General features: G+C 45.8%; 1 protein-coding gene across 4 annotated transcripts; it reads left to right on the top strand.

The window, feature by feature from the left end:
• Positions 1–17,569: 17,569 nt before the first annotated feature.
• Positions 17,570–58,673, top strand: LOC138671319 (zinc finger protein 771-like). 4 transcript variants are annotated; one of them, XM_069759405.1, is made up of 11 exons: positions 17,570–17,707; positions 18,108–18,225; positions 18,324–18,464; positions 47,907–48,024; positions 48,099–48,196; positions 48,352–48,430; positions 49,574–49,662; positions 50,320–50,416; positions 50,537–50,616; positions 51,026–51,122; positions 56,421–58,673. In XM_069759405.1, exons 2-11 carry the CDS (start codon positions 18,130–18,132, stop codon positions 57,119–57,121), a joined length of 1,596 nt encoding a protein of 531 aa, XP_069615506.1. In that variant the 5' UTR covers positions 17,570–17,707; positions 18,108–18,129; the 3' UTR covers positions 57,122–58,673. The 4 variants fall into 4 exon arrangements, with proteins under 4 accessions (XP_069615506.1, XP_069615504.1, XP_069615505.1 ...); XM_069759403.1 differs by having other exon boundaries at positions 48,352–48,442; XM_069759404.1 differs by lacking the exon at positions 17,570–17,707 and adding an exon at positions 17,872–17,986.
• Positions 58,674–72,089: the final 13,416 nt, after the last annotated feature.

Genomic DNA, 72,089 nt, shown 5'->3' with positions numbered 1-72,089 from the left:
AGAACCCTGCTCCTAACGGTGATGACGATGGGCGAATATGGCCTTTCTCCAAGGATTCCTTTATATAACTCCGCATAGCGGCGTGTTCTGGGACAGATAAATTGAACAGATCGCCCTTAGGAAACTTACTACCAGAAATCAAATTAATAGCACAGTCGCAATCCCTATGAGGAGGTAGGGCACCAGATTTGGGCTCTTCAAATACATCCCGGTAATCTGATAAAAACTCAGGGACTTCAGAAGGAGTAGAAGGCGAAATTGACAGCAATGGAACATCACCATGTACCCCTTGACAACCCCAGCTGGATACAGACATAGATTTCCAATCCAACACTGGATTATGGACCTGTAGCCATGGCAACCCCAAAACGACCACATCATGCAGATTATGCAACACCAAAAAGCGAATATCCTCCTGATGTGCAGGAGCCATGCACATGGTCAATTGGGTCCAGTACTGAGGCTTATTCCTGGCCAAAGGCGTAGCATCAATTCCTCTCAATGGAATAGGATACTGCAAGGGCTCCAAGAAAAAACGACAGCGCCTGGCAAACTCCAAGTCCATCAAATTCAGGGCAGCGCCTGAATCCACAAATGCCATAACAGAATAGGACGACAGAGAGCAAATCAGAGTAACGGACAAAAGAAATTTAGACTGTACTGTACCAATGGTGGCAGACCTAGCGAACCGCTTAGTGCGCTTAGGACAATCGGAGATAGCATGAGTGGATTCACCACAGTAAAAACACAGCCCATTCCGACGTCTGTGTTCTTGTCGTTTAGCTCTGTTCAAAGTCCTATCACACTGCATAGGCTCAGGCCTATGTTCAGAGAATACCGCCAGATGGTGCACAGCTTTGCGCTCTCGCATGCGCCGATCGATCTGAATGGCCAAAGACATAGACTCATTCAGAACAGCAGGCGTGGGAAATCCCACCATGACATCCTTAAGGGCTTCAGAGAGACCCTTTCTGAAAATTGCCGCCAGGGCACATTCATTCCACTGAGTAAGCACAGACCACTTTCTAAACTTCTGACAGTACACCTCCGCTTCATCCTGACCCTGACACAAAGCCAGCAGGATTTTCTCTGCCTGATCCACTGAATTTGGTTCATCATAAAGCAATCCAAGCGCCAGAAAAAACGCATCTACATCACGCAATGCAGGATCTCCTGGCGCAAGGGAAAATGCCCAGTCTTGAGGGTCACCACGCAACAATGAAATAATGATTTTTACCTGTTCAACGGGGTCACCAGAGGAGCGGGGTTTCAAAGCTAGAAACAGTTTACAATTGTTTTTGAAATTCAAGAACCTAGATCTATCCCCAGAAAATAAGTCAGGAATAGGAATTCTAGGCTCTAACATAGGATTCTGAACCACAAAATCTTGAATGTTTTGTACCCTTGCAGTGAGATGATCCACACAAGAGGACAGACCTTGAATGTCCATCTCTACACCTGTGTCCTGAACCACCCAAAGGTCTAGGGGAAAAGAAAGACAAAACACACTGCAAAGAAAAAAAATGGTCTCAGAAGTTCCCTTATCCCTCTATTGAAATGCTTTAATACTTTGGGCCAGCTGTACTGTTATGGACCTGGTGGTTAGGAGCACCCGGCACGACCTGATAGTTAAACTCACACAGGACAAGCTCTGGGATGTGGGAGCTCTGCTGACCGCAACCCCTAATCCTATCACACACACTAGAAATAGCCGTGGAGCGCTCCTGACCAGACCTAGGTGCCTCGTCACAGCCTAAGAACTATCTAGCCCTAGAGATAGAAAATAAAGCCTACCTTGCCTCAGAGAAATTCCCCAAAGGTAAAGGAAGGGTTTTCTCTGTAAATATGTATCCCAGATAGGACATATTTGATCTCATTAGAATGCTCACGTTAATCCGAGATGAATGATAGGTTTGGTCTGACTCTGTCATGTTTTGTAGTGAAGTTATAGAAATTAGAGAGAATAGTTTAAAGTTTAGGCAGAATGTAGAGAGAGGAGGGTCTGAATAAGCCAGCCCTTCTGTGATGTCAAAGCCTTAAGGTATTAAGTTTGTGGCAGGCTCCCCAGCTGTTTCTTCTGCTGATGTCTCCTTCTGGACTGCTTGTCTTCTGAAGCCAGCAGCACGTCCAAATGAGCTGGGACATATGGAAAAACTCCACTAGCCTGGATGCCTGTCATGCTTTAAACATGTGAGTGTTGCTTTTCCCATTTATTCCCTTTATGTTATAATTACCCATGTACATATTTGCAATTGTCTCATTTGTAACTTTTTTTTTAAATATTTTTGATAACGCACTGCCTAATTTTTAATGGGATATACTATTATATGTTAGTTCTTCTCCATGCTCTAAAAACCGTACCCTAAGTCTTCTGAAGGGAAAACGCTACTGTTACTGTTGTGTTGGGTTAGCTTCGGACCCGTTTAATCGAAGCTGGTGGCAGCGAAAGTGCGCTGACTGTTGGATTATGCTGAAGCAACTGCGGGTTTGATATTGTTCCTGCCTGAGTGGGAGTAGTTATCGCGTCGCTGCAGCGTGCCCAATAGCCAGTACATAGCAGGCAGCCTTCCTGGCGACTAATTACCCAGGGTGCAGTACCTAATCTGACCTGAGAGTAAGGGGGCGCCAGAGAGCTGCAAGTGTTAAGTGGAACTGTAAGCGGGATATACATAAATCCCTGCAGTTTGTGGTATATTGAAAGCAGTGGGATACCTAGAATAAGCCCCTGCTGTAAGCAAGAGGCCAATAGCCTTGTGTGTGGTTTTTCATCACATCGTGGAGTGGAGGGATAACTAAGATAAGCCCCCCTGCACATGTGATAGCCGTCTGTTGGCCTGAAGTCACCTCAATCCGTGACGTAGGGGTGACGGTCACGGTGGGAATCCTGACCCAGTGTTGACAGCGGTCAGGGGAATCGTGACAATTGGTGGCAGCAGTGGGATATCTTAGAGCATTAGTGATTTGGTTTGAGTAATCATTCCTCTCACTAAAAACTTGCAGAAAGTTCTTGCGAGGACTCAGCGCAAATAAGTTTGGAGAACGAACTCAGTGCTTTTTAGTTGTGAGACAATTGTGTACGGGTAATTATCCCCTCCCTTTCTCTTCGTTTTTCTATCCTATCTTTTATTTGGCAACCATGGCTGCGAAAGGGGAAGCCTGGTACAACCAGCAGAAGAAGGACTTTCTTGCTGGGATATGCACGTGCCATGGCCTGAACCCCCAGGGCAAGACCAAGGCTCAAATGGTCGCTGAACTGGTGCAATTTGAAGCAGACCAAGCCAGGCCACAGAGCCCAGAGGCCGCAGAAGCCAGCACAAGCGAACATGGTGCTGCAGCAGAGGTCCAACCACTGAATACGGGCCCTACTGGCAACCAGGGGGGTGCAGACCTCCTCCTGCAGCTGGCTCTGCAACAATGCTCCGCAGATGACCTAGAGAGGCGTCTGCAGCTGATCCAGCAATACCAGGAGCGAGCCGAGCGAGCTGAGCGGGAGGCTGAGAGAGCCGAGCGCCGAGCCCAGCGAGAACATGAACTGGAGATGCTCCGGCAGGGGGGGATGCCCTTCACCGCCCAGAGACGTGAGCCCAGCAGCGCTCAGATACCTAAACCCCGGCCCGATCACTTTCCTGTTATGGAGAAGGACGGGGACTTGGACACTTTTTTGCGGGCCTTTGAGAAAGTCTGCAGGCAGTACCAGCTGCCTACAGATGAATGGGCCCGATACCTGACACCAGGGCTGAGAGGTAAAGCTCTGGAGGCGTTTGCTGCCCTCCCTCAAGAACAAGATGGTGACTATGAGGCCATCAAAAAGGCTCTGATAGCCAAGTACCAGCTTACACCCGAGGTGTACCGTAGAAAGTTCCGGACCCTCCAACGTGGCCCACACGACAGTTACAGTGATGTGGTGCATGGACTGGGGACCCACTTTGACCAGTGGACCCAAGGACTGTCAGTGACCACCTTTGCACAGCTGCGAGACCTGATGATCAAAGACCAGTTCTTTCATCTTTGCCCAGCTGAGGTGCGACAGTTCGTGATGGACAGAGAACCCAAAGACGTGACGAAAGCAGCGCAGATTGCCGATGCCTATGAGGCCAACCGTAGATCGGAATTGCGGAAGCCAGTCACCACCAGCTGGAGAGGGGGTAAGCCTGCAACCAACGCCAGTACCCCTGCCAGCCAACACACCAGAGGTCCTGTCCCCGTGGCCAACAGCACCAGACCGACCACCGAACCTCGCACGTGTTACACCTGCCATCAGACTGGTCATATCAGTCTCTCCTGCCCAACCAAGCAGAAGAACACCCAAGCCAAGGCCCCAGGGCCTAATGCAGCAGTTCTTTTGGTGGGTGGTGTGGTTGGGAGGGTGTGTGACAATGTACAGCACGTCACTGTGGGAGGCCATGTTGCTACAGGCCTCAAGGACACCGGGGCTGAACGAACCCTCATCCGACCCGAACTGGCGGCCCCTGAAGAAATCATTCCGGGGAAAACCCTAACTGTCACTGGGATTGGGGGCATCAGCTGTCCCTTACCGATGGCCCGGGTTTTTATTGATTGGGGTGCTGGGAGCGGGGTGAAGGAAGTGGGGCTGTCTGATAATTTGCCCACTGATGTTTTGTTGGGGACTGATTTGGGGAGGATGGTTGCATACTACGTCCCTGACACCCCTCCCCAATCTACTAATAAGGGTAAAGTTAACCCTGATGATGATGATGATGGGAAATCGCATGTGTTACCTGACCATGCTTTATCTTGTAATGTTGCATCTAATAACCATTTTTTCCCTAGGATTGATGGTGAAAATGTTGTACCTGTGCCAGCTGAACCTGATAATGATTTTTCTGTGAAGGTTAATGTGTCCATAGGTACAGGCGTGCTCAGCCCCGTCGCTCTGCGGAGTGAGACGGCTGAGGAACCCCTAACAGGGGCAAGTGTCGGTGCTACCGGAAATGGGGAGATGCATGGGAACCGTGAGGAAGGTGATGCCATGAAAGTGACCAGTGCCACCGAGGAAGGTAACTGGCCCATAAGTAGCACTGCCCCTGGAGTGTTGGGGGTGGATGGGGAGGTAGAGCCCATAGCAGCGCCGGCTGATGGGTCTGTAGCAACCCCCGGGGAGACAGCCTACGTAGCTGCTGTCACCCGCAGTCAGAGTGCCCGGAACGCAGATAACTGTCTGCCTTCCGGAACCTCCGCAGTCATTACTGTGACTGAACCAGAGGTGGACCCAGAGCAGGTCCAAGAGGGTTCCCGTGGGGAAGGGACCCTGACGTCGCTTTTGGCTTCCCCTAGCCAGGAGTTTCAGGCCGCTCTGCACACAGATGCGAGCCTAGAGAGTTTGAGACAACTTGCCGGGACGCACTTCTCCGAGGCTGATAAGGAGAAGGTGTTCTGGGAACGAGGAAGGTTATACCGGGAGACAGTACCCGGAGAATGACAAAAGGAGTGGTTGAGGGAAAGACAGCTGGTCGTCCCACAGCAATTCCGGGGTGAGTTGTTGCGGATTGCCCATGAGATCCCGCTAGCTGGACACTTGGGGATCAGCAAAACTAAGGCCCGGCTGTCTCAACACTTCTATTGGCCTAAGATGGGGACAGATGTGTTAAACTACTGCCGCTCCTGTATCACTTGTCAAAGAGTGGGGAAAGCGGGGCCTGCTATTAAGGCTCCCCTGATCCCTTTGCCAGTGATAGAGGAGCCTTTCCAGAGGATCGCGGTGGACATTGTGGGCCCGCTGGCCGTCCCCAGCAGCTCTGGAAAGCAATACATCCTTACTGTGGTAGACTACGCTACCCGGTACCCAGAGGCAGTAGCTCTGTCCTCAACTAGGGCAGATAAGGTGGCAGATGCCCTGTTGGCCATCTTTTCACGTGTAGGATTTCCCAGGGAAATGCTTACTGATCAAGGGACCCAATTTATGTAACATAGTAACATAGTAACATAGTTAGTAAGGCCGAAAAAAGACATTTGTCCATCCAGTTCAGCCTATATTCCATCATAATAAATCCCCAGATCTACGTCCTTCTACAGAACCTAATAATTGTATGATACAATATTGTTCTGCTCCAGGAAGACATCCAGGCCTCTCTTGAACCCCTCGACTGAGTTCGCCATCACCACCTCCTCAGGCAAGCAATTCCAGATTCTCACTGCCCTAACAGTAAAGAATCCTCTTCTATGTTGGTGGAAAAACCTTCTCTCCTCCAGACGCAAAGAATGCCCCCTTGTGCCCGTCACCTTCCTTGGTATAAACAGATCCTCAGCGAGATATTTGTATTGTCCCCTTATATACTTATACATGGTTATTAGATCGCCCCTCAGTCGACTTTTTTCTAGACTAAATAATCCTAATTTCGCTAATCTATCTGGGTATTGTAGTTCTCCCATCCCCTTTATTAATTTTGTTGCCCTCCTTTGTACTCTCTCTAGTTCCATTCTATCCTTCCTGAGCACCAGTGCCCAAAACTGGACACAGTACTCCATGTGCGGTCTAACTAGGGATTTGTACAGAGGCAGTATAATGCTCTCATCATGTGTATCCAGACCTCTTTTAATGCACCCCATGATCCTGTTTGCCTTGGCAGCTGCTGCCTGGCACTGGCTGCTCCAGGTAAGTTTATCATTAACTAGGATCCCCAAGTCCTTCTCCCTGTCAGATTTACCCAGTGGTTTCCCATTCAGTGTGTAATGGTGATATTGATTCCTTCTTCCCATGTGTATAACCTTACATTTATCATTGTTAAACCTCATCTGCCACCTTTCAGCCCAAGTTTCCAACTTATCCAGATCCATCTGTAGCAGAATACTATCTTCTCTTGTATTAACTGCTTTACATAGTTTTGTATCATCTGCAAATATCGATATTTTACTGTGTAAACCTTCTACCAGATCATTAATGAATATGTTGAAGAGAACAGGTCCCAATACTGACCCCTGCGGTACCCCACTGGTCACAGCGACCCAGTTAGAGACTATACCATTTATAACCACCCTCTGCTTTCTATCACTAAGCCAGTTACTAACCCATTTACACACATTTTCCCCCAGGCCAAGCATTCTCATTTTGTGTACCAACCTCTTGTGCGGCACGGTATCAAACGCTTTGGAAAAATCGAGATATACCAGGTCCAATGACTCACCGTGGTCCAGCCTATAGCTTACCTCTTCATAAAAACTGATTAGATTGGTTTGACAGGAGCGATTTCTCATAAACCCATGCTGATATGGAGTTAAACAGTTATTCTCATTGAGATAATCCAGTATAACATCCCTCAGAAACCCTTCAAATATTTTACCAACAATAGAGGTTAGACTTACTGGCCTATAATTTCCAGGTTCACTTTTAGAGCCCTTTTTGAATATTGGCACCACATTTGCTATGCGCCAATCCTGCGGAACAGACCCTGTCGCTATAGAGTCCCTAAAAATAAGAAATAATGGTTTATCTATTACATTACTTAGTTCTCTTAGTACTCGTGGGTGTATGCCATCCGGACCCGGAGATTTATCTATTTTAATCTTATTTAGCCGGTTTCGCACCTCTTCTTGGGTTAGATTGGTGACCCTTAATATAGGGTTTTCATTGTTTCTTGGGATTTCACCTAGCATTTCATTTTCCACCGTGAATACCGTGGAGAAGAAGGTGTTTAATATGTTAGCTTTTTCCTCGTCATCTACAACCATTCTTTCCTCACTATTTTTTAAGGGGCCTACCTTTTCAGTTTTTATTCTTTTACTATTGATATAGTTGAAGAACAGTTTGGGATTAGTTTTACTCTCCTTAGCAATGTGCTTCTCTGTTTCCTTTTTGGCAGCTTTAATTAGTTTTTTAGATAAATTATTTTTCTCCCTATAGTTTTTTAGAGCTTCAATGGTGCCATCCTGCTTTAGTAGTGCAAATGCTTTCTTTTTACTGTTAATTGCCTGTCTTACTTCTTTGTTTAGCCACATTGGGTTTTTCCTATTTCTAGTCCTTTTATTCCCACAAGGTATAAACCGCTTACACTGCCTATTTAGGATGTTCTTAAACATTTCCCATTTATTATCTGTATTCTTATTTCTGAGGATATTGTCCCAGTCTACCAGATTAAGGGCATCTCTAAGCTGGTCAAACTTTGCCTTCCTAAAGTTCAGTGTTTTTGTGACTCCCTGACAAGTCCCCCTAGTGAAAGACAGGTGAAACTGTACAATATTGTGGTCGCTATTTCCTAGATGCCCGACCACCTGCAGATTTGTTATTCTGTCAGGTCTATTAGATAGTATTAGGTCTAAAAGTGCTGCTCCTCTGGTTGGATTCTGCACCAATTGTGAAAGATAATTTTTCTTGGTTATTAGCAGAAACCTGTTGCCTTTATGGGTTTCACAGGTTTCTGTTTCCCAGTTAATATCCGGGTAGTTAAAGTCCCCCATAACCAGGACCTCATTATGGGTTGCAGCTTCATCTATCTGCTTTAGAAGTAGACTTTCCATGGTTTCTGTTATATTTGGGGGTTTGTAACAGACCCCAATGAGAATTTTGTTACCATTTTTCCCTCCATGAATTTCGACCCATATGGACTCGACATCCTCATTCCCTTCGCTAATATCCTCCCTTAAAGTGGACTTTAGACAAGACTTTACATAGAGACAAACCCCTCCTCCTCTCCGATTTTTACGATCCTTTCTAAACAGACTGTAACCCTGTAAGTTAACTGCCCAGTCATAGCTTTCATCTAACCATGTCTCGGTTATTCCCACTATGTCAAAGTTACCTGTAGATATTTCTGCTTCTAGTTCTTCCATCTTGTTTGTCAGGCTTCTGGCGTTTGCGAGCATGCAGTTTAGAGGATTTTGTTTTGTTCCAATCTCCTCACTGTGGATTGTTTTAGAAATGTTCTTACCTCCCTTCTGAGTATGTTTTCCTGGATCTTCTTTGTTCGAGTCTAATGTTTTTCTTCCCGTCCCCTCTTCTTCTAGTTTAACGCCCTCCTGATGAGTGTAGCGAGTCTTCTGGCGAATGTGTGTTTCCCAGGTTTGTTGAGGTGTAGTCCGTCTCTGGCGAGGAGTCCATCGTACAAGTAATTCACACCGTGGTCCAGGAATCCGAATCCTTGTTGTCTGCACCATCGTCTTAGCCAGTTGTTTGCATCAAGGATCCTGTTCCATCTCCTGGTGCCATGCCCGTCTACTGGAAGGATAGAAGAAAAAACTACCTGTGCATCCAGTTCCTTTACTTTCTTCCCCAACTCTTCAAAGTCTTTGCAGATTGTCGGTAGGTTCTTCCTTGCCGTGTCATTGGTGCCAACATGTATCAGAAGAAATGGGTGGACGTCCTTGGAGCTAAAGAGCTTTGGTATCCTATCGGTCACATCCTTGATCATCGCACCTGGAAGGCAGCATACTTCTCTTGCAGTTATGTCCGGTCTGCAGATGGCTGCTTCTGTGCCTCTCAGTAGTGAGTCTCCCACCACCACCACTCTTCGTTGCTTCTTGGCTGTACTTTTTGCTGTCACTTGTTGCTGTGTGCCCTTTTCTTTTTTGCTTGCTGGTATTGCTTCATTCTTGGGTGTGCCATCTTCATCCTCTACAAAGATTTGATATCGGTTTTTCAGTTGTGTGGTTGGTGATTTCTCCATGGTCTTCTTGCTTCTTTTGGTCACATGCTTCCACTCATCTGCTTTTGGAGGTTCTCTGACACTTTTTTCACCTTCTGTGACCAGTAGAGATGCTTCTGTTCTGTCTAGAAAGTCTTCATTCTCTTTGATGAGTTTCAAAGTTGCTATTCTTTCTTCCAGACCCCGCACCTTTTCTTCTAAAAGGGCCACTAGTCTACACTTCTGACAGGTGAAATTGGATTCTTCTTCTGGTCGATCTGTGAACATGTAGCACATGCTGCAGCTCACCATGTAGGTTGTCACATCTGCCATGTTGCTCCTAGATCCTGCTGACTTGCTGTGTGTTTTCCTTCTTGTGTAATCTACTCAGCCAAGCTCTCTTGCAATAATGTCCTACAGGCAAAAATTCCCTGGTTTGGTGATGCTTTCCAATCAGCTGGTCCCGGCTGTACCCAACGATCTTCTAGCTTAGGGAGACTCTTCGCTTTTCCCAGAAGGCACCTGGAATATGCAAATTAGCCTCCTCAAGCTTGAATCCCTGGTTTGGTGATGCTTTCCAATCAGCTGGTCCCGGCTGTACCCAACGATCTTCTAGCTTAGGGAGACTCTTGGCTTTTCCCAGAAGGCACCTGGAATATGCAAATTAGCCTCCTCAAGCTTGAATCCCTGGTTTGGTGATGCTTTCCAATCAGCTGGTCCCGGCTGTACCCAACGATCTTCTAGCTTAGGGAGACTCTTCGCTTTTCCCAGAAGGCACCTGGAATATGCAAATTAGCCTCCTCAAGCTTGAATCCCTGGTTTGGTGATGCTTTCCAATCAGCTGGTCCCGGCTGTACCCAACGATCTTCTAGCTTAGGGAGACTCTTCGCTTTTCCCAGAAGGCACCTGGAATATGCAAATTAGCCTCCTCAAGCTTGAATCCCTGGTTTGGTGATGCTTTCCAATCAGCTGGTCCCGGCTGTACCCAACGATCTTCTAGCTTAGGGAGACTCTTGGCTTTTCCCAGAAGGCACCTGGAATATGCAAATTAGCCTCCTCAAGCTTGAATCCCTGGTTTGGTGATGCTTTCCAATCAGCTGGTCCCGGCTGTACCCAACGATCTTCTAGCTTAGGGAGACTCTTCGCTTTTCCCAGAAGGCACCTGGAATATGCAAATTAGCCTCCTCAAGCTTGAATCCCTGGTTTGGTGATGCTTTCCAATCAGCTGGTCCCGGCTGTACCCAACGATCTTCTAGCTTAGGGAGACTCTTCGCTTTTCCCAGAAGGCACCTGGAATATGCAAATTAGCCTCCTCAAGCTTGAATCCCTGGTTTGGTGATGCTTTCCAATCAGCTGGTCCCGGCTGTACCCAACGATCTTCTAGCTTAGGGAGACTCTTCGCTTTTCCCAGAAGGCACCTGGAATATGCAAATTAGCCTCCTCAAGCTTGAATCCCTGGTTATGTCTCGCCTAATGGAGGCTCTCTGTAAGAGAATGCAGGTGAAGCACCTGGTATCGAGTGCGTATCACCCACAGACCAATGGCTTGTGTGAACGCTTCAATGGTACCCTCAAACAGATGCTACGCATGCTGGTTGAGACCCAAGGGCGCGACTGGGAGCGGTACCTCCCACACCTGCTGTTCGCTTACCGAGAGGTTCCGCAGGCCTCGACGGGGTTCTCCCCCTTCGAGCTCCTGTACTGCAGGCGAGTCCGGGGACCCATTGGGTTGGTAAGAGAATCCTGGGAAGAGGAGCCGAACCCTTCTGAAGTGTCCATAGTGGAGTATGTCATGCGCTTCCGTGACAAGATGCAGACCTTGACACAGTTGGTGCATGACAACATGACGCAGGCTCAGGCTGATCAGAAGCACTGGTACGACCAGAACGCCCGGGAGCGGACCTACCACGTGGGTCAAAAGGTGTGGGTGCTGGTCCCCGTACCAACGGAAAAGCTTCAGGCCGCCTGGGAGGGCCCGTACGTCGTCCACCAACAGCTCAACCCAGTCACTTACGTGGTCACGCTTGACCACGCTCGGGGTAGGCGAAAGGCCTTTCACGTCAACATGATGAAGGCTCATCACGAACGTGAACCTTTCGTCCTACCGGTCTGCAGCTTGCCCGAAGACGGTGAGGAAGACACCCTCCTGGACTTGCTGGCCCAAGCCAAGGCCAATGGGTCCATCGAGGATGTGGAGGTAAGCGCCTCGTTAACTGAACCCCAGCGGGTGCAGTTGCAAACCACACTGGAACCTTTCCGGGTCGTGTTCTCCAACCGACCTGGGAGGACTGAGTTAGCAGTCCACGAGGTGGACACCGGGAATCACGCCCCACTACGGCGAACACCCTATCGAATCTCTGACCAGGTGCAGCAGATTATGCGCCAAGAGATTGATGAGATGTTACAGCTGGGGGTGATTCGACGGTCAAAGAGTGCGTGGGCCTCACCTGTAGTTCTCGTGCCAAAGAAGGACCGGACCACCCGGTTCTGCGTGGACTACAGGGGACTCAACGCCATCACAGCCTCTGACGCGCACCCCATGCCGCGCATCGAGGAGCTGCTTGAGAAGTTAGCTGGCGCAAAATACCTGACAATAATGGATTTGAGTAGAGGATACTGGCAGATTCCCCTGAGCCCCGAGGCGCAGGAGAAGTCCGCCTTTATCACGCCCTTCGGACTGTATGAGTCCACGGTCATGCCCTTCGGCATGAAGAATGCCCCTGCCACTTTCCAGCGGATGGTCAACCTCCTGCTTCAGGGACTGGAGACGTACGCCGTGGCGTACTTGGATGACATTGCCATCTTCAGTCCCTCCTGGAAGGAACACCTGCAGCATCTCGAGGAGGTGCTCAGGCGAATTCACCAAGCAGGACTGACTATCAAGCCGGGAAAGTGTCAGATGGGCATGAGGGAGGTTCACTACCTGGGGCACCGGGTAGGCGGGAACACCCTGAAGCCAGAGCCTGACAAAGTGGGAGTGATCGTGAACTGGCCCACTCCCATGACCAAGAAACAGGTGATGTCCTTCTTGGGCACTGCAGGGTACTATAGGCGCTTCGTAAAGCACTATAGTAGCCTGGCAAAACCTTTGACGGACCTCACCAGGAAGAAGCTACCTCACATTGTCAACTGGACAGATGGCTGTGAGGGGGCCTTCCAGGCGTTGAAAACTGCACTGTGCAACGCCCCTGTGTTAAAAGCAGTCGACAGCAGTCGACCGTTCTTGGTGCAGACCGACGCCAGCGAGTTTGGCCTTGGTGCTGTACTCAGCCAGGTTGACTCGGAGGACCAAGAGCACCCCGTGTTATACCTGAGCCGGAAACTTTTGCCGAGGGAAGTGGCCTACTCCACCATCGAGAAGGAGTGCCTGGCCATAGTCTGGGCCCTGCAGCGCTTGCAGCCCTACTTGCACGGTCACACCTTCACTGTGGTGACCGACCACAACCCTCTGCGCTGGCTAAATGCCATGTGTGGAACCAACTGCAGGTTGCTACGCTGGAACCTTGCCCTTCAGCAGTTTGACTTCACCATTGAACATAAAACGGGCAAAGAGCATGGGAATGCAGATGGACTCTCCCGCCAGGGTGAACCTACTGAGGTGCCCATGGAGGCATACCGTGGGGTACTGCCTCCCTAGCGCACACCAAAAGGGGGAGGTGTCACGATATGGTATGAAATATCATAAGTTTAGTTGCTCGTCAGCCCATGAGGTGGGCTAAACCCCCCCCCTTCACTAGCTGACTCTACTTGTTTCTCTCTGGGCTACGGACTGTATGCTAGAAGGGGGGTTTATTGCCCTGGGGTCGTAAATTCCAGGCTCAGAGGAAAGTCCCTCACCCCTCCCACCTTCACTAGTCAGAACTGGTAAAGTGGCTCCAAAATTCATGAAAGATCCTTTGTTTGGTTTTGGTACGATATTATGCACCATGTTTACGGTAAGAACACGAAAATATATATTCGTATTCCCACTCGGTGTAGGTACCCATCCCTTGAAACTCGGGCTTCAAACTCCGTCTGGTAAAGAAGTAGGGTTTTCTCTGTAAATATGTATCCCAGATAGGACATATTTGATCTCATTAGAATGCTCACGTTAATCCGAGATGAATGATAGGTTTGGTCTGACTCTGTCATGTTTTGTAGTGAAGTTATAGAAATTAGAGAGAATAGTTTAAAGTTTAGGCAGAATGTAGAGAGAGGAGGGTCTGAATAAGCCAGCCCTTCTGTGATGTCAAAGCCTTAAGGTATTAAGTTTGTGGCAGGCTCCCCAGCTGTTTCTTCTGCTGATGTCTCCTTCTGGACTGCTTGTCTTCTGAAGCCAGCAGCACGTCCAAATGAGCTGGGACATATGGAAAAACTCCACTAGCCTGGATGCCTGTCATGCTTTAAACATGTGAGTGTTGCTTTTCCCATTTATTCCCTTTATGTTATAATTACCCATGTACATATTTGCAATTGTCTCATTTGTAACTTTTTTTTTTAAATATTTTTGATAACGCACTGCCTAATTTTTAATGGGATATACTATTATATGTTAGTTCTTCTCCATGCTCTAAAAACCGTACCCTAAGTCTTCTGAAGGGAAAACGCTACTGTTACTGTTGTGTTGGGTTAGCTTCGGACCCGTTTAATCGAAGCTGGTGGCAGCGAAAGTGCGCTGACTGTTGGATTATGCTGAAGCAACTGCGGGTTTGATAATTATTGTTCCTGCCTGAGTGGGAGTAGTTTACCGCGTCGCTGCAGCGTGCCCAATAGCCAGTACATAGCAGGCAGCCTTCCTGGCGACTAATTACCCAGGGTGCAGTACCTAATCTGACCTGAAAGTAAGGGGGCGCCAGAGAGCTGCAAGTGTTAAGTGGAACTGTAAGCGGGATATACATAAATCCCTGCAGTTTGTGGTATATTGAAAGCAGTGGGATACCTACAATAAGCCCCTGCTGTAAGCAAGAGGCCAATAGCCTTGTGTGTGGTTTTTCATCACATCGTGGAGTGGAGGGATAACTAAGATAAGCCCCCCTGCACATGTGATAGCCGTCTGTTGGCCTGAAGTCACCTCAATCCGTGACGTAGGGGTGACGGTCACGGTGGGAATCCTGACCCAGTGTTGACAGCGGTCAGGGGAATCGTGACAAACCCTTTAATTTACTAGCTAGAGCGCCCAAATTTTGCACATACACACTACTAACATTAGTAGTGTGAAATATGCAAAAAAAAATGGGGATATGAGATGGTTTACTGTATGTAAACCAGGTCTCATATCATGTCGGGTTTGTGAAGGAGATAGGAAAAGCCGGCAATTGAATTACCGGCTTTAAAGCTATCTAGCGCTGTATGAAGTAATAATATATATACATATATGTGTCTACTGACATATATATATATAGAGAGAGAGAGACAGTATATATGTTGTTACGATTTTTTGAGAACATGGATCCATTGTATATCCGTATGTTGGTTTTGCAAGCCTGCGAGAAAATCTAGCAGTACGGATGCCATACGGATTACATACAGAGGTTTACATGCGCAAAATACGCTGACACACCCTGCCTACGGAGGAGATACGGACCACTATTTTGGGGACTTTTCTGCGTATTACGGCCGTATATTACGGACTGTATTTTTATACGCTGAGTGTGACGCCGGCCTAAGGCCGGCCTCACACTAGCGAGTTTTACGGACGTAAGAGCGCAGAAACTACGTCCGTAAAACTCGCATAAAATACGGCACAATTATTCTCTATGCCCCTGCTCCTATCTGCCGTATTTTCCTGATCAGTATTATACGGCTTTCTACGGCCGTTTGTCACCGTATTGCGCAAATAAAACGTCAATGAAAGTCTATGGAAGCCCAAAAAATACGGATTACACACGGACCAGCAGTGTGACTTGCGAGGAATACGCAGCGGTGTTAGAGAGAAAAGCCGGTAATTCAGTGCGGTGTACAGTAAAATCACACTGACAGGTTACAGAAGAATAGGTAGAATAAATGTGTACACATAGAATAGGTATATATATATATATGTCAGTAGACACATATATGTATATATATTATTACTTCATACAGCGCGATATAGCAGAAAGCCGGTAATTCAATTGCCGGCTTTTGCTATCTCCTTCCTAAACCCGACATGATATGAGACATGATTACATACAGTAAACCATCTCATATCACCTTTTTTTTTTGCATATTCCACACTACTAATGTTAGTAGTGTGTATGTGCAAAATTTGGGCGCTCTAGCTAGTAAATTAAAGGGTTAAATGGCAGAAAAAATTGGCGTGGGCTCCCGCACAATTTTCTCCGCCAGAATGGTAAAGCCAGTGACTGAGGGCAGATATTAATAGCCTGGAGAGGGTCCACGGTTATTGGCCCCCCCCCTGGCTAAAAACATCTGCCCCCAGCCACCCCAGAAAAGGCACATCTGGAAGATGCGCCTATTCTGGCACTTGGCCACTCTCTTCCCATTCCCGTGTAGCGGTGGGATATGGGGTAATGAAGGGTTAATGCCACCTTGCTATTATAAGGTGACATTAAGCCTAATTAATAATGGAGAGGCGTCAATTATGACACCTATCCATTATTAATCCAATACTAGTAAAGGGTTAAAAAAAACACACACATTATTAAAAATTAATTTAATGAAAAAATCACAATGGTTGTTGTATTAATTTATTCTACTCTCAATCCACTCACTGAAGACCCTCGATCTGTAAATAAAAAAAAAATAATAAACCAAGAATATACATACCTTCCGAGGATCTGTCACGTCCAACGATGTAAATCCATCTGAAGGGGTTAAAATATTTTGCAGCCACGAGTTTTGTTAATGCAACGTTGCTCATGTCTGCAAAACCCCGGGGAATGAAGGTAAGGTAGGTCAATGACCTATATTTAGCTTCATTTGCGGTGAGGCGCCCTCTGCTGGCTGTTCCTAGATCGTGGGAACTTTCCTAGAAAGCTCCCTGGCTCGAGTTCATATGAGGACAACCAGCAGAGGGCGCCTCTTATGTGAACTCGAGCCTGGGTGCTTTCTATGTAAACCGGATCCGTTTCTTAGCAAATTTGCCGGATTGTGCCTGAAACCAAAAACCTGATGCATGAAAGTAGCCTAACTGTCATCCTTCTTCCCTGCCGGCCGTCTGTGGTACTGATGCAGCACATGGCACAGGGTTGCCACACGTGTCCTGCAAGTATTACACACATGGACACTGATATCTCCGGGACCAGAAATAAATGAATGTGTGAAATCGGCCTTAAAAGAAGGGGAGGGAAAAATAAAAGAGCAGATATAAAAAAACAGCAGCATCCCATGATTGCACACCAGAGGGGCCGTGTGTCAGTGCTGCTGACTTATTAGGGCAGGTTTCCACGGACAGGAAACGCTGCACACAGCCTCCGCAGCGTCCAGATGTTACAGCGTAGTGGAGGGGATTCTATGAAATCCCATCTCCATTATGTGTTCACAGATGCAGGCGGCAGACCTGTGTAACCGGACATGCGGCGCGTCTTTCTAGACCGCAGCAGGTGTATCTACGATGAGGAGATAAATGACACAGTCTATGTATGGGGTGCGGCGATTCTGCATGCATTCAGAGAATCAGCGGGTGTAGAAAAGCCGGCAGCGCTTTGGACGGAGCTGCGTCTAGGGCGCTGCCAATCCGTACCGTGTGCACATAGCCTTATACTGTCATCGTACACAGTATTTGTCTGCCTCACATTTATATTATTACTTTCCCACTGTAGGAATTAATGAGAGGTAGAAATCCTCCTCCTGTTATTAGCCTGCGATGGCTCCCAGTGCCGGAACTCATCGCCTCCGCTCACTGCAGCTGCCGGACATGCACACACGGTGCACTCACCACAAGAGCAGCCAATCACAGTCATGTATGACCTCACGTGGGAGGAGCCCAGTCACCACAGCATTCCCAATCATTCCCCACCCGGACACGCGGCTCTAAGTCTCCTCCTCGGCTCCTCCCAGCCCCAGTCAGGCAGGAAAAAGCTAACGAGAAGTATCACGTGATGGCCACAGACCCCACGTGACCGCCGTCATCTCTCTGATCGGGAGCGGCTCCCTGGAGGAATAGCTGACTAGCTGGCTTTGTCCGCCATGTTGTCGTAGCCTAACTACATGAACGTGAGTCCACCACACCCGTGTGCCTTCAATTTAATAATAAAACGTTAGATCCCGCTGCACACATCGGCCCCGCCGTGCGAGATGTGACTCCTCCACGCCGATAGGGGGCGCCCGTTTTCCTCCAGTGTGAGGAGACAGGCGCCATTTTCTTGTGGCCTGTCAGACTGTTTGCTTTGTGAGACAGCGTCACGTGACTACAACTCCCAGAAACCCCTGCGACTCCCAATGTGTTTCCTTTGGTATTGGCAGGAGCTGCCCCTGAGCTGAGAGCTCCCTGCGGTACTGTACACTGACTACTACCACCCCCATCATTGTGTGACCCCCATCATTCCCAGTGCGCTCCTCAACGCGTCTGTGTGGACGGATGTTGTCTGATGTTTATATTATTGTGTTATTGTAGTTTCCACGGCAACAGCGTCTCCATGACCGACCAGCCGAGGATGGAGATGGACGGTGACGAGATGACGCGGAGGATATTGGATGTCGCCCTGGAGATCATCTACCTGCTGACCGGAGAGGTGAGGCGGTCACATGACGCTGCGCCATTACTGGTCCCGGCCTCGTGGTCTCTGTCAGCGCCGCTCCTGTCCCCATCTTACCCCAGTCTCACCCACAGGACTATGGACCCATGAAGAAATCCGCCCTGCATGGGAGACGGAGGGGAAGCCCGAGCACCACCGCGCCCCACCCTGAGCTGAGCCGCCGGAGGAAAATCCTGCACCTCACCCACAACATCGTCCAGCTGCTGAGCGGAGAGGTCTGTACACAGCGACTGCACCAGCAGAATAGTGAGCGCAGCTCTGGAGTATAATACAGGAGGTAACTCAGGATCAGTAATATAATGTATGTACACAGTGACTGCACCAGCAGAATAGTGAGTGCAGCTCTGGAGTATAATACAGGAGGTAACTCAGGATCAGTAATATAATGTATGTACACAGTGACTGCACCAGCAGAATAGTGAGTGCAGCTCTGGAGTATAATACAGGAGGTAACTCAGGATCAGTAATGTAATGTATGTATACAGTGACTGCACCAGCAGAATAGTGAGTGCAGCTCTGGAGTATAATACAGGATGTAACTCAGGATCAGTAATGTAATGTATGTACACAGTGACTGCACCAGCAGAATAGTGAGTGCAGCTCTGGAGGATAATACAGGATGTAACTCAGGATCAGTAATGTAATGTATGTACACTGCGACTGCACCAGCAGAATAGTGAGTGCAGCTCTGGAGTATAATACAGGAGGTAACTCAGGATCAGTAATGTATGTACACAGTGACTGCACCAGCAGAATAGTGAGCGCAGCTCTGGAGTATAATACAGGAGGTAACTCAGGATCAGTAATATAATGTATGTACACAGTGACTGCACCAGCAGAATAGTGAGTGCAGCTCTGGAGTATAATACAGGAGGTAACTCAGGATCAGTAATATAATGTATGTACACAGTGACTGCACCAGCAGAATAGTGAGTGCAGCTCTGGAGTATAATACAGGAGGTAACTCAGGATCAGTAATGTAATGTATGTATACAGTGACTGCACCAGCAGAATAGTGAGTGCAGCTCTGGAGTATAATACAGGATGTAACTCAGGATCAGTAATGTAATGTATGTACACAGTGACTGCACCAGCAGAATAGTGAGTGCAGCTCTGGGGTATAATACAGGATGTAACTCAGGATCAGTAATGTAATGTATGTACACAGTGACTGCACCAGCAGAATAGTGAGTGCAGCTCTGGGGTATAATACAGGATGTAACTCAGGATCAGTAATGTAATGTATGTACACAGTGACTGCACCAGCAGAATAGTGAGTGCAGCTCTGGGGTATAATACAGGATGTAACTCAGGATCAGTAATGTAATGTATGTACACAGTGACTGCACCAGCAGAATAGTGAGTGCAGCTCTGGAGGATAATACAGGATGTAACTCAGGATCAGTAATGTAATGTATGTACACTGCGACTGCACCAGCAGAATAGTGAGTGCAGCTCTGGAGTATAATACAGGAGGTAACTCAGGATCAGTAATGTATGTACACAGTGACTGCACCAGCAGAATAGTGAGTGCAGCTCTGGAGTATAATACAGGATGTAACTCAGGATCAGTAATGTAATGTATGTACACAGTGACTGCACCAGCAGAATAGTGAGCGCAGCTCTGGAGTATAATACAGGAGGTAACTCAGGATCAGTAATGTAATGCATGTACACAGTGACTGCACCAGCAGAATAGTGAGTGCAGCTCTGGAGTATAATACAGGATGTAACTCAGGATCAGTAATGTATGTACACAGTGACTGCACCAGCAGAATAGTGAGTGCAGCTCTGGGGTATAATACAGGATGTAACTCAGGATCAGTAATGTAATGTATGTACACAGTGACTGCACCAGCAGAATAGTGAGTGCAGCTCTGGAATATAATACAGGATGTAACTCAGGATCAGTAATGTATGTACACAGTGACTGCACCAGCAGAATAGTGAGCACAGCTCTGGGGTATAATACAGGATGTAACTCAGGATCAGTAATGTAATGTACGTACACAGTGACTGCACCAGCAGAATAGTGAGTGCAGCTCTGGAGTATAATACAGGATGTAACTCAGGATCAGTAATGTAATGTATGTACACAGTGACTGCACCAGCAGAATAGTGAGTGCAGCTCTGGAGTATAATACAGGATGTAACTCAGGATCAGTAATGTAATGTATGTACACAGTGACTGCACCAGCAGAATAGTGACTGCAGCTCTGGAGTATAATACAGGATGTAACTCAGGATCAGTAATGTATGTACACAGTGACTGCACCAGCAGAATAGTGAGTGCAGCTCTGGAGTATAATACAGGATGTAACTCAGGATCAGTAATGTAATGTATGTACACAGTGACTGCACCAGCAGAATAGTGAGTGCAGCTCTGGGGTATAGTACAGGGTGTAACTCAGGATCAGTAATGTAATGTATGTACACAGTGACTGCACCAGCAGAATAGGGAGTGCAGCTCTGGAGTATAATACAGGATGTAACTCAGGATCAGTAATGTAATGTATGTACACAGTGACTGCACCAGCAGAATAGTGAGTGCAGCTCTGGAGGATAATACAGGATGTAACTCAGGATCAGTAATGTAATTTATGTACACTGCGACTGCACCAGCAGAATAGTGAGCGCAGCTCTGGAGTATAATACAGGAGGTAACTCAGGATCAGTAATGTAATGTATGTACACAGTGACTGCACCAGCAGAATAGTGAGTGCAGCTCTGGAGGATAATACAGGATGTAACTCAGGATCAGTAATGTAATGTATGTACACTGCGACTGCACCAGCAGAATAGTGAGTGCAGCTCTGGAGTATAATACAGGAGGTAACTCAGGATCAGTAATGTATGTACACAGTGACTGCACCAGCAGAATAGTGAGTGCAGCTCTGGAGTATAATACAGGATGTAACTCAGGATCAGTAATGTAATGTATGTACACAGTGACTGCACCAGCAGAATAGTGAGCGCAGCTCTGGAGTATAATACAGGAGGTAACTCAGGATCAGTAATGTAATGTATGTACACAGTGACTGCACCAGCAGAATAGGGAGTGCAGCTCTGGAGTATAATACAGGATGTAACTCAGGATCAGTAATGTAATGTATGTACACAGTGACTGCACCAGCAGAATAGTGAGTGCAGCTCTGGAGGATAATACAGGATGTAACTCAGGATCAGTAATGTAATTTATGTACACTGCGACTGCACCAGCAGAATAGTGAGTGCAGCTCTGGAGTATAATACAGGATGTAACTCAGGATCAGTAATGTATGTACACAGTGACTGCACCAGCAGAATAGTGAGTGCAGCTCTGGAGTATAATACAGGATGTAACTCAGGATCAGTAATGTAATGTATGTACACAGTGATCGCACCAGCAGAATAGTGAGTACAGCTCCGGGGTATAATACAGGATGTAACCAGCATCAGTAATGTATGTACACAGTGACTGCACCAGCAGAATAGTGAGCGCAGCTCTGGAGTATAATACAGGAGGTAACTCAGGATCAGTAATGTAATGTATGTACACAGTGACTGCACCAGCAGAATAGTGAGTGCAGCTCTGGACTATAATACAGGATGTAACTCAGGATCAGTAATGTAATGTATGTACACAGTGACTGCACCAGCAGAATAGTGAGTACAGCTCCGGGGTATAATACAGGATGTAACTCAGGATCAGTAATGTATGTACACAGTGACTGCACCAGCAGAATAGTGAGTACAGCTCCGGGGTATAATACAGGATGTAACCAGCATCAGTAATGTATGTACACAGTGACTGCACCAGCAGAATAGTGAGTGCAGCTCTGGAGTATAATACAGGATGTAACTCAGGATCAGTAATGTAATGTATGTACACAGTGACTGCACCAGCAGAATAGTGAGTGCAGCTCTGGAGTATAATACAGGATGTAACTCAGGATCAGTAATGTAATGTATGTACACAGTGACTGCACCAGCAGAATAGTGAGTACAGCTCCGGGGTATAATACAGGATGTAACCAGCATCAGTAATGTATGTACACAGTGACTGCACCAGCAGAATAGTGAGTGCAGCTCTGGAGTATAATACAGGATGTAACTCAGGATCAGTAATGTAATGCATGTACACAGTGACTGCACCAGCAGAATAGTGAGTGCAGCTCTGGAGTATAATACAGGATGTAACTCAGGATCAGTAATGTAATGTATATACACTGCGACTGCACCAGCAGAATAGTGAGTGCAGCTCTGGGGTATAATACAGGATGTAACTCAGGATCAGTAATGTAATATATGTACACTGCGACTGCACCAGCAGAATAGTGAGTGCAGCTCTGGGGTATAATACAGGATGTAACTCAGGATCAGTAATGTAATGTATGTACACAGTGACTGCACCAGCAGAATAGTGAGTGCAGCTCTGGGGTATAATACAGGATGTAACTCAGGATCAGTAATGTAATGTATGTACACAGTGACTGCACCAGCAGAATAGTGAGTGCAGCTCTGGAGTATAATACAGGAGGTATCTCAGGATCAGTAATGTAATGTATGTACACAGTGACTGCACCAGCAGAATAGTGAGTGCAGCTCTGGAGTATAATACAGGAGGTATCTCAGGATCAGTAATGTAATGTATGTACACAGTGACTGCACCAGCAGAATAGTGAGTGCAGCTCTGGAGTATAATACAGGATGTAACTCAGGATCAGTAATGTATGTACACAGTGACTGCACCAGCAGAATAGTGAGTGCAGCTCTGGGGTATAATACAGGATGTAACTCAGGATCAGTAATGTAATATATGTACACAGTGACTGCACCAGCAGAATAGGGAGTGCAGCTCTGGAGTATAATACAGGATGTAACTCAGGATCAGTAATGTAATGTATGTACACAGTGACTGCACCAGCAGAATAGTGAGTGCAGCTCTGGGGTATAATACAGGATGTAACTCAGGATCAGTAATGTAATGTATGTACACAGTGACTGCACCAGCAGAATAGTGAGTGCAGCTCTGGGGTATAATACAGGATGTAACTCAGGATCAGTAATGTATGTACACAGTGACTGCACCAGCAGAATAGTGAGTGCAGCTCTGGAGTATAATACAGAATGTAACTCAGGATCAGTAATGTAATGTATGTACACAGTGACTGCACCAGCAGAATAGTGAGTGCAGCTCTGGAGTATAATACAGGATGTAACTCAGGATCAGTAATGTAATGTATGTACACAGTGACTGCACCAGCAGAATAGTGAGCGCAGCTCTGGGGTATAATACAGGATGTAGCTCAGGATCAGTAATGTAATGTATGTACACAGTGACTGCACCAGCAGAATAGTGAGTGCAGCTCTGGGGTATAATACAGGATGTAACTCAGAATCAGTAATGTATGTACACAGTGACTGCACCAGCAGAATAGTGAGTGCAGCTCTGGAGTATAATACAGGATGTAACTCAGGATCAGTAATGTAATGTATGTACACAGTGACTGCACCAGCAGAATAGTGAGCGCAGCTCTGGAGTATAATACAGGATGTAACTCAGGATCAGTAATGTAATGTATGTACACAGTGACTGCACCAGCAGAATAGTGAGTGCAGCTCTGGGGTATAATACAGGATGTAACTCAGGATCAGTAATGTATGTACACAGTGACTGCACCAGCAGAATAGTGAGTGCAGCTCTGGGGTATAATACAGGATGTAACTCAGAATCAGTAATGTAATGTATGTACACAGTGACTGCACCAGCAGAATAGTGAGTGCAGCTCTGGGGTATAATACAGGATGTAACTCAGGATCAGTAATGTAATGTATGTACACAGTGACTGCACCAGCAGAATAGTGAGTGCAGCTCTGGAGTATAATACAGGATGTAACTCAGGATCAGTAATGTAATGTATGTACACAGTGACTGCACCAGCAGAATAGTGAGTACAGCTCCGGGGTATAATACAGGATGTAACTCAGGATCAGTAATGTATGTACACAGTGACTGCACCAGCAGAATAGTGAGTACAGCTCCGGGGTATAATACAGGATGTAACCAGCATCAGTAATGTATGTACACAGTGACTGCACCAGCAGAATAGTGAGTGCAGCTCTGGAGTATAATACAGGATGTAACTCAGGATCAGTAATGTAATGTATGTACACAGTGACTGCACCAGCAGAATAGTGAGTGCAGCTCTGGAGTATAATACAGGATGTAACTCAGGATCAGTAATGTAATGTATGTACACAGTGACTGCACCAGCAGAATAGTGAGTACAGCTCCGGGGTATAATACAGGATGTAACCAGCATCAGTAATGTATGTACACAGTGACTGCACCAGCAGAATAGTGAGTGCAGCTCTGGAGTATAATACAGGATGTAACTCAGGATCAGTAATGTAATGCATGTACACAGTGACTGCACCAGCAGAATAGTGAGTGCAGCTCTGGAGTATAATACAGGATGTAACTCAGGATCAGTAATGTAATGTATATACACTGCGACTGCACCAGCAGAATAGTGAGTGCAGCTCTGGGGTATAATACAGGATGTAACTCAGGATCAGTAATGTAATATATGTACACTGCGACTGCACCAGCAGAATAGTGAGTGCAGCTCTGGGGTATAATACAGGATGTAACTCAGGATCAGTAATGTAATGTATGTACACAGTGACTGCACCAGCAGAATAGTGAGTGCAGCTCTGGGGTATAATACAGGATGTAACTCAGGATCAGTAATGTAATGTATGTACACAGTGACTGCACCAGCAGAATAGTGAGTGCAGCTCTGGAGTATAATACAGGAGGTATCTCAGGATCAGTAATGTAATGTATGTACACAGTGACTGCACCAGCAGAATAGTGAGTGCAGCTCTGGAGTATAATACAGGAGGTATCTCAGGATCAGTAATGTAATGTATGTACACAGTGACTGCACCAGCAGAATAGTGAGTGCAGCTCTGGAGTATAATACAGGATGTAACTCAGGATCAGTAATGTATGTACACAGTGACTGCACCAGCAGAATAGTGAGTGCAGCTCTGGGGTATAATACAGGATGTAACTCAGGATCAGTAATGTAATATATGTACACAGTGACTGCACCAGCAGAATAGGGAGTGCAGCTCTGGAGTATAATACAGGATGTAACTCAGGATCAGTAATGTAATGTATGTACACAGTGACTGCACCAGCAGAATAGTGAGTGCAGCTCTGGGGTATAATACAGGATGTAACTCAGGATCAGTAATGTAATGTATGTACACAGTGACTGCACCAGCAGAATAGTGAGTGCAGCTCTGGGGTATAATACAGGATGTAACTCAGGATCAGTAATGTATGTACACAGTGACTGCACCAGCAGAATAGTGAGTGCAGCTCTGGAGTATAATACAGAATGTAACTCAGGATCAGTAATGTAATGTATGTACACAGTGACTGCACCAGCAGAATAGTGAGTGCAGCTCTGGAGTATAATACAGGATGTAACTCAGGATCAGTAATGTAATGTATGTACACAGTGACTGCACCAGCAGAATAGTGAGCGCAGCTCTGGGGTATAATACAGGATGTAGCTCAGGATCAGTAATGTAATGTATGTACACAGTGACTGCACCAGCAGAATAGTGAGTGCAGCTCTGGGGTATAATACAGGATGTAACTCAGAATCAGTAATGTATGTACACAGTGACTGCACCAGCAGAATAGTGAGTGCAGCTCTGGAGTATAATACAGGATGTAACTCAGGATCAGTAATGTAATGTATGTACACAGTGACTGCACCAGCAGAATAGTGAGCGCAGCTCTGGAGTATAATACAGGATGTAACTCAGGATCAGTAATGTAATGTATGTACACAGTGACTGCACCAGCAGAATAGTGAGTGCAGCTCTGGGGTATAATACAGGATGTAACTCAGGATCAGTAATGTATGTACACAGTGACTGCACCAGCAGAATAGTGAGTGCAGCTCTGGGGTATAATACAGGATGTAACTCAGAATCAGTAATGTAATGTATGTACACAGTGACTGCACCAGCAGAATAGTGAGTGCAGCTCTGGGGTATAATACAGGATGTAACTCAGGATCAGTAATGTAATGTATGTACACAGTGACTGCACCAGCAGAATAGTGAGTGCAGCTCTGGAGTATAATACAGGATGTAACTCAGGATCAGTAATGTAATGTATGTACACAGTGACTGCACCAGCAGAATAGTGAGTGCAGCTCTGGGGTATAATACAGGATGTAACTCAGAATCAGTAATGTAATGTAATGTACACAGTGACTGCACCAGCAGAATAGTGAGTGGAGCTCTGGGGTATATGTTGTGAATTCTGTGGTCAAGCTCCCTCCTGTGGTCATGAGTGGTACTTCGGCTGGTTCTGTCTATGAGCTTCCTTTGGTGGATGTGAGTGGGGCTGCGGCTTCTGAGTTTCCTTCCTCAGGTGACGAGGTTAAGTCGTTAGGTGCTGCTCTATTTAACTCCACCTAGTTCTTTGTTCCTTGCCTCCAGTCAATGTTCTAGTATTGGTCTTGCTCTCTCCTGGATCGTTCTTGTGGCCTGTCTTCCCTGCATAAGCTAAGTTTTGCTTGTGTTACTTTTGTTTGCTATATTTTCTGTCCAGCTTGCTATATTGGTTTTTCTTGCTTGCTGGAAGCTCTGAGACGCAGAGGGAGCACCTCCGTACCGTTAGTCGGTGCGGAGGGTCTTTTTGCCCCCTCTGCGTGGTTGTTTGTAGGTTTTTGTGCTGACCGCAAAGCTATCTTTCCTATCCTCGGTCTATTCAGTAAGTCGGGCCTCACTTTGCTAAAATCTATTTCATCTTGTGGGGGGCTGCCTTTTCCTTTGGGGAGTTTCTCTGAGGCAAGGTAGGCTTATTTTTCTATCTTCAGGCTAGCTAGTTTCTCAGGCTGTGCCGAGTTGCATAGGGAGCGTTAGGAGCAATCCACGGCTACCTCTAGTGTGGTGTGATAGGATTAGGGATTGCGGTCAGCAGAGTTCCCACGTCTCAGAGCTCGTTCTATGTTAGTAACTATCAGGTCACTTTGTGTGCTCTTAACCACTAGGTCCATTGTGGTTCTGAATCACCAGTTCATAACAGGTATAATACAGGAGGTAACTCAGGATCAGTAATGTATGTACACAGTGACTGCACCAGCAGAATAGTGAGTGCAACTCTGGAGTATAATACAGGAGGTAACTCAGGATAAGTAATGTAATGTATGTACACAGTGACTGCACCAGCAGAATAGTGAGTGCAGCTCTGGGGTATAATACAGGATGTAACTCAGGAACAGTAATGTATGTACACAGTGACTGCACCAGCAGAATAGTGAGCGCAGCTCTGGGGTATAATACAGGATGTAACTCAGGATCAGTAATGTAACGTATTTACACAGTGACTGCACCAGCAGAATAGTGAGTGCAGCTCTGGGGTATAATACAGGATGTAACTCAGGATCAGTAATGTAATGTATGTACACAGTGACTGCACCAGCAGAATAGTGAGTGCAGCTCTGGGGTATAATACAGGATGTAACTCAGGATCAGTAATGTATGTACACAGTGACTGCACCAGCAGAATAGTGAGTGCAGCTCTGGAGTATAGTACAGGAGGTAACTCAGGATCAGTAATGTAATGTATGTACACAGTGACTGCACCAGCAGAATAGTGAGTGCAGCTCTGGAGTATAATACAGGATGTAACTCAGGATCAGTGATGTAATGTATGTACATAGTGACTGCACCAGCAGAATAGTGAGCGCAGCTCTGGGGTATAATACAGGAGGTAACTCAGGATCAGTAATGTAATGTATGTACACAGTGACTGCACCAGCAGACTAGTGAGCGCAGCTCTGGGGTATAATACAGGAGGTAACTCAGGATCAGTAATGTAATGCATGTACACAGTGACTGCACCAGCAGAATAGTGAGTGCAGCTCTGGGGTATAATACAGGATGTAACTCAGGAACAGTAATGTAATGTATGTACACAGTGACTGCACCAGCAGAATAGTGAGCGCAGCTCTGGAGTATAATACAGGAGGTAACTCAGGATCAGTAATGTAATGTATGTACACAGTGACTGCACCAGCAGAATAGTGAGTGCAGCTCTGGGGTATAATACAGGATGTAACTCAGGATCAGTAATGTATGTACACAGTGACTGCACCAGCAGAATAGTGAGTGCAGCTCTGGAGTATAATACAGGAGGTAACTCAGGATCAGTAATGTATGTACACAGTGACTGCACCAGCAGAATAGTGAGTGCAGCTCTAGAGTATAATACAGGAGGTAACTCAGGATCAGTAATGTATGTACACAGTGACTGCACCAGCAGAATAGTGAGTGCAGCTCTGGAGTATAATACAGGAGGTAACTCAGGATCAGTAATGTAATGTATGTACACAGTGACTGCACCAGCAGAATAGTGAGTGCAGCTCTGGGGTATAATACAGGAGGTAACGCAGGATCAGTAATGTAATGTATGTACACAGTGACTGCACCACCAGACTAGTGAGCGCAGCTCTGGGGTATAATACAGGAGGTAACTCAGGATCAGTAATGTAATGCATGTACACAGTGACTGCACCAGCAGAATAGTGAGTGCAGCTCTGGGGTATAATACAGGATGTAACTCAGGAACAGTAATGTAATGTATGTACACAGTGACTGCACCAGCAGAATAGTGAGCGCAGCTCTGGGGTATAATACAGGATGTAACTCAGGATCAGTAATGTAATGTATGTACACAGTGACTGCACCAGCAGAATAGTGAGTGCAGCTCTGGGGTATAATACAGGATGTAACTCAGGATCAGTAATGTAATGTATGTACACAGTGACTGCACCAGCAGAATAGTGAGTGCAGCTCTGGGGTGTAATACAGGATGTAACTCAGGATCAGTGATGTAATGTATGTACACAGTGACTGCACCAGCAGAATAGTGAGTGCAGCTCTGGAGTATAATACAGGAGGTAACTCAGGATCAGTAATGTATGTACACAGTGACTGCACCAGCAGAATAGTGAGTGCAGCTCTGGGGTATAATACAGGATGTAACTCAGGAACAGTAATGTATGTACACAGTGACTGCACAAGCAGAATAGTGAGCGCAGCTCTGGGGTATAATACAGGATGTAACTCAGGATCAGTAATGTAACGTATTTACACAGTGACTGCACCAGCAGAATAGTGAGTGCAGCTCTGGGGTATAATACAGGATGTAACTCAGGATCAGTAATGTAATGTATGTACACAGTGACTGCACCAGCAGAATAGTGAGTGCAGCTCTGGGGTATAATACAGGATGTAACTCAGGATCAGTAATGTATGTACACAGTGACTGCACCAGCAGAATAGTGAGTGCAGCTCTGGAGTATAGTGCAGGAGGTAACTAAGGATCAGTAATGTAATGTATGTACACAGTGACTGCACCAGCAGAATAGTGAGTGCAGCTCTGGAGTATAATACAGGATGTAACTCAGGATCAGTGATGTAATGTATGTACATAGTGACTGCACCAGCAGAATAGTGAGCGCAGCTCTGGGGTATAATACAGGAGGTAACTCAGGATCAGTAATGTAATGTATGTACACAGTGACTGCACCAGCAGACTAGTGAGCGCAGCTCTGGGGTATAATACAGGAGGTAACTCAGGATCAGTAATGTAATGCATGTACACAGTGACTGCACCAGCAGAATAGTGAGTGCAGCTCTGGGGTATAATACAGGATGTAACTCAGGAACAGTAATGTAATGTATGTACACAGTGACTGCACCAGCAGAATAGTGAGCGCAGCTCTGGAGTATAATACAGGAGGTAACTCAGGATCAGTAATGTAATGTATGTACACAGTGACTGCACCAGCAGAATAGTGAGTGCAGCTCTGGGGTACAATACAGGATGTAACTCAGGATCAGTAATGTAATGTATGTACACAGTGACTGCACCAGCAGAATAGTGAGTGCAGCTCTGGGGTATAATACAGGATGTAACTCAGGATCAGTAATGTATGTACACAGTGACTGCACCAGCAGAATAGTGAGTGCAGCTCTGGAGTATAATACAGGAGGTAACTCAGGATCAGTAATGTATGTACACAGTGACTGCACCAGCAGAATAGTGAGTGCAGCTCTAGAGTATAATACAGGAGGTAACTCAGGATCAGTAATGTATGTACACAGTGACTGCACCAGCAGAATAGTGAGTGCAGCTCTGGAGTATAATACAGGAGGTAACTCAGGATCAGTAATGTAATGTATGTACACAGTGACTGCACCAGCAGAATAGTGAGTGCAGCTCTGGAGTATAATACAGGATGTAACTCAGGATCAGTGATGTAATGTATGTACACAGTGACTGCACCAGCAGAATAGTGAGCGCAGCTCTGGGGTATAATACAGGAGGTAACGCAGGATCAGTAATGTAATGTATGTACACAGTGACTGCACCAGCAGACTAGTGAGCGCAGCTCTGGGGTATAATACAGGAGGTAACGCAGGATCAGTAATGTAATGTATGTACACAGTGACTGCACCAGCAGACTAGTGAGCGCAGCTCTGGGGTATAATACAGGAGGTAACTCAGGATCAGTAATGTAATGCATGTACACAGTGACTGCACCAGCAGAATAGTGAGTGCAGCTCTGGGGTATAATACAGGATGTAACTCAGGATCAGTAATGTAATGTATGTACACAGTGACTGCACCAGCAGAATAGTGAGCGCAGCTCTGGAGTATAATACAGGATGTAACTCAGGATCAGTAATGTAATGTATGTACACAGTGACTGCACCAGCAGAATAGTGAGTGCAGCTCTGGGGTATAATACAGGATGTAACTCAGGATCAGTAATGTATGTACACAGTGACTGCACCAGCAGAATAGTGAGTGCAGCTCTGGGGTATAATACAGGATGTAACTCAGAATCAGTAATGTAATGTATGTACACAGTGACTGCACCAGCAGAATAGTGAGTGCAGCTCTGGGGTATAATACAGGATGTAACTCAGGATCAGTAATGTAATGTATGTACACAGTGACTGCACCAGCAGAATAGTGAGTGCAGCTCTGGAGTATAATACAGGATGTAACTCAGGATCAGTAATGTAATGTATGTACACAGTGACTGCACCAGCAGAATAGTGAGTGCAGCTCTGGGGTATAATACAGGATGTAACTCAGAATCAGTAATGTAATGTAATGTACACAGTGACTGCACCAGCAGAATAGTGAGTGGAGCTCTGGGGTATATGTTGTGAATTCTGTGGTCAAGCTCCCTCCTGTGGTCATGAGTGGTACTTCGGCTGGTTCTGTCTATGAGCTTCCTTTGGTGGATGTGAGTGGGGCTGCGGCTTCTGAGTTTCCTTCCTCAGGTGACGAGGTTAAGTCGTTAGGTGCTGCTCTATTTAACTCCACCTAGTTCTTTGTTCCTTGCCTCCAGTCAATGTTCTAGTATTGGTCTTGCTCTCTCCTGGATCGTTCTTGTGGCCTGTCTTCCCTGCATAAGCTAAGTTTTGCTTGTGTTACTTTTGTTTGCTATATTTTCTGTCCAGCTTGCTATATTGGTTTTTCTTGCTTGCTGGAAGCTCTGAGACGCAGAGGGAGCACCTCCGTACCGTTAGTCGGTGCGGAGGGTCTTTTTGCCCCCTCTGCGTGGTTGTTTGTAGGTTTTTGTGCTGACCGCAAAGCTATCTTTCCTATCCTCGGTCTATTCAGTAAGTCGGGCCTCACTTTGCTAAAATCTATTTCATCTTGTGGGGGGCTGCCTTTTCCTTTGGGGAGTTTCTCTGAGGCAAGGTAGGCTTATTTTTCTATCTTCAGGCTAGCTAGTTTCTCAGGCTGTGCCGAGTTGCATAGGGAGCGTTAGGAGCAATCCACGGCTACCTCTAGTGTGGTGTGATAGGATTAGGGATTGCGGTCAGCAGAGTTCCCACGTCTCAGAGCTCGTTCTATGTTAGTAACTATCAGGTCACTTTGTGTGCTCTTAACCACTAGGTCCATTGTGGTTCTGAATCACCAGTTCATAACAGGTATAATACAGGAGGTAACTCAGGATCAGTAATGTATGTACACAGTGACTGCACCAGCAGAATAGTGAGTGCAACTCTGGAGTATAATACAGGAGGTAACTCAGGATCAGTAATGTAATGTATGTACACAGTGACTGCACCAGCAGAATAGTGAGTGCAGCTCTGGGGTATAATACAGGATGTAACTCAGGAACAGTAATGTATGTACACAGTGACTGCACCAGCAGAATAGTGAGCGCAGCTCTGGGGTATAATACAGGATGTAACTCAGGATCAGTAATGTAACGTATTTACACAGTGACTGCACCAGCAGAATAGTGAGTGCAGCTCTGGGGTATAATACAGGATGTAACTCAGGATCAGTAATGTAATGTATGTACACAGTGACTGCACCAGCAGAATAGTGAGTGCAGCTCTGGGGTATAATACAGGATGTAACTCAGGATCAGTAATGTATGTACACAGTGACTGCACCAGCAGAATAGTGAGTGCAGCTCTGGAGTATAGTACAGGAGGTAACTCAGGATCAGTAATGTAATGTATGTACACAGTGACTGCACCAGCAGAATAGTGAGTGCAGCTCTGGAGTATAATACAGGATGTAACTCAGGATCAGTGATGTAATGTATGTACATAGTGACTGCACCAGCAGAATAGTGAGCGCAGCTCTGGGGTATAATACAGGAGGTAACTCAGGATCAGTAATGTAATGTATGTACACAGTGACTGCACCAGCAGACTAGTGAGCGCAGCTCTGGGGTATAATACAGGAGGTAACTCAGGATCAGTAATGTAATGCATGTACACAGTGACTGCACCAGCAGAATAGTGAGTGCAGCTCTGGGGTATAATACAGGATGTAACTCAGGAACAGTAATGTAATGTATGTACACAGTGACTGCACCAGCAGAATAGTGAGCGCAGCTCTGGAGTATAATACAGGAGGTAACTCAGGATCAGTAATGTAATGTATGTACACAGTGACTGCACCAGCAGAATAGTGAGTGCAGCTCTGGGGTATAATACAGGATGTAACTCAGGATCAGTAATGTATGTACACAGTGACTGCACCAGCAGAATAGTGAGTGCAGCTCTGGAGTATAATACAGGAGGTAACTCAGGATCAGTAATGTATGTACACAGTGACTGCACCAGCAGAATAGTGAGTGCAGCTCTAGAGTATAATACAGGAGGTAACTCAGGATCAGTAATGTATGTACACAGTGACTGCACCAGCAGAATAGTGAGTGCAGCTCTGGAGTATAATACAGGAGGTAACTCAGGATCAGTAATGTAATGTATGTACACAGTGACTGCACCAGCAGAATAGTGAGTGCAGCTCTGGGGTATAATACAGGAGGTAACGCAGGATCAGTAATGTAATGTATGTACACAGTGACTGCACCACCAGACTAGTGAGCGCAGCTCTGGGGTATAATACAGGAGGTAACTCAGGATCAGTAATGTAATGCATGTACACAGTGACTGCACCAGCAGAATAGTGAGTGCAGCTCTGGGGTATAATACAGGATGTAACTCAGGAACAGTAATGTAATGTATGTACACAGTGACTGCACCAGCAGAATAGTGAGCGCAGCTCTGGGGTATAATACAGGATGTAACTCAGGATCAGTAATGTAATGTATGTACACAGTGACTGCACCAGCAGAATAGTGAGTGCAGCTCTGGGGTATAATACAGGATGTAACTCAGGATCAGTAATGTAATGTATGTACACAGTGACTGCACCAGCAGAATAGTGAGTGCAGCTCTGGGGTGTAATACAGGATGTAACTCAGGATCAGTGATGTAATGTATGTACACAGTGACTGCACCAGCAGAATAGTGAGTGCAGCTCTGGAGTATAATACAGGAGGTAACTCAGGATCAGTAATGTATGTACACAGTGACTGCACCAGCAGAATAGTGAGTGCAGCTCTGGGGTATAATACAGGATGTAACTCAGGAACAGTAATGTATGTACACAGTGACTGCACAAGCAGAATAGTGAGCGCAGCTCTGGGGTATAATACAGGATGTAACTCAGGATCAGTAATGTAACGTATTTACACAGTGACTGCACCAGCAGAATAGTGAGTGCAGCTCTGGGGTATAATACAGGATGTAACTCAGGATCAGTAATGTAATGTATGTACACAGTGACTGCACCAGCAGAATAGTGAGTGCAGCTCTGGGGTATAATACAGGATGTAACTCAGGATCAGTAATGTATGTACACAGTGACTGCACCAGCAGAATAGTGAGTGCAGCTCTGGAGTATAGTGCAGGAGGTAACTAAGGATCAGTAATGTAATGTATGTACACAGTGACTGCACCAGCAGAATAGTGAGTGCAGCTCTGGAGTATAATACAGGATGTAACTCAGGATCAGTGATGTAATGTATGTACATAGTGACTGCACCAGCAGAATAGTGAGCGCAGCTCTGGGGTATAATACAGGAGGTAACTCAGGATCAGTAATGTAATGTATGTACACAGTGACTGCACCAGCAGACTAGTGAGCGCAGCTCTGGGGTATAATACAGGAGGTAACTCAGGATCAGTAATGTAATGCATGTACACAGTGACTGCACCAGCAGAATAGTGAGTGCAGCTCTGGGGTATAATACAGGATGTAACTCAGGAACAGTAATGTAATGTATGTACACAGTGACTGCACCAGCAGAATAGTGAGCGCAGCTCTGGAGTATAATACAGGAGGTAACTCAGGATCAGTAATGTAATGTATGTACACAGTGACTGCACCAGCAGAATAGTGAGTGCAGCTCTGGGGTACAATACAGGATGTAACTCAGGATCAGTAATGTAATGTATGTACACAGTGACTGCACCAGCAGAATAGTGAGTGCAGCTCTGGGGTATAATACAGGATGTAACTCAGGATCAGTAATGTATGTACACAGTGACTGCACCAGCAGAATAGTGAGTGCAGCTCTGGAGTATAATACAGGAGGTAACTCAGGATCAGTAATGTATGTACACAGTGACTGCACCAGCAGAATAGTGAGTGCAGCTCTAGAGTATAATACAGGAGGTAACTCAGGATCAGTAATGTATGTACACAGTGACTGCACCAGCAGAATAGTGAGTGCAGCTCTGGAGTATAATACAGGAGGTAACTCAGGATCAGTAATGTAATGTATGTACACAGTGACTGCACCAGCAGAATAGTGAGTGCAGCTCTGGAGTATAATACAGGATGTAACTCAGGATCAGTGATGTAATGTATGTACACAGTGACTGCACCAGCAGAATAGTGAGCGCAGCTCTGGGGTATAATACAGGAGGTAACGCAGGATCAGTAATGTAATGTATGTACACAGTGACTGCACCAGCAGACTAGTGAGCGCAGCTCTGGGGTATAATACAGGAGGTAACGCAGGATCAGTAATGTAATGTATGTACACAGTGACTGCACCAGCAGACTAGTGAGCGCAGCTCTGGGGTATAATACAGGAGGTAACTCAGGATCAGTAATGTAATGCATGTACACAGTGACTGCACCAGCAGAATAGTGAGTGCAGCTCTGGGGTATAATACAGGATGTAACTCAGGAACAGTAATGTAATGTATGTACACAGTGACTGCACCAGCAGAATAGTGAGCGCAGCTCTGGGGTATAATACAGGATGTAACTCAGGATCAGTAATGTAATGTACACAGTGACTGCACCAGCAGAATAGTGAGTGCAGCTCTGGGGTATAATACAGGATGTAACTCAGGATCAGTAATGTAATGTATGTACACAGTGACTGCACCAGCAGAATAGTGAGTGCAGCTCTGGGGTATAATACAGGATGTAACTCAGGATCAGTGATGTATGTACACAGTGACTGCACCAGCAGAATAGTGAGTGCAGCTCTGGAGTATAATACAGGAGGTAACTCAGGATCAGTAATGTATGTACACAGTGACTGCACCAGCAGAATAGTGAGTGCAGCTCTAGAGTATAATACAGGAGGTAACTCAGGATCAGTAATGTATGTACACAGTGACTGCACCAGCAGAATAGTGAGTGCAGCTCTGGAGTATAATACAGGAGGTAACTCAGGATCAGTAATGTAATGTATGTACACAGTGACTGCACCAGCAGAATAGTGAGTGCAGCTCTGGAGTATAATACAGGATGTAACTCAGGATCAGTGATGTAATGTATGTACACAGTGACTGCACCAGCAGAATAGTGAGCGCAGCTCTGGGGTATAATACAGGAGGTAACGCAGGATCAGTAATGTAATGTATGTACACAGTGACTGCACCAGCAGACTAGTGAGCGCAGCTCTGGGGTATAATACAGGAGGTAACTCAGGATCAGTAATGTAATGTACACAGTGACTGCACCAGCAGAATAGTGAGTGCAGCTCTGGGGTATAATACAGGATGTAACTCAGGATCAGTAATGTAATGTATGTACACAGTGACTACACCAGCAGAATAGTGAGTGCAGCTCTGGGGTATAATACAGGATGTAACTCAGGATCAGTGATGTATGTACACAGTGACTGCACCAGCAGAATAGTGAGTGCAGCTCTGGAGTATAATACAGGAGGTAACTCAGGATCAGTAATGTATGTACACAGTGACTGCACCAGCAGAATAGTGAGTGCAGCTCTAGAGTATAATACAGGAGGTAACTCAGGATCAGTAATGTATGTACACAGTGACTGCACCAGCAGAATAGTGAGTGCAGCTCTGGAGTATAATACAGGAGGTAACTCAGGATCAGTAATGTAATGTATGTACACAGTGACTGCACCAGCAGAATAGTGAGCGCAGCTCTGGAGTATAATACAGGATGTAACTCAGGATCAGTGATGTAATGTATGTACACAGTGACTGCACCAGCAGAATAGTGAGCGCAGCTCTGGGGTATAATACAGGAGGTAACGCAGGATCAGTAATGTAATGTATGTACACAGTGACTGCACCAGCAGACTAGTGAGCGCAGCTCTGGGGTATAATACAGGAGGTAACTCAGGATCAGTAATGTAATGTACACAGTGACTGCACCAGCAGAATAGTGAGTGCAGCTCTGGGGTATAATACAGGATGTAACTCAGGATCAGTAATGTAATGTATGTACACAGTGACTGCACCAGCAGAATCGTGAGTGCAGCTCTGGGGTATAATACAGGATGTAACTCAGGATCAGTGATGTATGTACACAGTGACTGCACCAGCAGAATAGTGAGTGCAGCTCTGGAGTATAATACAGGAGGTAACTCAGGATCAGTAATGTATGTACTCAGTGACTGCACCAGCAGAATAGTGAGTGCAGCTCTAGAGTATAATACAGGAGGTAACTCAGGATCAGTAATGTATGTACACAGTGACTGCACCAGCAGAATAGTGAGTGCAGCTCTGGAGTATAATACAGGAGGTAACTCAGGATCAGTAATGTAATGTATGTACACAGTGACTGCACCAGCAGAATAGTGAGCGCAGCTCTGGGGTATAATACAGGATGTAACTCAGGATCAGTAATGTAATGTATGTACACAGTGACTGCACCAGCAGAATAGTGAGTGCAGCTCTGGGGTATAATACAGGATGTAACTCAGGATCAGTAATGTAATGTATGTACACAGTGACTGCACCAGCAGAATAGTGAGTGCAGCTCTGGGGTATAATACAGGATGTAACTCAGGATCAGTGATGTAATGTATGTACACAGTGACTGCACCAGCAGAATAGTGAGTGCAGCTCTGGAATATAATACAGGATGTAACTCAGGATCAGTGATGTAATGTATGTACACAGTGACTGCACCAGCAGAATAGTGAGTGCAGCTCTGGGGTATAATACAGGATGTAACTCAGGATTAGTAATGTAATGTATGTACACAGTGACTGCACCAGCAGAATAGTGAGTGCAGCTCTGGGGTATAATACAGGATGTAACTCAGGATCAGTAATGTAATGTATGTACACAGTGACTGCACCAGCAGAATAGTGAGTGCAGCTCTGGGGTATAATACAGGCTGTAACTCAGGATCAGTAATGTAATGTATGTACACAGTGACTGCACCAGCAGAATAGTGAGTGCAGCTCTGGAGTATAATACCGGATGTAACTCAGGATCAATAATGTAATGTATTTACACAGTGACTGCACCAGCAGAATAGTGAGTGCAGCTCTGGGGTATAATACAGGATGTAACTCAGGAACAGTAATGTATGTACACAGGGACTGCACCAGCAGAATAGTGAGCGCAGCTCTGGGGTATAATACAGGATGTAACTCAGAATCAGTAATGTATGTACACAGTGACTGCACCAGCAGAATAGTGCGTGCAGCTCTGGGGTATAATACAGGATGTAACTCAGGATCAGTAATGTAATGTATGTACACAGTGACTGCACCAGCAGAATAGTGAGTGCAGCTCTGGGGTATAATACAGGATGTAACTCAGGATCAGTAATGTAATGTATGTACACAGTGACTGCACCAGCAGAATAGTGAGTGCAGCTCTGGAGTATAATACAGGAGGTAACTCAGGATCAGTAATGTATATACACAGTGACTGCACCAGCAGAATAGTGAGTGCAGCTCTAGAGTATAATACAGGAGGTAACTCAGGATCAGTAATGTATGTACACAGTGACTGCACCAGCAGAATAGTGAGTGCAGCTCTGGAGTATAATACAGGAGGTAACTCAGGATCAGTAATGTAATGTATGTACACAGTGACTGCACCAGCAGAATAGTGAGTGCAGCTCTGGAGTATAATACAGGATGTAACTCAGGATCAGTGATGTAATGTATGTACACAGTGACTGCACCAGCAGAATAGTGAGCGCAGCTCTGGGGTATAATACAGGAGGTAACGCAGGATCAGTAATGTAATGTATGTACACAGTGACTGCACCAGCAGACTAGTGAGCGCAGCTCTGGGTTATAATACAGGAGGTAACTCAGGATCAGTAATGTAATGCATGTACACAGTGACTGCACCAGCAGAATAGTGAGTGCAGCTCTGGGGTATAATACAGGATGTAACTCAGGAACAGTAATGTAATGTATGTACACAGTGACTGCACCAGCAGAATAGTGAGCGCAGCTCTGGGGTATAATACAGGATGTAACTCAGGATCAGTAATGTAATGTATGTACACAGTGACTGCACCAGCAGAATAGTGAGTGCAGCTCTGGGGTATAATACAGGATGTAACTCAGGATCAGTAATGTAATGTATGTACACAGTGACTGCACCAGCAGAATAGTGAGGGCAGCTCTGGGGTATAATACAGGATGTAACTCAGGATCAGTGATGTAATGTATGTACACAGTGACTGCACCAGCAGAATAGTGAGTGCAGCTCTGGGGTATAATACAGGATGTAACTCAGGATCAGTAATGTATGTACACAGTGACTGCACCAGCAGAATAGTGAGTGCAGCTCTGGAGTATAGTACAGGAGGTAACTCAGGATCAGTAATGTAATGTATGTACACAGTGACTGCACCAGCAGAATAGTGAGTGCAGCTCTGGAGTATAATACAGGATGTAACTCAGGATCAGTGATGTAATGTATGTACATAGTGACTGCACCAGCAGAATAGTGAGCGCAGCTCTGGGGTATAATACAGGAGGTAACTCAGGATCAGTAATGTAATGTATGTACACAGTGACTGCACCAGCAGACTAGTGAGCGCAGCTCTGGGGTATAATACAGGAGGTAACTCAGGATCAGTAATGTAATGCATGTACACAGTGACTGCACCAGCAGAATAGTGAGTGCAGCTCTGGGGTATAATACATATGGGCATAACTCCATATCAGCATGGGTTTATGAGAAATCGCTCCTGTCAAACCAATCTAATCAGTTTTTATGAAGAGGTAAGCTATAGGCTGGACCACGGTGAGTCATTGGATGTGGTATATCTCGATTTTTCCAAAGCGTTTGATACCGTGCCGCACAAGAGGTTGGTACACAAAATGAGAATGCTTGGTCTGGGGGAAAATGTGTGTAAATGGGTTAGTAACTGGCTTAGTGATAGAAAGCAGAGGGTGGTTATAAATGGTATAGTCTCTAACTGGGTCGCTGTGACCAGTAGGGTACCGCAGGGGTCAGTATTGGGACCTGTTCTCTTCAACATATTCATTAATGATCTGGTAGAAGGTTTACACAGTAAAATATCGATATTTGCAGATGATACAAAACTATGTAAAGCAGTTAATACAAGAGAAGATAGTATTCTGCTACAGATGGATCTGGATAAGTTGGAAACTTGGGCTGAAAGGTGGCAGATGAGGTTTAACAATGATAAATGTAAGGTTATACACATGGGAAGAGGGAATCAATATCACCATTACACACTGAACGGGAAACCACTGGGTAAATCTGACAGGGAGAAGGACTTGGGGATCCTAGTTAATGATAAACTTACCTGGAGCAGCCAGTGCCAGGCAGCAGCTGCCAAGGCAAACAGGATCATGGGGTGCATTAAAAGAGGTCTGGATACACATGATGAGAGCATTATACTGCCTCTGTACAAATCCCTAGTTAGACCGCACATGGAGTACTGTGTCCAGTTTTGGGCACCGGTGCTCAGGAAGGATATAATGGAACTAGAGAGAGTACAAAGGAGGGCAACAAAATTAATAAAGGGGATGGGAGAACTACAATACCCAGATAGATTAGCGAAATTAGGATTATTTAGTCTAGAAAAAAGACGACTGAGGGGCGATCTAATAACCATGTATAAGTATATAAGGGGACAATACAAATATCTCGCTGAGGATCTGTTTATACCAAGGAAGGTGACGGGCACAAGGGGGCATTCTTTGCGTCTGGAGGAGAGAAGGTTTTTCCACCAACATAGAAGAGGATTCTTTACTGTTAGGGCAGTGAGAATCTGGAATTGCTTGCCTGAGGAGGTGGTGATGGCGAACTCAGTCGAGGGGTTCAAGAGAGGCCTGGATGTCTTCCTGGAGCAGAACAATATTGTATCATACAATTATTAGGTTCTGTAGAAGGACGTAGATCTGGGTATTTATTATGATGGAATATAGGCTGAACTGGATGGACAAATGTCTTTTTTCGGCCTTACTAACTATGTTACTATGTTACTATGTTACAGGATGTAACTCAGGAACAGTATTGTAATGTATGTACACAGTGACTGCACCAGCAGAATAGTGAGCGCAGCTCTGGAGTATAATACAGGAGGTAACTCAGGATCAGTAATGTAATGTATGTACACAGTGACTGCACCAGCAGAATAGTGAGTGCAGCTCTGGGGTATAATACAGGATGTAACTCAGGATCAGTAATGTAATGTATGTACACAGTGACTGCACCAGCAGAATAGTGAGTGCAGCTCTGGGGTATAATACAGGATGTAACTCAGGATCAGTAATGTATGTACACAGTGACTGCACCAGCAGAATAGTGAGTGCAGCTCTGGAGTATAATACAGGAGGTAACTCAGGATCAGTAATGTATGTACACAGTGACTGCACCAGCAGAATAGTGAGTGCAGCTCTAGAGTATAATACAGGAGGTAACTCAGGATCAGTAATGTATGTACACAGTGACTGCACCAGCAGAATAGTGAGTGCAGCTCTGGAGTATAATACAGGAGGTAACTCAGGATCAGTAATGTAATGTATGTACACAGTGACTGCACCAGCAGAATAGTGAGTGCAGCTCTGGAGTATAATACAGGATGTAACTCAGGATCAGTGATGTAATGTATGTACACAGTGACTGCACCAGCAGAATAGTGAGCGCAGCTCTGGGGTATAATACAGGAGGTAACGCAGGATCAGTAATGTAATGTATGTACACAGTGACTGCACCAGCAGACTAGTGAGCGCAGCTCTGGGGTATAATACAGGAGGTAACTCAGGATCAGTAATGTAATGCATGTACACAGTGACTGCACCAGCAGAATAGTGAGTGCAGCTCTGGGGTATAATACAGGATGTAACTCGGGAACAGTAATGTAATGTATGTACACAGTGACTGCACCAGCAGAATAGTGAGCGCAGCTCTGGGGTATAATACAGGATGTAACTCAGGATCAGTAATGTAATGTATGTACACAGTGACTGCACCAGCAGAATAGTGAGTGCAGCTCTGGGGTATAATACAGGATGTAACTCAGGATCAGTAATGTAATGTATGTACACAGTGACTGCACCAGCAGAATAGTGAGCGCAGCTCTGGAGTATAATACAGGATGTAACTCAGGATCAGTGATGTAATGTATGTACACAGTGACTGCACCAGCAGAATAGTGAGCGCAGCTCTGGGGTATAATACAGGAGGTAACGCAGGATCAGTAATGTAATGTATGTACACAGTGACTGCACCAGCAGACTAGTGAGCGCAGCTCTGGGGTATAATACAGGAGGTAACTCAGGATCAGTAATGTAATGTACACAGTGACTGCACCAGCAGAATAGTGAGTGCAGCTCTGGGGTATAATACAGGATGTAACTCAGGATCAGTAATGTAATGTATGTACACAGTGACTGCACCAGCAGAATAGTGAGTGCAGCTCTGGGGTATAATACAGGATGTAACTCAGGATCAGTGATGTATGTACACAGTGACTGCACCAGCAGAATAGTGAGTGCAGCTCTGGAGTATAATACAGGAGGTAACTCAGGATCAGTAATGTATGTACACAGTGACTGCACCAGCAGAATAGTGAGTGCAGCTCTAGAGTATAATACAGGAGGTAACTCAGGATCAGTAATGTATGTACACAGTGACTGCACCAGCAGAATAGTGAGTGCAGCTCTGGAGTATAATACAGGAGGTAACTCAGGATCAGTAATGTAATGTATGTACACAGTGACTGCACCAGCAGAATAGTGAGCGCAGCTCTGGGGTATAATACAGGATGTAACTCAGGATCAGTAATGTAATGTATGTACACAGTGACTGCACCAGCAGAATAGTGAGTGCAGCTCTGGGGTATAATACAGGATGTAACTCAGGATCAGTAATGTAATGTATGTACACAGTGACTGCACCAGCAGAATAGTGAGTGCAGCTCTGGGGTATAATACAGGATGTAACTCAGGATCAGTGATGTAATGTATGTACACAGTGACTGCACCAGCAGAATAGTGAGTGCAGCTCTGGAATATAATACAGGATGTAACTCAGGATCAGTGATGTAATGTATGTACACAGTGACTGCACCAGCAGAATAGTGAGTGCAGCTCTGGGGTATAATACAGGATGTAACTCAGGATTAGTAATGTAATGTATGTACACAGTGACTGCACCAGCAGAATAGTGAGTGCAGCTCTGGGGTATAATACAGGATGTAACTCAGGATCAGTAATGTAATGTATGTACACAGTGACTGCACCAGCAGAATAGTGAGTGCAGCTCTGGGGTATAATACAGGCTGTAACTCAGGATCAGTAATGTAATGTATGTACACAGTGACTGCACCAGCAGAATAGTGAGTGCAGCTCTGGAGTATAATACCGGATGTAACTCAGGATCAATAATGTAATGTATTTACACAGTGACTGCACCAGCAGAATAGTGAGTGCAGCTCTGGGGTATAATACAGGATGTAACTCAGAATCAGTAATGTATGTACACAGTGACTGCACCAGCAGAATAGTGCGTGCAGCTCTGGGGTATAATACAGGATGTAACTCAGGATCAGTAATGTAATGTATGTACACAGTGACTGCACCAGCAGAATAGTGAGTGCAGCTCTGGGGTATAATACAGGATGTAACTCAGGAACAGTAATGTATGTACACAGTGACTGCACCAGCAGAATAGTGAGCGCAGCTCTGGGGTATAATACAGGATGTAACTCAGAATCAGTAATGTATGTACACAGTGACTGCACCAGCAGAATAGTGCGTGCAGCTCTGGGGTATAATACAGGATGTAACTCAGGATCAGTAATGTAATGTATGTACACAGTGACTGCACCAGCAGAATAGTGAGTGCAGCTCTGGGGTATAATACAGGATGTAACTCAGGATCAGTAATGTATGTACACAGTGACTGCACCAGCAGAATAGTGAGTGCAGCTCTGGAGTATAATACAGGAGGTAACTCAGGATCAGTAATGTATATACACAGTGACTGCACCAGCAGAATAGTGAGTGCAGCTCTAGAGTATAATACAGGAGGTAACTCAGGATCAGTAATGTATGTACACAGTGACTGCACCAGCAGAATAGTGAGTGCAGCTCTGGAGTATAATACAGGAGGTAACTCAGGATCAGTAATGTAATGTATGTACACAGTGACTGCACCAGCAGAATAGTGAGTGCAGCTCTGGAGTATAATACAGGATGTAACTCAGGATCAGTGATGTAATGTATGTACACAGTGACTGCACCAGCAGGATAGTGAGCGCAGCTCTGGGGTATAATACAGGAGGTAACGCAGGATCAGTAATGTAATGTATGTACACAGTGACTGCACCAGCAGACTAGTGAGCGCAGCTCTGGGTTATAATACAGGAGGTAACTCAGGATCAGTAATGTAATGCATGTACACAGTGACTGCACCAGCAGAATAGTGAGTGCAGCTCTGGGGTATAATACAGGATGTAACTCAGGAACAGTAATGTAATGTATGTACACAGTGACTGCACCAGCAGAATAGTGAGCGCAGCTCTGGGGTATAATACAGGATGTAACTCAGGATCAGTAATGTAATGTATGTACACAGTGACTGCACCAGCAGAATAGTGAGTGCAGCTCTGGGGTATAATACAGGATGTAACTCAGGATCAGTAATGTAATGTATGTACACAGTGACTGCACCAGCAGAATAGTGAGGGCAGCTCTGGGGTATAATACAGGATGTAACTCAGGATCAGTGATGTAATGTATGTACACAGTGACTGCACCAGCAGAATAGTGAGTGCAGCTCTGGGGTATAATACAGGATGTAACTCAGGATCAGTAATGTATGTACACAGTGACTGCACCAGCAGAATAGTGAGTGCAGCTCTGGAGTATAGTACAGGAGGTAACTCAGGATCAGTAATGTAATGTATGTACACAGTGACTGCACCAGCAGAATAGTGAGTGCAGCTCTGGAGTATAATACAGGATGTAACTCAGGATCAGTGATGTAATGTATGTACATAGTGACTGCACCAGCAGAATAGTGAGCGCAGCTCTGGGGTATAATACAGGAGGTAACTCAGGATCAGTAATGTAATGTATGTACACAGTGACTGCACCAGCAGACTAGTGAGCGCAGCTCTGGGGTATAATACAGGAGGTAACTCAGGATCAGTAATGTAATGCATGTACACAGTGACTGCACCAGCAGAATAGTGAGTGCAGCTCTGGGGTATAATACAGGATGTAACTCAGGAACAGTATTGTAATGTATGTACACAGTGACTGCACCAGCAGAATAGTGAGCGCAGCTCTGGAGTATAATACAGGAGGTAACTCAGGATCAGTAATGTAATGTATGTACACAGTGACTGCACCAGCAGAATAGTGAGTGCAGCTCTGGGGTATAATACAGGATGTAACTCAGGATCAGTAATGTAATGTATGTACACAGTGACTGCACCAGCAGAATAGTGAGTGCAGCTCTGGGGTATAATACAGGATGTAACTCAGGATCAGTAATGTATGTACACAGTGACTGCACCAGCAGAATAGTGAGTGCAGCTCTGGAGTATAATACAGGAGGTAACTCAGGATCAGTAATGTATGTACACAGTGACTGCACCAGCAGAATAGTGAGTGCAGCTCTAGAGTATAATACAGGAGGTAACTCAGGATCAGTAATGTATGTACACAGTGACTGCACCAGCAGAATAGTGAGTGCAGCTCTGGAGTATAATACAGGAGGTAACTCAGGATCAGTAATGTAATGTATGTACACAGTGACTGCACCAGCAGAATAGTGAGTGCAGCTCTGGAGTATAATACAGGATGTAACTCAGGATCAGTGATGTAATGTATGTACACAGTGACTGCACCAGCAGAATAGTGAGCGCAGCTCTGGGGTATAATACAGGAGGTAACGCAGGATCAGTAATGTAATGTATGTACACAGTGACTGCACCAGCAGACTAGTGAGCGCAGCTCTGGGGTATAATACAGGAGGTAACTCAGGATCAGTAATGTAATGCATGTACACAGTGACTGCACCAGCAGAATAGTGAGTGCAGCTCTGGGGTATAATACAGGATGTAACTCAGGAACAGTAATGTAATGTATGTACACAGTGACTGCACCAGCAGAATAGTGAGCGCAGCTCTGGGGTATAATACAGGATGTAACTCAGGATCAGTAATGTAATGTATGTACGCAGTGACTGCACCAGCAGAATAGTGAGTGCAGCTCTGGGGTATAATACAGGATGTAACTCAGGATCAGTAATGTAATGTATGTACACAGTGACTGCACCAGCAGAATAGTGAGTGCAGCTCTGGGGTATAATACAGGATGTAACTCAGGATCAGTGATGTAATGTATGTACACAGTGACTGCACCAGCAGAATAGTGAGTGCAGCTCTGGGGTATAATACAGGATGTAACTCAGGATTAGTAATGTAATGTATGTACACAGTGACTGCAGCAGCAGAATAGTGAGTGCAGCTCTGGGGTATAATACAGGATGTATCTCAGGATCAGTAATGTAATGTATGTACACAGTGACTGCACCAGCAGAATAGTGAGTGCAGCTCTGGGGTATAATACAGGCTGTAACTCAGGATCAGTAATGTAATGTATGTACACAGTGACTGCACCAGCAGAATAGTGAGTGCAGCTCTGGGGTATAATACAGGATGTAACTCAGGATCAGTAATGTATGTACTCAGTGCCTGCACCAGCGGAATAGTGAGTGCAGCTCTGGGGTATAATACAGGATGTAACTCAGGATCAGTAATGTATGTACACAGTGACTGCACCAGCAGAATAGTGAGTGCAGCTCTGGGGTATAATACAGGATGTAACTCAGGATCAGTAATGTAATGTATGTACACAGTGACTGCACCAGCAGAATATGAGTGCAGCTCTGGGGTATAATACAGGCTGTAACTCAGGATCAGTAATGTAATGTATGTACACAGTGACTGCACCAGCAGAATAGTGAGTGCAGCTCTGGAGTATAATACCGGATGTAACTCAGGATCAATAATGTAATGTATTTACACAGTGACTGCACCAGCAGAATAGTGAGTGCAGCTCTGGGGTATAATACAGGATGTAACTCAGGAACAGTAATGTATGTACACAGTGACTGCACCAGCAGAATAGTGAGCGCAGCTCTGGGGTATAATACAGGATGTAACTCAGAATCAGTAATGTAATGTATGTACACAGTGACTGCACCAGCAGAATAGTGCGTGCAGCTCTGGGGTATAATACAGGATGTAACTCAGGATCAGTAATGTAATGTATGTACACAGTGACTGCACCAGCAGAATAGTGAGTGCAGCTCTGGGGTATAATACAGGATGTAACTCAGGATCAGTAATGTATGTACACAGTGACTGCACCAGCAGAATAGTGAGTGCAGCTCTGGAGTATAATACAGGATGTAACTCAGGATCAGTATAGGATAAGCTGTTGATTCTTGGTCCGGATGATGATGATGGTGATGAGTCTCTTTTCATCCATCAGGTTCCTGTGCGGTGTCAGGATGTCGCTGATTATTTCTCTGTAGAGGAGTCGGAATATTTAGGACACAAGGATCTGTACAAGGTTGTGATGAAGACCCCGCCGCCCCTGACGTCTCTGGGTAGGAGTACAGACGTCCTATGATAACTCCTGTAAACCTGCCATGTATACTGTCACTGCCTGTATCCTCTATAGATGAGTCCAGTACGAAACACACATCACAGCAACGTCCTAACCCGGCCGATCTAAACAAATCTACAGAGGAAAGTGACAGCGACCCGCAGGATCATCAGGTAGATGAAGATTATGCTGTGCTGATTATTACTCGAGTGTTTGATGCCAAAAAGTTCAGCTTTCTGCCTACGAATTGTGAAGTTATAGGAGATGAAGAGCGGAGACGCACGTTTTTCTGGATGATGTCAGACACTGAATCCGTTTTTCTGTTTAGGATGGAGACATAAAAGATATCAAAGTAGAACAGAAGGAAACTCCGGGGGACGATCCGTGCGAGGAGGAGAAACCCACATGTGTGTATTCAGGTGACCAGTGACGCGGGCACAATGAGGGACGTTTATGTGCGTTATTATTATTATGTGGATGGGGGTTAGCAGGGAAAACATTGGTAGGTCGTACTTTTCATGCCCGGCAGATTTACTATGGATAATGCTTTTATCCCCTTTATTCCACCATTGCTTTCCTACTTTATATTAATATTTTGTATCCACATTCATCACACTAAGTTTCCCTTCTTGCTAACCCACATCCCTCTTCCTCGAAGTCGTCATCCTTTTCAATTGGGTGCAAGGCGCTCCTAAAACCCAGAATAAACATGGCCGATGGCTTGTTCTTCAGCTCTTATTGGCGCCAGACATGTTTCTAGTTTTTCAGTGTATTTAGGTCCGTAAATCTCCAGTATATTGCTCATGTGAAGGGGAGACCATAGCAGCTGGGGGGCAGGATAACGGCCCACTTATTATCCATCATGGTGCGCCTGTGAAGCCCTAAAGTTGGGCTCGATAGCGGATCATGACTTTTATTATATACTGTAAAATTGAAGTATTCAGGGACTCAACAATAAGTGAAAATTAACCAAATAGGTTTCCAAAAAATAAATATAATTGAGTCGCTCCCCTTGTATTTCCAGTTCAAAAATAAATATAAAAAGAAATACCAAACACAGTCATATTTGTTATCACTGCGTCCACAAAGTCTGATCTATAAAAGTATAACATTATTTACGTTTAAGATAAATTCCCTAAAGAAAACTAATTTGATTGTCGGAATTGCTGTTCTTTGTTCTCTGCTTCTGCCCTGAAGAAATGCAATAAGAAAGGATCGAATTATCACGTACAGACCCCAAAACTCTGCCAATAAAACCATCAGCTCCACGGTACAAATTCCAGCGCCAGCATGGTGTCATTCTAAACTACGACTCGTCCCACAAAAAATAAGTCTCGTGTTCATGGTCCAAAAATAGAGATGTGTTTACTGTTGTTAGCAGGGGAGTTAAAAAAACAAAGAAAAGTGCAGTAATGAACGTTAATTGGAGTAGTTGTGTGCCCGCGGCTTTTATTTTGGGTCCAGACTGACGACCGGCCCTCGCAGATGCCGATATACCCAGGTGCTGTGGACTGTGCGCTGTATTCATTCACTGTCTGCTTCCTCTACAGATGAGTCCAGTAGGAGAAGCCTACCAGAAACGTGTCCCCGTCCGGACAAGAGCCACCAGTACAGTCAGACCATCCCGCAGGATCATCAGGTATATGGAGAAGAGAAGTAGGTAGAAAGGCTCATAATGGGACCGTCCAGGCTAAGAGTGGATACGCTGCGTCCCTGCGGGGGCAGAGCGGGACCCCCTTGTGTGTTCCCTGATTCCGTGTCCTTCTCCACCCCATATGGGATCTTTTAGCAGACACTCCTTTAAGGCTTCTGGACTGAGCTGTTCTCTTTCTGAATGTACCGTTGTTACCTATTGATTGTAATGAGAGCGAAGCAATGTTTTATCAATGCTGTGATTTCAGCTCCGGAGCTGTCTGACAATGTAATTTCTCCTTCTCCCATGACAAGACCCCCAGCTCGTCGCTGTTTCCCATCATCCATATCAATGTGCCACATAATCGCTGTGCAATTAGCATTATGGCTGATGGGGCACATGGCAGAATCATTAATTTGCTGGTCCCATATACTTATTATTTATGGGTTTTTTTATGTAGAATCTTTGCACAATTAGGGAATTAGAAATTCAGCTCCACCCCTGCCCACAGGTTGTATGTGGCATTGCTGCTCAGTTCTATACGCTTCCATAGAGCTGAGCTGTAATACCGGAGAGATCCTATGGACAGTGGAGGCGCTGTTCCTGGAAGACGTCATTCTGGGACAGCGCTATCTGCAGTCTGAATCAATTTGTTCTATTTAGGACAGAGACATAAAAGTGATAAAAGTAGAAGAGGAAGACCTGGAAATTTTGGGGGATGATCCGTACGAGGAAACGAGTACTACGTGTGTAGATCCAGGTGAGCGATGACCCCCTTCTATGCCCCTATTAGGGGACTGTGAGACTTACGCAGAAGTGAAGGTCAAAAACAGTAAAACATATTCACCATACATTCCCTGATTGTGTGTCCCCCCCACAGATGAGTTCAGTATGGGAAACGCCTCTGAGATCTATCCCAGACCGGACCCCCCGCAGAAGGACGGCAGCGATGAACTAAGGGTAAGTGCACGCCTGGCGGTTATTGCTGCTCATTTTCTGTCTGGATTAGCGAGTGATCAGTTTGTAGTGTAGTCGAAGATTTTACCAAATTTGCAGCAACAAAAAACCCACAGAGGAAATGGACCTGATGGAGATTTCACGCTTTGCAAAATCCACAGGTAACGAGCACCAACCTTACGTTGCAGATTTTTTAAATATATTTTTTGTGCGGATTTGCTCTGGAAAATATCTAATCGCAAGATATAGAAAAGCTATCATTAGGATGGGACATCAGATCGGTGGGGGGCCAATACCCTGGTATAAACTCCAGCCCTTTTTGAGGGCTGTGACAGAAAGACCCCGGAATAAGGGAAGCTCCCGTCATGTCATTGGTTTCTCTTCTCTTCACATCGTACTTTTGTCTGTTTAGGACGGAAGCTTAAAAATTATCAAAGTAGAAGACGAAGAAGTGGAAATATGGGAAGAACAGCAGCGTAAAAGGAAGAAGTCTGCAAATATTACCACAGGTGGGTCACCGCTTCTAAGTACAGACATGGGGGGTCAAGAAATTGGGGAGCATTTAGCACATAGAAATAGTCTTACAGCCCTCCAGCTTCAGAATATAGCAAGGGGGCCGACACCGAGAGAGGTGGACCGGGCTGGATATGATCTAGTGAAGACCTGGTATTGATGAGTATTTATTAATATCGTGGAGCCCCCTCGTGGATCTCCATAGCTTCCAGAACCTCTCGCCAACTACACTCCCAGAACATGTGTGTTACTCTTCCATCACCCATTAGACAGATTATGGGTCGGCTGTGACTGCGGGAAAGTGCGGAGTGGATCCCCCTCTACAATGACAGATCTATGCTCCCCGGGTAGATTTCTGTGATGAGAAGGTGCAGAGCGGATCCCCTCTACAATGACAGACCTATGCTCTCCTGGTAGATTTCTGAGATGAGAATGTGCAGAGCGGATCCCCTCTACAATGACAGATCTATGCTCTCCAGGTAGATTTCTGAGATGAGAAGGTGTGGAGCGGATCCCCTCTACAATGACAGACCTATGCTCTCCTGGTAGATTTCTGAGATGAGAAGGTGCAGAGCGGATCCCCTCTACAATGACAGATCTATGCTCTCCTGGTAGATTTCTGAGATGAGAAGGTGCAGAGCGGATCCCCTCTACATTGACAGATCTATGCTCTCCTGGTAGATTTCTGAGATGAGCAGGTGCAGAGCGGATCCCCTCTACAATGACAGATCTATGCTCTCCTGGTAGATTTCTGAGATGAGAAGGTGCAGAGCGGATCCCCTCTACAATGACAGACCTATGCTCTCCTGGTAGATTTCTGAGATGAGCAGGTGCAGAGCGGATCCCCTCTACAATGACAGATCTATGCTCTCCTGGTAGATTTCTGAGATGAGAAGGTGCAGAGCGGATCCCCTCTACAATGACAGACCTATGCTCTCCTGGTAGATTTCTGAGATGAGCAGGTGCAGAGCGGATCCCCTCTACAATGACAGATCTATGCTCTCCTGGTAGATTTCTGAGATGAGAAGGTGCAGAGCGGATCCCCTCTACAATGACAGACCTATGCTCTCCTGGTAGATTTCTGAGATGAGCAGGTGCAGAGCGGATCCCCTCTACAATGACAGATCTATGCTCTCCTGGTAGATTTCTGAGATGAGGCTGAGGCGGATTTGGCCCCAGCAGTGTGGTGTTCACTAACCTCACAACCTCTTCATTGGGGTCAAATGGAGAACATAAACGTATAGTAACTAACATGTCCAGGAATATCAGGTTTCAGAGGCAGATAACCAGCAATGTGCAGGTACCTACTGTCCCCCCAAATAATAACAGAAACAGGGAAGATAAAATCTCCCCCCTAAACTTTACTTTGAACAATCAGTAAAGTTATCAGGACTCGGACCCCCACTAATTACGGTACTAATGAACATGAGCTACAACATGTATTTCTAAAATCACAATAGGTGATATCACAGATCATCTCCACCTCTACAATGACTGATAACCCCTCTATATACAGTACAGTTGTGCTCAAAAGTTTACATACCCCAGCAGAATTTTTTCTTTCTTGGCCTTTTTTCAGAGAATATGAATGATAATACCAAAACTTTTTCTCCACTCATGGTTAGTGGTTGGGTGAAGCCATTTACTGTCAGGCTACTGTTTTCTCTTTTTAAATCATAATAACCCCGATCAAAAGTTTCTATATCCCATTTCTTAATACCATGTATTGCCCCCTCTAACATCAAGGACAGCTTGAAGTCTTTTGTGGTAGTTGTGGATGAGGTTCTTTATTTTCTCAGATGGTAAAGTTGCCCACTCTTCTTGGCAAAAAGCCTCCAGTTCCTGTAAATTCCTGGGCTGTCTAGCATGAACTGTGTGCTTGAGATCTTCCCAGAGTGGCTCAATGATACTGAGGTCAGGAGACTGAGATGGCCACTCCAGAACCCTTCACTGTGTTCTGCTGTAGCCAATGACAGGTCGACTTGGCCTTGTGTTTTGGATCGTTGACATGTTGGAACGTCCAAGTACGTCCAATGCACAGCTTCTGGGCTGATGAGGGCAAATTTGCCTCCAGTATTTGCTGATAACGTGCTGCATTCATCTTTCCTTCAACTTTGACCAAGTTTCCTGTGCCTTTGTAGCTCACACATCCCCAAAACATCAGCGATCCTTTCATCATAGGCCTTGTTCAGCTCTCTCTAAATGTAATGTTTATGGTTGTGGCCAAAAAGTTCCATTTTTGCCTCATTTCAGAGGCTTGTCTCTGCTGTTTTGTGTATTATAGGCTAGATACTTTGTGTCATTTGCACAGTAATGGCTTTCTTCTGGAGACTCGACCATACAGCCCATTTTCCTTCAAGTGTCTCCTTATTGTGCATCTTGTAACAGCCACACCGCTAGTTTTCAGAGTCCTGTATTTCAGCTGATGTCATTTTATGGGTTTTTCTTTGCATCCCAAACAGTTTTCCTGGCAGTTGAGGACGACATTTTTGTTGGTCTACCTGACTGTGGTTTTGTTTTTACAGAGCCTCTGATTTTCCATTTGTTAATCACAGTTTGAACGCTGCTGACTGGCATTATCAGTTCCTCGGATATGTTTTTGTGTTCCTTTCCTGTTTTATACAGTTCAACTACCTTTCCCCAAAGATCCGTTGACAATTCTTTTGCTTTCCCCATGACTCACAATCCAGAAACGTCAGTGGCTGGATGAAAGATGCAAGAGTGTCTGGATCCCAGAACCTCACTCGGCTTTTATACAGTACAGACCAAAAGTTTGGACACACCTTCTCATTTAAAGATTTTTCTGTATTTTCATGACTATGTAAATTGTAAATTCACACTGAAGGCATCAAAACTATGAATTAACACATGTGGAATTATATACTTAACAAAAAAGTGTGAAACTACTGAAAATATGTCTTATATTCTAGGTTCTTCCAAGTAGCCACCTTTTGCTTTGATGACTGCTTTGCACACTCTTGGCATTCTCTTGATGAGCTTCAAGAGGTAGTCACTGGGAATGGTCTTCCAACAATCTTGAAGGAGTTCCCAGAGATGCTTAGCACTTGTTGGCCCTTTTGCCTTCACTCTGCGGTCCAGCTCACCCCAAACCATCTCGATTGGGTTCAGGTCTGGTGACTGTGGAGGCCAGGTCATCTGGCCTAGCACCCATCACTCTCCTTCTTGGTCAAATAGCCTTTACACAGCCTGGAGGTGTGTTTGGGGTCATTGTCCTGTTGAAAAATAAATGATGGTCCAACTAAACGCAAACCGGATGGAATAGCATGCCGCTGCAAGATGCTGTGGTAGCCATGCTGGTTCAGTATGCCTTCAGTTTTGAATACATCCCCAACAGTGTCACCAGCAAAGCCCCCCCCCCCCCCCCCACACACCATCACACCTCCTCCTCCATGCTTCACGGTGGGAACCAGGCATGTAGAGTCCATCCGTTCACCTTTTCTGCGTCGCACAAAGACACGGTGGTTGGAACCAAAGATCTCAAATTTGGACTCATCAGACCAAAGCACAGATTCCCACTGGTCTAATGTCCAATCCTTGTGTTCTTTAGCCCAAACAAGTCTCTCCTGCTTGTTGCCTGTACTTAGCAGTGGTTTCCTAGCAGCTATTTTACCATGAAGGCCTGCTGCACAAAGTCTCCTCTTAACAGTTGTTGTAGAGATGTGTCTGCTGCTAGAACTCTGTGTGGCATTGACCTGGTCTCTAATCTGAGCTGCTGTTAACCTGCGATTTCTGAGGCTGGTGACTCGGATAAACTTATCCTCAGAAGCAGAGGTGACTCTTGGTCTTCCTTTCCTGGGGCGGTCCTCATGTGAGACAGTTTCTTTGTAGCGCTTGATGGTTTTTGCCTCTGCACTTGGGGACACTTTCAAAGTTTTCCCAATTTTTCGGACTGACTGACCTTCATTTCTTAAAGTAATGATGGCCACTCGTTTTTCTTTACTTAGCTGCTTTTTTCTTGCCATAATACAAATTCTAACAGTCTATTCAGTAGGACTATCAGCTGTGTATCCACCAGACTTGTGCACAACACAACTGATGGTCCCAACCCCATTTATAAGGCAAGAAATCCCACTTATTAAACCTGACAGGGCACACCTGTGAAGTGAAAACCATTCCCGGTGACTACCTCTTGAAGCTCATCAAGAGAATGCCAAGAGTGTGCAAAGCAGTCATTAAAGCAAAAGGTGGCTACTTTGAAGAACCTAGAATATAAGACATAATTTCAGTTGTTTCACACTTTTTTGTTAAGTATATAATTCCACATGTGTTAATTCATAGTTTTGATGCCTTCAGTGTGAATGTACAATTTTCATAGTCATGAAAATACAGAAAACTCTTTAAAGGAGAAGGTGTGTCCAAACTTTTGGTCTGTACTGTACACACACACTGATTACAAGCAAACAGGTCACAGATGAGGATGTTACTTTTAGTAGCCATTCACACCCATTTGTGTCAACTTCTGTGCATGTTATCAGGCCAAAATCACCAGAGTATGTGAACTTTTGATCAGGGAAACACAGTAGTCTGACAATAAATGGCTTCACCCAACCACTAACCATGAGTGGAGAAAAAGTTTTGGTGTTCTCATTCACATTCTCTGAACAAAGGCCAAGAAAGCAAAAATTCTACAGGGGCATGTAAACTTTTGAGCACAACTGTAGATAACACAGGATCCACCATTCACAAAAGGTGATGTCACAGCTCACCTCCTCAACCTGTACAATGGCTGATAACACCTCTATATACAGTGGATAACACAGGATCCACCATTCACAATAGGTGATGTCACAGCTCACCTCCTCGTCCTGTACAATGACTGATAACACCTCTATATACAGTAGATAACATGGGATCCACCATTCACAATAGGTGATGTCACAGCTCACCTCGTCCTGTACAATGGCTGATAACACCTCTATATACAGTAGATAACACAGGATCCACCATTCACAATAGGTGATATCACAGCTCACCACCTCCTCCTCCTGTACAATAACTCCTAACACCTCTATATTCAGTAGATAACACAGGCTCACACAATAGGGAATGTCACAGCTCATTCACTCCCCTCTCCCTGCACAATGACCTCTGCACAGGTATGAGAGCATGCCCACACCACTCTCCCATAGAATCAGCGAACATCTCCAGATTACATGTTCCCATTGTCCATGTGGCTGCTGCATTTTTGGACTTGACTCTTTTAGCCCTAGAATCAAATAATAAACCTGAAAAATTACTAAAATGGCTAATTTTTCTGTCTTTGCCTCTCGCAGGTTCGGCATCGTCCCGTTACAGTAACATCTACTCATGTAGTGATTGTGGTAAAGGATTTCCCTTTAAATCAAAGCTGATTAGACACAGAAGGACGCACACGGGAGAGGCGCCCTACACCTGTAAGGACTGCGGAAGGTGCTTCAAACATAAAACGTCACTTGCCGACCACAATAGGATCCACACAGGAGAGAAGCCGTTCGCCTGTTCCTACTGCGCGCAGAGATTTGCCCACAGATCCACCGTTTTGGACCACGAGAGGACGCACACAGGCAGCAAGCCTTTCTCATGTTCAGAATGTGGCCAGAGCTTCACCATGAGGTCCACGTACGTTAACCACATGAGACTGCACACAGGGGAGAAGCCGTTCTGCTGCTTTGATTGCGGTAAATGCTTTGCCCAGAAATCTGCACACGACAAACACCGATACCTTCATACCGGAGAGAAACCGTTCCCATGCGCAGAGTGCGGGAAGACTTTTACAGGGAGATCGCTCCTTGCGGAGCACGAGAGAACTCACACAGGGGAACGGCCTTATCCATGTTCTGAATGCGGTAAATCATTTTCCCACAGGTCTACCCTCACCACACATAAGCTAACCCACACGGGGCTGAAGATGTTCTCCTGTTCGCTATGCGACAAGGCCTTCACCACCAAAAAAGCACTGGTGAGACATTGGCCAACCCACAGAGAACACAAGTAATTTCAATGTTATAACCCTGGTAAAAAGTGGAATTGGAAGCCAACAAAACATTTCCAACGGTTTTGAACCAAACGAAAAAATTCATTGAAAATTTGTTGAACGTCCACTCTTAATTTGGTGGAGGACTGCGGGCAGAGGTGTACTAAAATCAAAAAGCCAGGCCTGGCCCAACCCAAACTTAATAATTGAACAGTGACACAAGTTTTGGCATTTCAGCTGTTTACCAAAACATATTCAAAACCCAGTTATATATTCAATATGGACTTAACGTGCCAAGTGTCAGCTTTAATTTGAGGCTATTCACATCCCAATTAGAGGAACGGTTTAGGAATTGCAGCTCTTTAATATATAGCTGCCTCTTTTTCAAGGGACCAAAAATAATTGGATAATTATCTGAAAAGATCTTTAATGGGCTGCATTGGCTTTTTCCTCATTAATCAATCATCAGTTAAGGAGGTAACAGGTCTGGGGCGGATTCCTGGTGTGGCATTTGGAAGCTGTTGCTGTGAACCTACAACATGCGGTCAAAAGGAGTTCTTAATGGCAAAGAAACAGCACCGTTAGGCTGAAAAAAGAATTCCTCAGAAAGTGAGCAGAAATGTTAGGAGCGGCTAATTCTGCTGAAAAACAAAACGCATACTGGGGAGCTCAGGAACTCAAAAGTCCTGGACATCCACGGAAGACAATAGTGGTGAATGATCGCAGAATCCTTTACAATGTCCACCCAATTGAACACTCTTCAGGGTGTTTCAGTATCTGAATCTACAATAAAGAGAAGACTTCATGAGAGCAAATACAGAAGGTCACCACAAGGTGCAAACCATTAATCAAAAATAGAAAGGCCAGATTAGACTTTGCCAAAAAAAGATCTAAAGAAACCGTCCAGTTCTGGAAAAGTAAAACTAGGATCAACCTGTACCAGAATGATGAGAAGGAGAAATTCTGGAGAGGGCTCGAAACGGCTCATGATCCTCAGCACACCCTCTGTAAAATATGGCGGAGGTGTGATGGCGCGGACATGCATGGCTTCCAATGGCACCGCGTCGCTAATATCTACTGATATTGTCACTGGGGACAGAAGCAGCCGGATGAATCCTATGTGTACAGGGCAATGCTTTCTGCTTAGATTCTCCTAAATGCAGACAGGTTGATTGAACGGCGCGTCACTGGACAGATGGACAATGACCCAAAACATACTGCAAAGAAGAACATTCCGCAATGGCCGAGTCATCACCAGATCTCGGCTCCATCGAGATGCATTTCACAGGCAGAAGAGCCACAAACAAGCAAGAACTGAAGACACTGCAAAATGACAAAGCCTCACTCAGGAGGACACCAGCGATGGGTGAGGTCCATGGCCTCCAGACTTCAGACCGTCATTGCTGCAAAGGATTCTCCACAAAGTATTAAACATGAACATTTTATTTATGGTAAAGTTTATTTGTCCAATTACTTTTGAGGCCCTGAAATGAGGAGGCTTTGTAGAAAAATGGCTGCTATTCCTAAATGTTTTGTTCTTCCCCTTTAATTAAACCTGAAAGTCTCCACTTCAGTCGCGTCTCAGTTGTCTCATTTTAAATCCAAAATAGCGGCCTGCAGAGCTGAAATCACAAAGATTCGGTCACTGGCGAAAGATTTCCGGACCTATCTGTATGAAGTCAGAATACAAGCAGTGAACCCTTCCAGAATTAGGACCTTCATCACTTTGTCGACTGATCCCGAACTATTATGCATTAGTTCTAACGTCCTCAGACTGCAATTATCCGTTGTATCCAGCCTGAATCCTAACTCCTCGTGCTGTAACATGTATGTTGTCTCTTCTCTATTTCTGCTCAACGCTTCTGCCCTGAGACTGGGAATGTAGTTGCTGTACTGGCTACATTCATGGGGCCGCAATAAAAAAAAATTGGTGCAAAAATATACTTGGGTCCGGCTGCTCGCAAGCTTACAGTTTATGCGGAAATGGGGGGGGGGACACAATAGGTAAAAAGTGCTTGTCATGCACGATCCGGACACCATTATAATAATGGGTTATGATATAAAGTGGCATGATCCATCAGCCAGGATCTAAGGACACTTATCAAGTGCTACTGAAAGCACGGAGCAGGGAAGCGTTCGATAAGTGAAGTGAGGTGATAGGCTTATCTAAAGAGCTCACTTCAAAACGTGGGTGCTTGGTATTCGTCAGATCGTCCGGGGTAGTGCATTCCAGAAAACTGGTGCAGCACGAGAGAAGTCTTTTTAGACAGGTTCAATGCCTGGATTATGAAGGATGTTAGTCGCAGATCAGTTGCAGAACGGAAAGCACGTGTAGGTTGATGGATGAGGAGGAGATGAATTGTGGTGCAGAACTGTGAAGAGCTTTGTGGGTGAGAGTTATACGTTTATATCGGACTCTTTAGCAGATGGGTAACCAGTGCAATGACTGGCACAGGGTAGAGGCATCTGTGAAGCTGCTGAACAGTAATATGATCCTAGCTGTCGCATTAAAGACACGTTAGGATAAAGTTTGGCTAGTGGGAGACCAATCAATAAGAGATGCAATAGTCCAGATGAGAATGACCAAGGGCGTTAGTAAGGGTTTTTGCATTTTCAATGGCGAGAAAAGGTCGGATTCTGGAGAAGTTTTTAAGATGCAGGTGACATGAGCGAGGGAGTGATCAGATATAGGAAATAAAGGAAATTTCTGTATCCACTATAATCCCAAGACAGCGGGCGTGCTGCAGGGGAGTAATGGAACCACCCAAGGAAATGGCAGTTTCTGGTAGAGGGGGAAAATGCAAGAAGTTCAGTTTTGGAGAGATTCCATTTCCAATAGAGGGAGGACGTGATGTTAGAGACAGCGGACAGATAATCACTGGTATCTGTAGTAATACTGGGGTGATGTCAGGAGATGTGTATAATTGGGTGTCATCAGCATAGAGAAAGTAGAAAGTGAGCTTGTGCGGGAGGGAATGGGATCCAGGCTCTGATGGGACTAGGCGAAGCTGTCCTGACGGACATGATTGATTTATTTCTACGGCATAAGTAGCCAGATCGTCAGCGCTGAGGTTGGTGACCACAGCCTGTACATTATGGCTCAGGAGGCAGTGGAATGTTTCAAAGACTCATTTTGAATAGTTGCATGTTGATCATGCACGTGGCAGGTCATGCATGTAGTACTGAAATTATGTTGTTGTTTTTTTACTCTACTGGGTTGTTTTTAAAAAGGTTGACAGCATGCATATGCAAAAAAGGACCCAAGCTAAGCAACTGCAGAACCGCGAACCATTCTGTCCACTGCAAGAGTTTTGCCTCAGGATGCATTGATTGTCGTATTTGCATAACTCTGTGTGTACTTAACCTCATCTTCATCCTCCTCTGCTGAGCTACTCAGCTGCATGCCTCGGGGTTTAAAACAAATATGATCTACTACCTCATTGTCATCCTCTCTGTTCTCCCAGTCCTCGCCCTGAGTCACCCTCCTCCTCTTCCTTTCTTGACAGCACAGTACAGTCTGCGGGCGCCTCAAATATCTGAGTCTCGTCACAAATGGATCACTTTCACCCAACGGGGTTAACGTCTGTTGAAGAGGGTTTGGTTTATTCTGACAAAACTTCGTCCGGCCATAGATCTTCGAAAAAATTTGGCTGTCGGTGCAGATGATTTCCTAAACTTGACTCTGTGAATGTTTAGAGCAGACCTCTGATACCCATGGAATAGAATGTGTGAACAGCTCTGCAGAATGGCCCATCTGTGGTCCCCACAGCCAGTTGGGCGCTTGGAGAGTTGTGATGTGGGGGAAAAAATGGTTAATGGGGGGGGTGCCACCACTGAGGACTGTACTGTGTGTGATGTTAAGGTGGAGGAAGAGGAGCAGAAGCCACTTGATACAGCGCTTGTCATCCACTTGAGCACATGTTCTTTCTGGCCCTCATCTACAAAGCGTACCATTGTATGGCTGCCAAAGAAAGAGCGGAGTTGCCCGTCCAGTAACAGAAGTTGTAAAAATGCTCCTCAAATTCTGACTGAAGCAAAACAAACCGACTTCCCATCCCTCATATCATACCTGTCTCACAACCCTAAACAGCTATTCAGTACTTTCAATTCTTTCCTGCTTCCACCAGTTCTCCCTCCCTCTAATCTCGGCTGAATACTTTGCGTCACCACCTGTGAACATGACACAATAACGTTCCACCTCATTCCAAATTTTACCACAGTCTTCATCACAAGCATAACCCACCTCTTCAACCTGTCACTTTCAACTGGTGTCTTCCATCCTGATTGAAACATACCTCGATCATACCCACCTTCAAAAAGCCCAACCTTGACCCATCCTCTGTGTCTACCTATCGCCCCACATCATTTCTCCCCTATGTCTCCAAACTACTGGAACAACACGTCCATTTTGAACTGTCCTCCCACCTCTCCTCTTGCTCCCTCTTTGACCGCGTACAATCTGACTTCCGGTCACACCACTCCACTGAAATTGCCCTGACTAAAGTCACCAACGACTTACTAACCACCAAATGAAAACGGCGCCAGTTTGTCCTCCGCCTTCACCTGGACCTGGCATCTGTCTTTGACACAGTGGACCATTCCCTGTCACTAGAGACGTTCTGATCTGTTGACATTACAGACTTGGCCCTTTGTTGGATCTCCTCATACCTAACAGGACATTCAGTGTCTCCCACACCACCTCTTCATCTCGCCCCCATGTGTTGGTGTCCACCAAGGTTCAGTTGTAGGACCGGGAACTATGCTTAGAGGGCGCACTCGTGTTCTCCCTCCCTCTTAAAGGGACCACACTCGTCAACCTAAGGTATTCCCAACCTATAGCTGGGCGACACCTTCTATTTAAGACTTCTCCAATATGGAGGTGCCTGAGCTACGTTGTTAGTTTGCCTTGCATGCTTGTTAATTGTCAGGTTCTCTAGGTCCGTTTATCCGCGTCTACCTTGTACCCTTCTGCTCTTACCTGTCTGTGCCTGTCTGCTCGTACCTGTCTGCGCTCTTCTGTCCATCAGCCGGTCCAGATCGCACCTGCCAGCACCCATCTGTCTAACACCCGGTCCAGTCCGCACCTGCCAGTGCTTTTCTGTTGCTCAGCCCGTAATATCTGCACCTGTCGTTCCAGAGTCCCTACAATGCCTGCCTGCATTTTTCGTCCCTCCTTTGGGCCTTGGTATCTGACCCGCTGTAGGGGGTGAGCTGCCACATTCTGTAGGTCAGCCATGGAGTAGCACCTGGTGCCACCTCTTTGTACATTCTTTGGTCGCAGTTTTCACCTGCTGCCCCTCGTCCGAGTAGGGATTTGGTAGGCCACCTAGTTACGCCCCTTTCAGAGGGATACGGAACAGTGATTCCACCACCTTGCCTGTTACAGTCTCCATCTGCTGGAAGAGGTGTCGGTCCCCTCTATACTAATTCTACTTAAATGCAATTGATGCCACTTTGTTGGTGTCTACCACTAATTCTTGTAAATGTGAACACTCCTGGTTGGGTCTCCTTCATGCGTGTTGCTTGTAGCAGTAGGCTTCCGAGACCATTGTAGTCAACTACCCTTGTTACTATCCTTACATTTTTCTGACAATGGTTGTCTAGAACAGTGTTTTTCAACCAGTGTGCCGCGGCACACTAGTGTGCCGCGACACATGGTCGGGTGTGCCGCGGGGAACGGGAGTCAGCTGTTCTCTGTGCCGACTGTCAAGCTGACAGCCGGCACAGAGAAGCTGCAGAGCGCCGACTCCCGGAGATCAATTGTACTCGCAGACATCTACCAGCTGCGAGTACAATTGAGGCTCTGACTGCTGGGTCAGACCGACGCCAGCAGCGTGATCAAGTCATGTGATCACGCTGCTGGCGTCATTATCCGGCACGCAGGAGACAGAAGAGACTTGGTGGTAAGTGCTCCTGTAGTTGTGGAGCTGAAGACACCGAAGATTCAGCATGGGGCGGGTTTATGGGGAGTATGTGGGGGGATTTATTAAGTGTGTGGGGGGATTTATTAAGTGTGGGGGGGATTTATTCAGTGTGTGGGGGGGATTTATTCAGTGTGTGGGGGGGATTTATTCAGTGTGTTTGGGGGGATTTATTCAGTGTGTGGGGGGGGATTTATTCAGTGTGTTTGGGGGGGATTTATTCAGTGTGTTTGGGGGGGATTTATTAAGTGTGGGGGGATTTATTCAGTGTGTGGGGGGGATTTATTCAGTGTGTGGGGGGATTTATTCAGTGTGTTTGGGGGGGATTTATTCAGTGTGTGGGGGGGATTTATTCAGTGTGTGGGGGGGATTTATTCAGTGTGTGGGGGGGATTTATTCTGTGGGGAGGGGATTTATTCAGTGTGTGGGGGGGATTTATTCAGTGTGTTTGGGGGGATTTATTCAGTGTGTGGGGGGGATTTATTCAGTGTGTGGGGGGGATTTATTCAGTGTGTGTGGGGGATTTATTCAGTGTGTGGGGGGAATTTATTCAGTGTGTGGGGGGGATTTATTCAGTGTGTTTGGGGGGATTTATTCAGTGTGTTTGGGGGGCATTTATTAAGTGTGTGGGGGGGATTTATTCAGTGTGTGGGGGGATTTATTCAGTGTGTGTGGGGGATTTATTCAGTGTGTGTGGGGGATTTATTCAGTGTGTGGGGGGAATTTATTCAGTGTGTGGGGGGGATTTATTCAGTGTGTGGGGGGGATTTATTCAGTGTGTTTGGGGGGCATTTATTAAGTGTGTGTGGGGGATTTATTCAGTGTGTGGGGGGATTTATTCAGTGTGTGTGGGGGATTTATTCAGTGTGTGTGGGGGATTTATTCTGTGGGGGGGGGATTTATTCAGTGTGTGTGGGGGGATTTATTCAGTGTGTGGGGGGATTTATTCAGTGTGTGGGGGGAATTTATTCAGTGTGTTGGGGGGGATTTATTCAGTGTGTTTTGGGGGGATTTATTCAGTGTGTGGGGGGGATTTATTCAGTGTGTGGGGGGATTTATTCAGTGTGTGGGGGGGATTTATTCTGTGGGGGGGGGATTTATTCAGTGTGTGGGGGGGATTTATTCAGTGTGTGGGGGGAATTTATTCAGTGTGTGTGGGGGAATTTATTCAGTGTGTGGGGGGGATTTATTCAGTGTGTGGGGGATTTATTCTGTGGGGGGGATTTATTCTGTGGGGGGGATTTATTCAGTGTGTGGGGGGGATTTATTCAGTGTGTGGGGGGATTTATTAAGTGTGGGGGGATTTATTCAGTGTGTGGGGGGGATTTATTCAGTGTGTGGGGGGATTTATTCAGTGTGTGGGGGGATTTATTCAGTGTGGGGGGATTTATTCAGTGTGTGGGGGGATTTATTCTGTGTGGGGGGATTTATTCAGTGTGTGGGGGGGATTTATTCAGTGTGTGGGGGGATTTATTCAGTGTGGGGGGATTTATTCTGTGGGGGGGATTTATTCAGTGTGTGTGGGGATTTATTCAGTGTGGGGGGGATTTATTCATGTGTGTGGGGGGATTTATTCTGTGGGGGGGATTTATTCAGTGTGTGGGGGGATTTATTCAGTGTGTGGGGGGATTTATTCAGTGTGTGGGGGGGATTTATTCAGTGTGGGGGGGATTTTTTCAGTGTGTGGGGGGGATTTATTCTGTGGGGGGGGGATTTATTCAGTGTGTGGGGGGATTTATTAAGTGTGGGGGGATTTATTCAGTGTGTGGGGGGATTTATTCAGTGTGTGGGGGGATTTATTAAGTGTGTGGGGGGGATTTATTCAGTGTGTGGGGGGATTTATTCAGTGTGTGGGGGGATTTATTCAGTGTGTGGGGGGATTTATTCAGTGTGGGGGGGATTTATTCAGTGTGGGGGGGGGATTTATTCAGTGTGTGGGGGGGATTTATTCTGTGGGGGGGATTCATTCAGTGTGTGGGGGGGATTTATTCAGTGAGTGGGGGGATTTATTCAGTGTGTGTGGGGGATTTATTCAGTGTGTGTGGGGGGGATTTATTCAGTGTGTGGGGGGATTTATTCAGTGTGTGGGGGGGATTTATTCAGTGAGTGGGGGGATTTATTCAGTGTGTGTGGGGGGGATTTATTCAGTGTGTGGGGGGATTTATTCAGTGTGTGGGGGGGATTTATTCAGTGTGTGGGGGGGATTTATTCAGTGTGTGGGGGGATTTATTCAGTGTGTGGGGGGGATTTATTCAGTGTGTGGGGGGATTTATTCAGTGTGTACGTGGGGGGGCTGGAATTTATTTAGCATGTGTGGGGCAGGGTGCATTTATTCTGTGGAAGGGGATGGATTTATTCTATCGGAAGGGGAGTGGATATAGTCTGTGGGGGTGAGTGGGGAGATGGGGGTGGACACAGTAGCGAGGGGAAAAATGTGTGCTGACAGTACTGGGAGCAACGGTGATGGGATGTGTGAGGACAGTATGGGGAGTCGGGGGAATGTGTGAGGAGGAAATATGGAGAGAGCAAAGGGGTATGTTAGCAGGGGGGATGTACAGGAGGAGGCTATTAGAAATGCATACCTCCCAACCGTCCCTCATTGTGCGGGACTGCCCCGGATTTGATGCTTGCCCCGGCTGTCCTGCACGGGACGCAGAGCTTCCCGCAGACAGAACAGTTGAAGCTGCTGTCACCGCCCCCTATTGTTAGGCCACGCCCCTTCCCCGTCGGTGTGTTCCTGAGTCTCCTAGTGTGCCTCACAGTTCAGAGAGAGGGGACACCTGAGGGGACATAACACAGCCGGACACAGCCTGGGTGCCGGCGGCAATGTAAGCAGCAGACCATGAGAGGAATGGAGGCTGCTAATGGGACAGATGCAGATCAGTGAGTAGTGGATGTCACAGAGATGACTCCTCCGTCCAGTGCATTGTGGAGGAGGAGCAGCTGCAGCTCCGGGGACATAGTGACAACACATCAATGTGGCTGCTTTATTTCCCCAGGCATAAAAGGGCTAAGCCCCTATGACAGTCAGTCACTGTATCATCATGTGCTAATTACAAGCTGCAGCTCCGCTTGGTGCACACACGCGGCTGAGGCTCCGCTCAGTACACTTCCTACACAGACACACACGCGGCTCCGTTCGGTGCACCTCGTACACACACGCGGCTCCGCTCGGTGCACCTCGTACACACACGCGGCTCCGCTCGGTGCACCTCGTACTGTGAAAGGTGTACGGAGCGGAGTCGTGTGTAAGAGGTGTACGGAGCCATGTGTACGAGGTGTACGGAGCACAGCCGCGTGTGTACGAGATGTGCGGAGCAGCATGTGAAAGGTGTACGGAGCGGAGTCGTGTGTAAGAGGTATACGGAGCCATGTGTACGAGGTGTACAGAGCACAGCAGCGTGTACGAGGTGTACGGAGCACAGCCGCGTGTGTACGGAGCGGAGCAGCATGTGAAAGGTGTACGGAGCGGAATCGTGTGTAAGAGGTGTACTGAGCCGTGTGTACGGAGCACAGCCGCGTGTGTACGAGGTGTACGGAGCACAGCCGCGTGTTTACGAGGTGTACAGAGCTGAGCCGGGTGTGTACGAGGTATACGGATCAGAGCAGAGTGTGAAAGGTGTATGGAGCGGAGCCACGTGTGTACGAGGTGTACAGTGCAGAGCCACGTGTGTATGAGGTGTACAGAGCAGAGCCATGCGTGCTCAAAGTATACGGAGCGTGTGCAATGTGTATAGAGCGGAGCCGTGTGTGTACGAGGTGTACGGAGTAGTGCTGTGTGTGTACGAGATATATGGAGCGGAGCCGTGTGTGTATGAGGTGTATGGAGCGGAGCCGTGTATGAGGTGTATGGAGCTGAGCTGAATGTGTACAAGATGTACGGAGCGGAACCGTGTGTGTATGAGATGTATGGAGTGGAGCCGTGTGTACAGAGCGGAGCCGTGTATGCAAAGTGTACGAAGCGCAGCCGCGTGTGTAGGAGTAGCTACAGTGGGGCAAAAAAGTATTTAGTCAGTCAGCAATAGTGCAAGTTCCACCACTTAAAAAGATGAGAGGCGTCTGTAATTTACATCATAGGTAGACCTCAACTATGGGAGACAAACTGAGAAAAAAAAAATCCAGAAAATCACATTGTCTGTTTTTTTAACATTTTATTTGCATATTATGGTGGAAAATAAGTATTTGGTCAGAAACAAACAATCAAGATTTCTGGCTCTCACAGACCTGTAACTTCTTCTTTAAGAGTCTCCTCTTTCCTCCACTCATTACCTGTAGTAATGGCACCTGTTTAAACTTGTTATCAGTATAAAAAGACACATGTGCACACCCTCAAACAGTCTGACTCCAAACTCCACTATGGTGAAGACCAAAGAGCTGTCAAAGGACACCAGAAACAAAATTGTAGCCCTGCACCAGGCTGGGAAGACTGAATCTGCAATAGCCAACCAGCTTGGAGTGAAGAAATCAACAGTGGGAGCAATAATTGGAAAATGGAAGACATACAAGACCACTGATAATCTCCCTCGATCTGGGGCTCCACGCAAAATCCCACCCCGTGGGGTCAGAATGATCACAAGAACGGTGAGCAAAAATCCCAGAACCACGCGGGGGGACCTAGTGAATGAACTGCAGAGAGCTGGGACCAATGTAACAAGGCCTACCATAAGTAACACACTACGCCACCATGGACTCAGATCCTGCAGTGCTAGACGTGTCCCACTGCTTAAGCCAGTACATGTCCGGGCCCGTCTGAAGTTTGCTAGAGAGCATTTGGATGATCCAGAGGAGTTTTGGGAGAATGTCCTATGGTCTGATGAAACCAAACTGGAACTGTTTGGTAGAAACACAACTTGTCGTGTTTGGAGGAAAAAGAATACCGAGTTGCATCCATCAAACACCATACCTACTGTAAAGCATGGTGGTGGAAACATCATGCTTTGGGGCTGTTTCTCTGCAAAGGGGCCAGGACGACTGATCCGGGTACATGAAAGAATAAATGGGGCCATGTATCGTGAGATTTTGAGTGCAAACCTCCTTCCATCAGCAAGGGCATTGAAGATGAAACGTGGCTGGGTCTTTCAACATGACAATGATCCAAAGCACACCGCCAGGGCAACGAAGGAGTGGCTTTGTAAGAAGCATTTCAAGGTCCTGGAGTGGCCTAGCCAGTCTCCAGATCTCAACCCTATAGAAAACCTTTGGAGGGAGTTGAAAGTCCGTGTTGCCAAGCGAAAAGCCAAAAACATCACTGCTCTAGAGGAGATCTGCATGGAGGAATGGGCCAACATACCAACAACAGTGTGTGGCAACCTTGTGAAGACTTACAGAAAACGTTTGACCTCTGTCATTGCCAACAAAGGATATATTACAAAGTATTGAGATGAAATTTTGTTTCTGACCAAATACTTATTTTCCACCATAATATGCAAATAAAATGTTAAAAAAACAGACAGTGATTTTCTGGATTTTTTTTTCTCAGTTTGTCTCCCATAGTTGAGGTCTACCTATGATGTAAATTACAGACGCCTCTCATCTTTTTAAGTGGTGGAACTTGCACTATTGCTGACTGACTAAATACTTTTTTGCCCCACTGTATGTGTGGCCATTATACCGTACAAAGTATCATGTGCGGCCAATATACAGTATGGAGCATCATGTGTGGCCATTATACGGTACAAAGTATCATGTGCGGCCAGTATACAGTATGGAGCATCATGTGTGGTCATTATACAGTATGGAGCATCATGTGTGGTCATTATACAGTATGGAGCATCATGTGGGGTCATTATACAGTATGGAGCATCATGTGTGGTCATTATACAGTATGGAGCATCATGTGTGGTCATTATACAGTATGGAGCATCATGTGTGGTCATTATACAGTATGGAGCATCATGTGTGGTCATTATACAGTATGGAGCATCATGTGGGGTCATTATACAGTATGGAGCATCATGTGCGGCCATTATACAGTATGGAGCATCATGTGTGGCCATTATACGGTACAAAGTATCATGTGCAGCCAATATACAGTATGGAGCATCATGTGTGGCCATTATACGGTACAAAGTATCATGTGCGGCCAATATACAGTATGGAGCATCATGTGTGGTCATTATACAGTATGGAGCATCATGTGTGGTTATTATACAGTATGGAGCATCATGTGGGGTCATTATACAGTATTGAGCATCATGTGTGGTCATTATACAGTATGGAGCATCATGTGCGGTCATTATACAGTATGGAGCATCATGTGGGGTCATTATACAGTATTGAGCATCATGTGCGGTCATTATACAGTATGGAGCATCATGTGCGGTCATTATACAGTATGGAGCATCATGTGCGGTCATTATACAGTATGGAGCATCATGTGCGGTCATTATACAGTATGGAGCATCATGTGCGGTCATTATACAGTATGGAGCATCATGTGTGGTCATTATACAGTATGGAGCATCATGTGCGGTCATTATACAGTATGGAGCATCATGTGCGGTCATTATACAGTATGGAGCATCATGTGCGGTCATTATACAGTATGGAGCATCATGTGTGGTCATTATACAGTATGGAGCATCATGTGCGGTCATTATACAGTATGGAGCATCATGTGCGGTCATTATACAGTATGGAGCATCATGTGCGGTCATTATACAGTATGGAGCATCATGTGGGGTCATTATACAGTATTGAGCATCATGTGCGGTCATTATACAGTATGGAGCATCATGTGCGGTCATTATACAGTATGGAGCATCATGTGTGGTCATTATACAGTATGGAGCATCATGTGCGGTCATTATACAGTATGGAGCATCATGTGCGGTCATTATACAGTATGGAGCATCATGTGTGGCCATTATACAGTATGGAGCATCATGTGTGGCCATTATACGGTACAAAGTATCATGTGCGGCCATTATACAGTATGGAGCATCATGTGCGGTCATTATACAGTATGGAGCATCATGTGCGGTCATTATACAGTATGGAGCATCATGTGCGGCCAATATACAGTATGGAGCATCATGTGCAGTCATTATACAGTATGGAGCATCATGTGCGGCCAATATACAGTATGGAGCATCATGTGTGGCCATTATACAGTATGGAGCATCATGTGCGGCCATTATACAGTATGGAGCATCATGTGTGGCTATTATACAGTATGGAGCATCATGTGCAGCCAATATACAGTATGGAGCATCATGTGCGGTCATTATACAGTATGGAGCATCGTGTGCGGCTATTATACAGTACTAGATTGTGGCCCGATTCTAACGCATCGGGTATTCTAGAATATGCATGTCCCCGTAGTATATGGACAATGATGATTCCAGAATTCGCGGCAGACTGTGCCCGTCGCTGATTGGTCGAGGCAACCTTTATGACATCATCGTCGCCATGGCAACCATTATGACATCTACGTTGATACTGCCCGTCGCTGATTGGTCGAGGTGAATTCGCGGCAGACTGTTCCCGTCGCTGATTGGTCGAGGCAACCTTTATGACATTATCGTCGCCATGCTGTGCCCGTCGCTGATTGGTCAAGGCCTGGCGGCCTCAACCAATCAGAGACGCGGGATTTTCAGGACAGACAGACGGAAAAACCCTTAGACAATTATATATATAGATGGAGCATCATGTGCAGTCATTATACAGTATGGAGCATCATGTGCGGTCATTATACAGTATGCAGCATTATGTGCGGCAATTATACAGTATGGAGCATCATGTGCAGCCAATATACAGTATGGAGCATCGTGTGCGGTCATTATACGGTATGGAGCATCATGTGCGGTCGTTATACAGTATGGAGCATCATGTGCGGTCATTATACAGTATGGAGCATCATGTGCGGCCAATATACAGTATGGAGCATCATGTGTGGCCATTATACAGTATGGAGCATCATGTGCGGCCATTATACAGTATGGAGCATCATGTGTGGCCATTATACAGTATGGAGCATCATGTGTGGCCATTATACAGTATGGAGCATCATGTGTGGCCATTATACAGTATGGAGCATCATGTGCGGCCATTATACAGTATGGAGCATCATGTGCAGCCAATATACAGTATGGAGCATCATGTGCGGTCATTATACAGTATGGAGCATCGTGTGCGGCTATTATACAGTACTAGATTGTGGCCCGATTCTAACGCATCGGGTATTCTAGAATATGCATGTCCCCGTAGTATATGGACAATGATGATTCCAGAATTCGCGGCAGACTGTGCCCGTCGCTGATTGGTCGAGGCAACCTTTATGACATCATCGTCGCCATGGCAACCATTATGACATCTACGTTGATACTGCCCGTCGCTGATTGGTCGAGGCAACCTTTATGACATCATCGTCGCCATGCTGTGCCCGTCGCTGATTGGTCGAGGCCTTGTGGCCTCGACCAATCAGAGACGCGGGATTTTCAGGACAGACAGACGGAAAAACCCTTAGACAATTATATATATAGATGGAGCATCATGTGCAGTCATTATACAGTATGGAGCATCATGTGCGGTCATTATACAGTATGGAGCATTATGTGCGGCAATTATACAGTATGGAGCATCATGTGCAGCCAATATACAGTATGGAGCACCGTGTGCGGTCAATATACAGTATGGAGCATCATGTGCGGTCGTTATACAGTATGGAGCATCATGTGCGGTCATTATACAGTATGGGGCATCATGTGTGGCCATTATACAGTATGGAGCATCATGTGCGGCCATTATACAGTATGGAGCATCATGTGCGGCCATTATACAGTATGGAGCATCATGTGCGGCCATTATACAGTATGGAGCATTATGTGCGGTCATTATACAGTATGGAGCATTATGTGCGGCAATTATACAGTATGGGGCATCATGTGTGGCCATTATACAGTATGGAGCATCATGTGCAGTCATTATACAGTATGGAGCATCATGTGGGGCCATTATACAGTATGGAGCATCATGTGCGGTCATTATACCGTATGGAGCATCATGTGCAGTCATTATACAGTATGGAACATCATGTGCGGCCATTATACAGTATGGAGCATCATGTG

Source organism: Ranitomeya imitator, chromosome 3 (assembly GCF_032444005.1).
Source record: "Ranitomeya imitator isolate aRanImi1 chromosome 3, aRanImi1.pri, whole genome shotgun sequence".
Classification (NCBI taxonomy): Eukaryota; Metazoa; Chordata; class Amphibia; order Anura; family Dendrobatidae; genus Ranitomeya; species Ranitomeya imitator.
The sequence above is the reverse complement of the archived record's forward strand: the minus strand, read 5'-3'. Positions and strand labels throughout refer to the sequence as shown.

Excerpts from the sequence above, each read along its gene's own strand:
- LOC138671319 (XM_069759403.1), top strand. The coding sequence starts at position 18,130 with ATGACCGACCAGCCGAGGATGGAGATGGACGGTGACGAGATGACGCGG. Across the intron at positions 18,226-18,323 it reads TCTACCTGCTGACCGGAGAG|GACTATGGACCCATGAAGAA; the intron begins GTGAGGCGGTCA and ends TCTCACCCACAG. Across the intron at positions 48,443-49,573 it reads ACCCACATGTGTGTATTCAG|ATGAGTCCAGTAGGAGAAGC; the intron begins GTGACCAGTGAC and ends CTTCCTCTACAG.